A 72,089-nucleotide genomic window follows, 5' to 3' on the forward strand; every position below is an offset into this window, starting at 1 on the left:
TGTTTGGAAACACACTACAAAAATATTTTTTTAATGTTTTCAAAATGTTATTGACAAATATTTTCTGTAAACATTTTTTGCCAAATATTTTGTCACCATTTAAATAATGATATGTTTGAGAATATTTGCAATAAGTTATCAATTTTTTAAATAAATATTATGAAAAAGTTTTATTCCCTTTATACACCCTTAACACATATAATCCGACATTTAAACATTTTCTGGCAACTTTACTAACCTTTTGCGAATGTCGAAAACTTGGAAAACATTTTGTTTGCTGGGATAATTGAACATAATTCAAAATTGAATAACATAATAAAATAACAAAAATAATATTGCAAAACTATAATACTAATAAATACGTATTAGGCCTAACCAAAGTTTTCAAGTTTTTTAGTTTTAACCAAATTAAAAATCGCAAAGCGCATTTTAATATAACAATTTTCTGCTAAATTGAATTGGTATTGTTTATTTTATTAATTATTACACGTATTCGTCTTAGGTTTTCAACTTTCAAGTTAGGCCTTAAGCTATAGTCATGCTGTTTGTGCGGATGTTATGTAAAAACGTTACCATTACGAATTCATATTTAGGCCTGTAATAAAAAATGTTTAATTTCTTTAATAAAGAAATCTTATATACCTTATATTCTTATAATATTATCATTATTTTGTTTATATTTTTATTATTGTTTTTTTTTTATCGTGACCATAATGACATCCTGTTGTTGAGTGCTGAACTTACCTGGCTGAATCACCTCGTAAAGTATTAAAGCGCGCCGCCATAGCTTAATTCCATGATCTTGAACCTATTTTTATCGATATATATACATCAATAACTTATCGGATTTAGTATTGGACACAATAGATGAAGTATTTGATTGACAAGGTTACCCCTGCGTCCCCTAGCCGCGTGTACCAAATACCTTCAAAATGCTTCAGCCACACATTACATAGCACAATAACGTCACTTGCACATAATGCATCGGCTATACCCTGTCCCATAGCTTGTACAACGAATTGGGGTCAAATGTCATAAGGGGGTAAAATCTTACAATTGCATTTTCTGGACATCTGTAAGGGGGTATGGAGCTCAAACTCAGTGACATCAAATCTCATAACCAGGGGAACATTTTGCAGGGGTCAGGTCAAAGGTCATGCAGAGGTCAAATTTTAGAAATGCATTTTCTGGACATCTATGGGTTACGGGGTTCAAATTCGTTGACAACAAACAGAAAAGATGCGAGTTCTGATGTAATTTTTCAGCTTGGTGCTACTGCAAAACATTTTTGGCAACACTCAATCTTACGGTTTCTTATTTGTGCAAATTATCCGAATGTGGTCTTTAATGTGACCGCTTTGAGCAAAGCATGTCTGGCAGTACTATAGCACTGATATGGTTTCTCTTTGGTGTGAGTTCTGATGTGTGTTCTGAGATCAAAAAATCTTGCAAACCCTTCGTGGCAATATTCACACTAAGGTGTACGTCTCTTTCGTGTGTTTACCTCCAATGTGTGTTGTGAGGTTAGCACTGTCTGCAAACCATTTTTAGCCATACTGGCACTAATGCTTATTTTTGTTGTGTGTTATGCTATGTCATTTAACAGACCAACTGTCTACAAAGCATAATTTCTGAATAATACTGACACTGAAAAGGACTTTCAGTGGTGTGGATACTGATATGAGTTTTGAGACGTCTGCTTGTGGAAAAACATTTTTGGCAGTACTCACACTGATAAGGGTTCTCTTTTGTGTGCGTTCTGATATGCTTATTGATGTGGCTGCATGCATTGAGCAAAGCATTTCTGGCAGGAGTCACACTGATAGGGTTTCTCTTTTGTGTGCGTTCTGACATGCTCATTGAGGTGGATGCATTGAGCAAAGCATTTCTGGCAGTACTAGCACTGATACGATTTCTCTTTGGTGTGAGTTTTGATGTGTTTTCTGAGATAACTAGATCTTGCAAACCCCTTTTGGCAGTACTTGCATTGATAGGGTTTCTCTTTGATGTGAGTTCCGATGTGTTGGGTTAGGTCACTTCTACGTGCAAACCATTTTTGGCAATGCTCACACTGATAGGGTTTCTGATTTGTGTGAATTCGGACATGCTCATTAAGGTGACTACTTTGAGCAAAGCATTTCTTGCAGTAGTCACACTGATAGGGTTTCTCTTTGGTGTGAGTTCTGATGTGCGTTTTGAGATCACTAGATCTTGCGAACCCTTTTTGGCAGTACTCACATTGATAGGGTTTCTCTTTGGTGTGGGTTCTGATGTGGTTTTTGAGGACACCTCTACGTACAATCCATTTTTGACAATACTCACACTGAAAGGGTTTCTCTTTGGTGTGTGTTCTGATATGATTTTTCAGATTGCTACTACATGTAAAGCATTTCTTACAATACTCACACTGATATGGTTTCTCTTTTGTGTGAGTTCTGATGTGGATTTTCAGATCGCTTCTTTGAGTACAGCGTTTCGGGCAGTACTCACACTGATAAGGTTTCTCTTTGGTGTGTGTTCTTATGTGTTTTATTAGGTTTGTACTATATGCAAATCTTTTTTGACAATGATCACACTGATATGATTTCTCTTTCTTGTGATTTTTTGTCGATTTTTCCAACATCCAATGTTTCTTTTTACAAAATAGTTTTCTATACTTCATCCTGTGTCTGCGTTTGTGACATGACAGTTTGTCCGTAGAGTCGAAACTGGTTTCACAGAACGTACACCTCAAAGGTTGAAACATTTGTGGTATCCTTTGTTGGTAACCCTTAAACATCATCACTCGCCAACTCCTGGAACATTTATGTACATGAACACAGCATATCTGCATGTAGATAGATACAAAAATGTAAATAAATAAATAATTAATTGAAATTTTTGAGGTCTGTAACTTAGGGGGGGCATAAAATTGTCCATGATTTTTTTTGCATCAGCCCCCCCCATTAAGTGTTTGTGAATGACTTATCTCAGTAAAGCCATTCTGTGAGTTGATCTGCGAGACGTCGATCCCCTTGGTAATTCCGGGGGGGCACTCAACTTTAGAAGTGACGGGTATGTGCCTACCGGCGTCAAGAAGTAGGGTACAAACAGAATAAAAAGGGGGTCATTGGGTATAATATTTTGAAAAAAAGAGGGTCATTGAGTATAAGATTTCAAAAAAAGGGTCATCGGGTATAGTAGAAAATGTTGAAAAAATAGGGCAAAATTTTGAAAATTTCGGCATAATTTTAAAAAAATTGAGCAAAATTTGAAAGTTTCGGTATTATTTTTTGGCATTTTGATGATGCTATATTAGAAAATCTAGAAAAAAAATAGGGTCATTGGGTAGTCAGTAACCAGGGTTCGGTTTTGCCGGCAAAAACCTGTTTTTGCCGCAAAGTGGCAAAAACCTGGCAAAAACTGTTTTTTGCCAGTTTTTGCCTGGTTTAAACCGGCAAAAATGGCAAAAACTCGCATATAGTCACTCAAATATTAAAAAGTGACACAGAAAGCTCATAAACAGTAACACACATATTTTAACGAATCATTTGACATATTTTCTGTCTCATCAAGTCTTTAAAATGAAAAAGTTTTGAATTTGATACATGCCACATTTCGATTAAATGCACTTGAGCAATGAAAACACATGCCTTTAATTTCTTAATATATTGCTATAATTACAAAATCTGGCCTTGTTACACTCGGGAACTTATTTTTGTAACTTAATAATTTGTTTTGAGATGAAAAAATTGAATTATAAATCACTTTCTTAGTTTTTGCATTTTTGCGGCAAAAACTGTTTTCGCAAGTGGTTAAAACCACGGTTAAAACCGCGGTTTTTTCCACCTGCGGCAAAAACCTGCGAACCCTGGCCGTAACCAAAAAAGGGGGTCATTGGGTAGCCGCAACTAAAAAAAGGGGGTCATCGGGCATGGCTTTTAAAAAAGGGGGTCATCGGGTATAGTCAACTTCAAGAGGGGGCCTATTGACAGGCACATACCGTCACTTCCAAAGTTGAGTGCCCCCCCGCCGGGGGGAAATTCCTTTTTTTTTTCATCTCAAACGTGAACACGAATCTCAAAAATGAGAGTTATAATTCCATTCTTTCTATAAATGTAAATCATTACGAGTGCTAGGGCAGCTCCTTTTATTCCTGTAAAAAGCATAAAACTTGTGTATTGGATCTAAATACCGGGACTAAATTAACCAAAAGACCTATGCATCTGCCTTTGGCACGATTATTGCCCTCGATTTTGTTCATTACATCAGATTGTGTCTTTTTTCTTACAGGTTCTTACACAGCCGAGAGCTGTGTTTTGTTTCTTACGAGATCGTCTACCTTTCTTCTGTCAACCTTTACATTTGCTCTAGCACTGACATGCTTGTACCGATTTTGACCTAACTTGGTCACAACCATCATTGACCATGCCCCTACACACACCGTCATCATCCCTATATCTTCGTGTTAAAAATTGCCGTGATAGTACGATGAATCCTCACGTTTTTCAACAACTACGCATGGTGATTTTATTCGAGATAGGCCGTGCAACTCAGGCTAAGCATACAATTTGAGATTTTGAGCGCCTGCCACACTGTTTCTATTCTATGTTTTACGATTTTCGCATGATCAATATATGGCTGGCCGTAACCGCCACAACGTGGAGAATACTTTAAATATTGGCCGGTTATTTTTTACACAGTAGTGACGTCAACTAGGCAATGACCTATACTTCTAACATACACTATTTGTAGAGGTCACGCGTCAATGGTGAGCGCACTGAGTATTGTGTATAGGAAAACGGACAGTAACTACAGTATGTATGGCCTACTACTAGTATATAAAGTAAATCCGAACTGGTTTGCAGTTTGCTGAAGGTCGAATTCGCAGGGACACCGCGCAAGTTATACAAATTAGCTCCCGGCGATACACTGCAGATCGCAGAACTGTGTGCATAGTTTACCACCACTCTGCCTGGCTATATAGTTATGTACAATACTGTATGAGTTTCTTATGAGTGCATGTCCATCTTAATAATAAGTCAGTTCGTACTTTTCATAAACTACTTTTTGAATCATAACTTTCGTGACCGAGGATATCTTGCAACTACGTGACGCTCGTCTGGCAAATTCTTAATGAATAAATTCGCTTCACGTAATGAGTAAGTCGTACTTAATTAGTCAGTTTTACCTCCGAGTAATGAAAAACTCTAACATGAATTTGGCTCCACGGAGCAAAAAGTCAGCTACGCGTAGCAGCTCCACGTTGTGGCGGTTGCGGCCTACTATATCAGTATCCCATATGATATTTCTATTGCAAGAAAATGTTATTTGTTGTCAGGTTTTATCTTAAATACACTAACTGGAAATTAAATACACTAATTAGTGAGGACCGGTATTTTGCTGTGGATATGTTTAACTGCAATTTGCGGGTAAAAATTTGAAATCCTGAGTAAAAATTTTGATCATATTCAACTCTTTGAGAAAAAATTTATATAAAAGAATGCATGTAAAATCCAGCTGCAATACAATGTACATTATTGACACACTATCACTCTCTTTATCTACGGCAATAATAGAATATCGATTTCAATCGAATTGAATACGATGCTTAGTTTTGAGTTTGTAGTTGACTACTAAGCGACCTAAGCGATCGATTGCTAGCCAATCAGATAGAACTCCTTTTCTTGCGTTCGTGAAATACCAGTCGCCCGTCGCTCACCAACGGAGTATTAAATTTATATTTATCGAATAGGAAGTCGACACTGTGCTACATGTCACATGAAAATTGTGGGGTCAAAGGTCACGCAGGGGTCATAGGGGTCAAAAAAGTGATTTCAGCTAAAAATGCATCTTCTCCCACAAATTACGTAGGACAGTGACGCCACTTGCACACATGCATTGTTATTACCCAGTGTCTATGGGGTGTACAGATTTGGGGTCAAAGGTCATTAAGGGGTCACTTCCGGTATAAATCGAAATATCTTCAAAAAATTTTATTAGCTAAGAAAAACATAGGAGAGTGATGGTATGTGCAGACATGAATTGTGTTTACCCAATGTATATGTGGTATTTTTTTATTTGGGGTCAAAGGTTATTAAGGGGTCACTTCCTGTATAAAACAAAATATCTTCAAAACTTTTTATCGGCCAAGAAAAACATAGCACACTGACGGTATATTCACACATGAATTGATGTCACCTAGTGTACACGTGGTATTTTTTTCGGCGGGGTCAAAGGTCATTAAGGGGTCACTTTCGATGTCTGACCGAATACTTTCTAAATGCTTCTTCAAAGGTTCTTTGAATTTCTTCAATTTTCTATAATAGATAATTGTCCTTTCCTTTTGGTGCTAAAACGCTCGTTTATGTTGCATCAAGTAAATAATTAACCCAGATCCGTATAAATTGTAACAATTTAGCTCAGTGTCTTCTTTTAAAAGAACTATGTTACGGGTTACACATTTTGGACTCGGAAGGTTACGGTGATTAACTACTTTCCGGGACTCCTTTATCGCCGCCTCTTCACTGGGCTCTTCATCGTAAAGGGTACATACCACAAAATAGCTTTCCATAGACTTTACGTGCAAAATAGGGGTCACGTTTTAGGCTTTAAATCGAGTTACGTCTTACTTTGAAATATATAATTGATATCATCTTAATCAGAACAGAATTCTGCATAACATATCTGAAAATGACACCAAATTTTAGGTCTACTTTTAGAGAAAAATAGCGCTATATAAAAAGGCCCGATTTTCCCGTGTTTACGTCCGACTGCTAACCGCGTTTTGACCTCGTGTGTTCATGCGCTCATCATCGTAAACATCACTCAAATTCTCGCGTTTTCTGTTCAAATTAGTAGAGATCACATTCACAAGTTCTAGCAAAACACGATTTGCAACACTAAAAGCGTTAATATTGTACCGATTTTGCACAATTTTTATGCAAAGTTGGGACTATAGGCGTGATAAACTTTTGCCGGAAACCGCTTCACAGGCGGATTTAGTAGTATGAACCCTAAAATATTTTCATACCATTAATTAAAGAGGGCCATCCTCAAGCGTTTACCACTGAAGCAAAATGTAAAAGGTCATTTTGAGGCGATGTCTAATTTACACCGTGCATTACAATTATTTGAAGATTCTAATTACTTTTGTTGTGATGAGTATTGCATAATAATAATATTAAACACGTACTAAATGCAGAGCGATACGAATTCTTTTTTCGGTATGGGGAGCTTGCCCAAGTACAAAGAATACAAAGCATACGATCAGATACATGGTCAAAATAAGCCAAAATACGACTATTAGTAGGCTTATATTCTGGATTCACCAAGATATTCCCTGTTTTTTGATATCGAGCACACCATCGTCAAAAACAACCCTATTTTTTAAACATCACGAACATAAAATGTTTGCAAACATAGTTTACAAATAACCCCTTCTTAGCGAAATTGGGAAAAATCATGCGTTGTGTTTACCCAATGTATATGTGGTATTTTTATTTGGGTCAAAGGTCATTAAGGGGTCACTACCGGTATAAAACGAAATACCAACAAATTTTATCAGCCAAGAAAACAGCACATTGATATTATGTTTACAAATGAATTATATATAAGTGGTATTTTTTATTTGGGGTCAAAGGTCATTAAGGGGTCACTGCCGGTCCGAGACGAGAAACCTTCAAAATACCTCTTCTGCCACAAATAAAATAGCAGAGTTGATGCTACATGCATACACGCATTGACATTAGCCAATGTCTATGGAGGGTTAATAAAATGTGGGGTCAAAGGTCAGTAAGGGGTCACCCCTCTGCTGTGTTTGTGGTCTCAGACCACAGCTATGTCTAGTTTCTTCTTCTGTCAACCATTACATTTGCTCTAGCACTAACATGCTTACATCGATTTTACCTAACTTGGTCACAATGATTATTGACCATGCCCCTACATGTCACATGAAACTTGCGGGGTCAAAGGTCACGCAGGGGTCACAGGGGTCAAAAACGTGATTTCAACTAAAAATGCATCTTCTCCTACAACTTACGTAGGACAGCGACCCCACTTGCACACATGCATTATTATTACCCAGTGTCTATGTGGTGTACACAGATTTGTGGTCAAAGGTCATTAAGGGGTCACTTCCGGTATAAAACGAAAAACCTTTAAAATGCATTTTCCACAAATTATGTGGGACAGAGACGCCACTTGCACACATGCATTGTTATTACCCAGTGTCTATTGGGTGTACACAGATTTGGGGTCAAAGGACATGAATACATTGATTTTCAAATAACATCACAAAAAAAATAATGTTAACCCTAACCCAACTAGGACTCACTAAAGCTCACTATTAAAACCGCTCTGCGTGCACGGATTCCACGGGACTTGATGACGCAATCAGACGAAGTCATATATACCCAGGGAATCGTTGGCCGGGCCAACGTCACCTGTGTAGCTACATGCTGGGGATCTTCTGCGTGGCATGCGAGGGGTCCGAGGCTCGAATCCAGGGGTGCCAAGTGACTTTCTTCTTCATCTTCTCTCCTTTTCGTTCCTTCTTTCCCTTCCGATAGCACAAAAACCATGGGTAGGGTTAGGGTTAAGCTATATGCATGTTTTTCCTATATGCCTTCTTAATGAAAAGGCATTTCATAGCTGAAAACATCAAAATAAACAGGAGCTACATCCTCTCTGCTGTCATCACAATTCAAAATGACAGTTGGAAATATATTCCCATATAATGACCATTTGAACCCGAGGTCATATTGCTACAAATTTTATATTGCTAATTTTATATTGCTTGAAATGTTTATATTGTTTATTTAGTTTTATATTGCTAATGGACATTGATGCAGTTAACAATATATTGCCTAAAATATATATATTGCTAGCAATATGCTTCAACACTGCTTGTGGTATTGCTAAAATAAAGCATATTTTGTTTATTGCTTGTGATATTGCTTAAATATTGCTTAATAAGGCTTCAACATTGGAAATGGTAATCAAACAAACCAGAAATTTATCACCCATTGTAAAGGACGTGGCACATGTATTGACTATGCAATACATATATGCACACCTTAGGGGCTGTGCAATAATTATGAGCCCTGTGGGGAGGGTAAAATTGGGGAATTTTTTGGCAAGCCGAAGGGGGGGGGGGAACTATTTTTGGTCATGCAGCAAAGAGGGTGGCGGGGGCAAGCGATTTTTGGCACACATTCATGGGGCGCCTTTTAAATAAAATGCTCTAAAAAGGATAGGGGCGGGCGGTGCAATAATTATGTGTAGGCCTACCCTGGGTGGTGATTTATAGGGGCAAAGATTTTTGGCAGGTTGAAAGGGGGTCAAGCGATTTTTGGCAGGTCAAGAGGGGGGAAGCAATTTTTGGCAGATATTTTGGACACTGTTTCTATATCTTTATTACCCCCTAAAAAGATGTAGGAAAATGTTAGGAACATGTTCAAATATGCAAAATTTCCTGCTCGCTGCGCTTGCGTTATATTATGGTAAGACAATAAAGGTTTAAAATTCAGGTTCCAAAAAATCTTGTATGTGTAAAAGCAGGGGCAAAGATTTTTTTTGGGACGTTTCATCCCATATCTCAAGAGTTAGTTGTGGTCTCATTCTGTTGCTAATTTATCTAGCTGGCTCAAATTGTGAGAACTAAAAACTTCACATTATATTTTCATTGTAAGATACTGCAATACAAAATCAGAGGCATCCGACATGTAAAAAAGTATAGGGAGTCAGTATTGATTTTAATTGCCTCTATTTCCACTATCTAGCTACAACAAGGTCAATAACACAGGATCAAATTTTTTTAATGCTCCTATTTATTTAATAATAAGTCTGCAATTGTTCATCTTAGTAAAATCGAGGTTAAAATTCTATTGTGTCATCAAAGTGAACAGATAAAGTTCCTTCGCATGTTGAATTCTAATGTATGTTGCAAGGTTAAAATTAATATTTATACTTAACATTTTGGGCAATGCTCACACTATTCATGGTACTTTTTTTTAATCACATGTGTGAATTATAATGTGTCTTTTGAAAATACTTGTATCGGCAAAACATTTCTGACAATATGGACACTCAAAAGGTTTCTCTTTGGAGTGAGTTATGATGTGATTTTTGAGCTTGGTGCTGTTATAAAAACATTCTTGGCAACACTCGCACTGATAAGGTTTCTCTTTTGTGTGAATCATTCTGATGTGCTCTTTCATATCATGTGACCGCTTTGAGCAAAGTCTTTCTGGCAGTACTCGCACTGATATGGTTTCGTGTGCTGACCTCTCTAATGTGGGTTGTGAGATTACCACTGTCTGCAAACCATTTTTGGCAATACTGGCATTAATGCTTTAAGCCGTATCGTTTAACAGAGCAACTGTCTGAAATACTGACACTGAAAAGGTTCCATTGGTGTAAATTCTGACGTGTTTTGAGATGTATGCTTAAGTGTAAACATATTTTGGGCAGTACTCACACTGATATGGTTTCTCTTTTGTGTGAGTTATGAAATGCTCATTGAGGTGACTGCTTTGAGCATAATAGCATTTATGGCTGCAGTCAAACTGATAGTGTTTCTCTTCGGTGCGAGTTCTGATGTGTGTTCTGAGATCACCCAAACTCTTTTTTGACAGTACTCACATTGATAGGCTTTCCCTTTGGTGTGACCTCTGATGTGTCTGTTGAGAACACTTCTACGTGCAAACAATTTTTGACAATACTCACATTGACTGGGTTTCTTTGGTGTGAGTTCTGATGTGCCTTTTAAGTTGACTACTGTGGCTAAACCATTCCTTGCAATACTGACACTGAAAGGGCTTTTCCTTTGTGTGTATTTTAATATGTGATCTAAGACCAGACTTTTGAGCAAAACATTTCTGACAATACTCGCACAGATACGGTTTCTCTTTCGTGTGTGTTCTGATGTGTATTGTTAAGCTGCCACTACATGTAAACCGCTTCTGGCAATACTCACACTGATATGGTTTCTCTTTGGTGTGAGTTCTGATGTGTCTTGTTAAGGTGCTGATATGTGTAAACCATTTCTGACAATACTCACACTGATAGGGTTTCTCTTTTTTGTGAGCTATGTTAAGGACACTTGTATGTGGAATTATTTTTTGACAGTACTCAAATTGATTTGGTTTCTCTTTAGTATGATTTATAATGTGTCTTTTAAGATTACCCCTGCGACTAAACCATTTCTTGCAATACTCACACTGATATGGCTTTTCCTTTGTGTGTATTTTAATATGTTCTGTAAGAACAGAGTGTTGAGCAAAACATTTCTGACAATACTCGCACAGATAGGGTTTCTCTTTCGTGTGTGTTCTGATGTGCCTTGTCAGGTTCCAATTATGTGCAAAACATTTCTGACAAAACGCACACTGATATGGTTTCTCTTGTGTGTGTGTTCTGATGTGGATTTTTAGGCTGCTTTTTTCTGCAAACCGTTTCTGGCAGTACTCACACTGATATGGTTTCTCTTTGGTGTGAGTTCTCATGTGTCTTGTTAAGGAGCCACTTTTTTTAAACCATTTTTGACATTGCTCGCACTGATGGGTTTTCTCTTTCTTGTGAGTTACGGTTGAGTTTTCCAGCATCCAATGTTTCTGTTTGCAAAGTAGTTTTCTATACTTGATCTTGTGTCTGCGTTTGTGACATGAAAGTTTGTCCATAGAGTCGAAACTGGCTTCACAGAATGTACATCTTAACGGTTGGACCATTATTACCCTTTGGTTGTAACACTGTAACATCTTCATCACTCTACGACTCGGGGTACATTTAGAAACACAGCATAACCTGCAGTAATAAATAAATAATTTATTACGTACTACGTACTTGAAGGAATTATTAGTGTATCCTTCATGTAAGAAAGCACAAAACAAATCCTAACTCTAATCCTAACCTTAACCTTTACCCTTACCCTAAATCCTAACCCTGTTATTTTGTGCTCTCTTTAATACACGAAGGATAAACCAAGGAAAACTGTTTTATAATATAAACTGCCCTCCAAAAGAAACTTATATTTTTTCACAAGGTCATATCTTAAAATCCTCTCCATAAAAATGAAAAAAAAATGCACACAGGATTCCTTCAATACTCTACTCTACTGTACACACATGATGTCAGTAACCAAGCAGTTGTCCAACTGACACAACAGCAAAATGCACTGACATGGAACACCTTTCTGGACCAAAATTCACATCCCAACATATGTCTTTTGTTGGGTTCCAATTATTCACCTGTGAATGTGGTCCCGGAAGCTGTTCCGTGTCAGTGCATTTTACTGTTGTGTCAATTGGACAACTGATTGGTTACTGACATGTGTTTAGAGTAAAGTATTGAAGTTATATCCTGTGTGTAATTTTTGTTCATGTACAAAAAGTTTCTTTTTGAGGCCAGTTTATCTTTGATTTTATCCTAATAAAACATGAATAGGAGTTAATACAGGAGTGCATGTGATGATGTGTAACAACTTTTATGCCAAAGATCGTGTAGGACTACAGACTACTGCATGTAGAAAGAATCAATATATAGATGTACATGGGGCCATTTTATCATAAACAGGGTCATAATGTAAAAAAAAAAATCAATTTTTATTGTCTTAATTATTAATTTGGAAGCCTGCTCTGGTTATATTTTGGTGGACAATTTGTTTTCAGACATTCCTTCCATTTCAACTTATTGGGCCTACATTACACATTAAACTGTCAGTGTCATCAAAAATGGTACAATGCTGCTCTTTGTAAGTTTTCAAAAAATTTGAAATTACTCCCTGGCTCCATCATTTCTATACATGTAGTGTAGTATATTGTATCTAAAAGTTTGAAATTTGAAATCTTGATGGTTATTTTACACGGTTGCTTGATGGCATGTAGATTAATTTTTAAGCAAAGTTGAACACTGATGGCGATATTTGTCTTAAATCTTGTTTGCATCCAAGGGATGGACACTTAGCATTAAAATATCATACAAATAAGTAACACTAGCGGGAGACCCGCGCTTCGCGCGGGTCCCCGCTAGTTGAGTAAACGGGAGCGGTTAGTAAGCGGGATTGGTTAGTAAATTCGGGACTGGTTAGTAAACATGGTAAACGGTGATGATAATTATGCTCTCTTGGTGTAGATTATTCATCCAGTAATAATCAGATGTTGATAATCATGTTAGCCCACATGTTAGCTCCTGTCATGTAGCCTATAGAAGCTAAACGTTTATTTAAATGAATATCCAGATCTGTGCATGATAATGTTGTTACTCACTCAATCCCGTCACATTTATTTTGCAAATTCTGTCACCCAATGACCCCTTTTTTCACCAGCTTACACCTAATTACCCCCTTTTTTAATAGAAATTGACACCATATCTGCAAAAAGGCAAATTTTCACAAAACGTTGCTCAGAAAGTTATATTTTACGGTTAATGACACTTTTAGCGTTCTCACACATTTTCTTGGAGCCCCACTGAATGACCCCATTTTTGACCATAATCGCCTTCGATAGACCCCTAGGTCCGTATGCACAAAAGAGTTAGACCAGGTCTAAAGGTAGACCTGGTCTAAGTGGAATTTAGTACCATGAGAAAGGACATTTTCCTTTACATTTGCTTAAGTTATTTTGTATTATTTTTGAACGTTGCATTAAAATCTTTAGAATGTGCTAGCTACTCTAGGAAGGAATAAGAGTAAAGGACCATTCCTGGTGGAACTTAATTCGGTTAGACCTGGTCTAACTTTAGACCCTGTCTCGCTCTTTTGTGCATACGGACCCTAGTGTCATACTCCGGTAGTTACAGGTACGATACTTTCATATTCGAGTGCCCTCCCCCCGGGTGCACCCTCCATCAGACACCCTCCTCGCACAGATAGATAAGAAGTGCCACTTTGGGACATCCGATAACAATAATCAAACTCGCGAAATGGCTTCAATTGGGTCTTTATTTTGAATTCTTTAGAGTGCCTACTAAGGGGGCCACATCCCCCTCCCCCTCAGATACACTTACGTTTTAAACGATGATAACAACATTAGTGTCAAAATGGTACTTCAATTGAGCCTTTATTTTGATTTTCTTTTCAAATACTCAGCCCCCCGACAACCACTGCAGTATGGATAAAGAGGTGTCCGTTTTGGCTTCTGTTTTGGACACCTGTACGCTTTAAAGCAATGATAACAACAAAAACGGTCCCCGAAATGGCTTCAATTAGGCCTAGGCCTTTATTTTGATCAAGTGTCCAATTCTGAGTGGACACAACCCCCCCCCTCAGACAACCATCTGCAGCGCGCGACCTATCTACGGCGAGCGACCTATAAACCTAGACGCAGTACGTGTCAGGGTGTGTGACACGCCACTAATCACGCGCTGCATTTGACGCGCTTTTTGGTCATGACCTGAGCCGTAAGGTTATTGACCTCAACGGCCTAGCAACCTACCATTTTTTTTGTTATTTCCATAGTGATTGAATAGTTTTGCAAAAATGAATGTCAGATGGTTTAATGGCAATATGTACCCGATCAATGTACGAAAAATTTTGCAAATTCTGTCACCCAATGACCCCTTTTTTCACCAGCTTACACCTAATTACCCCCTTTTTTAATAGAAATTGACACCATATCTGCAAAAAGGCAAATTTTCACAAAACGTTGCTCAGAAAGTTATATTTTACGGTTAATGACACTTTTAGCGTTCTCACACATTTTCTTGGAGCCCCACTGAATGACCCCATTTTTGACCATAATCGCCTTCGATAGACCCCTAGGTCCGTATGCACAAAAGAGTTAGACCAGGTCTAAAGGTAGACCTGGTCTAAGTGGAATTTAGTACCATGAGAAAGGACATTTTCCTTTACATTTGCGTAAGTTATTTTGTATTATTTTTGAACGTTGCATTAAAATCTTTAGAATGTGCTAGCTACTCTAGGAAGGAATAAGAGTAAAGGACCATTCCTGGTGGAACTTAATTCGGTTAGACCTGGTCTAACTTTAGACCCTGTCTCGCTCTTTTGTGCATACGGACCCTAGTGTCATACTCCGGTAGTTACAGGTACGATACTTTCATATTCGAAAGTGCCCTCCCGGGTGCACCCTCCATCAGACACCCTCCCTCCGCGGCGTATAGATAAGAAGTGCCACTTTGGGACATCCGATAACAATAATCAAACTCATGAAATGGCTTCAATTGGGTCTTTATTTTGAATTCTTTAGAGTGCCTACTAAGGGGGCCACATCCCCCTCCCCCCCCCCTCAGATACACTTACGTTTTAAACGATGATAACAACATTAGTGTCAAAATGGTACTTCAATTGAGCCTTTATTTTGATTTTCTTTTCAAATACTCAGCCCCCCCGACAACCACTGCAGATGGATAAAGAGGTGTCCGTTTTGGCTTCTGTTTTGGACACCTGTACGCTTTAAAGCAATGATAACAACAAAACGGTCCCCGAAATGGCTTCAATTAGGCCTAGGCCTTTATTTTGATCAAGTGTCCAATTCTGAGTGGACACAACCCCCCCCCTCAGACAACCATCTGCAGCGAAGCGACCTATCACGAACGGCGGCGACCTATAAACCTAGACGAGTACGTGTCAGGGTGTGTGACACGCCACTAATCACGCGCGTGCATTTGACGCGTTTTTGGTCATGACCTGAGCCGTAAGGTTATTGACCTCAACGGCCTAGCAACCTACCATTTTTTTTGTTATTTCCATAGTGATTGAATAGTTTTTCAAAAATTAACGTCAGATGGTTTAATGGCAATATGTACCCGATCAATGTACGAAAAAATCAGAGCTGAAAGTGAAAGCATCTCGGAGCCTGCTTCTGGACAAGATTTAGCGACTTCCTTTTATTTATATAGATAGCAAAGTATCAGAAAAAATGAAAAATGTTCGATTAAGTAAATGAAAATCCTTTCTTTAGAAGGCTAACCCTTCCCCCACCCAACCATAGCTGTCTATGGTCTAACGTATAGTGTTAAATATCGAAAATACCAACTTGTATTCGTAGGATACAGAGCCGTCGCTATGATGGGTGGGGTTGTGGAGGGGGTGCTGGATTTTCAAATAAAAATATCAAAATGCGGTACAGCTGCTCTAAAAGATGAACTTAGAATAGAAGTTGCAGGTTGCGAGTACTGCACTCTATATTGATTTGAAATCATTTTGAAGCAACCACTGTTAAAGATGTCAATATCGTACTTTATAAAATACTAAAATTTTAAAATTATTATAATAATATTCAATCCTAAAAAAAGATCAACTTTGACCGATGTTTTAACTACTTTTTTTACTCACATAATCAGGTGAGTACTAGGCAAAAGAATTCCCATTCAGATGGGTGGGAAACAGCGTTCGAAATAAGGTGCGTCCTTGCATCAAATATCTGAGTAATTTATATGCGTGGACTCGTAAATTTCCTACGATAGGAAATTTACAGGTCCGCATGACCCGTAAAAATTTAACTTAAAATATCCTAATTTTGTTGTTCCACTGGAAAATCTGGTTCACATAATACCCATCAAGTTTTCAACCTGGGTTTTCAGTACATTTGTATACATACCACATAATGTCCGCATAAATGTATCCTCAATCCCCGCCATGATAGCCTCCACTACAGGCAGATTTAATTTCACTCCTGTAGTCATCGTTTATTTTTGCAAATTATGTTTTCGCCTGATAGTCTGGGTCTGAACTGTTTCCATATGAAATCTTGATGGCAAATTGGACAACAGAAGCACACGGTTCTACAAGTTTGACAGCTTTTTAATCCCTATTCATGAATCATGTTACATGTACACTATGAAAGTTTGACGCTGAAAATCACACTGAAAACCATTTTCAGCGTTACTCTAATTCCATTGTGACAGTGTGGCTATTGTCTAGGGCAGGGCCGTAGCAAGCGGGGCGGCTGGGGATGCCATGGCCGCCCCACTTTTTGAGAAATTTGTTATGTTCTTCTTTGTATCTTGATTTCAATATGGGCATAGATTTGTAATTTGGCCGCCCCATATTTGTGATGGCCGCCCCACATTTTTCGACTGTGCTACGGCCCTGGTCTAGGGATTATTTTTCATATAAACAATAGCATGCATGGCCCAATGCATTTCAGTGTGATTGGGACCATTTCAGTGGGATTTAAGGAATGGCTTCTCCCGGGGGCACTCAACCAAAATTTTGGTAGGGGTGTATGGAGCGCCAAACTTTGAGAACTAAGAACTGATTTTCGGCAAAATAGGGGCTTGATGAACTGAAATTTCAACATTTTTGATGGGTCTTGTGAACTAAAATTGGGCCAAATTATAGGTTTTGGAGCTTATAAATTCCTAAATTTTCCAGATTTGAGCTCAAGAGCTGCAATTGACAGAATTTGAGGCTCGAAGAACTGGAGTATGATCCAAATGTGGGTCTTAAGGAACTGCCGGAGGGCCTGAAAAAGGGACCCTTGACCGCCGCACATACCCATACCACCATTACATGTGAGTGCCCCCTCCGGGGGCTTCTCATTTTGAGAATGTTGCGGTCTATTTTCAGTGTGATTAGGCCAAGTAAAAAATAAAACATGTTTCACGTCCGGGTTTTCGAAAATAAGGAGGAGGAGGGGGCTTTTTATTTTCTACTTTTTATCGCAAAATTGGTGTAAATACCCATACTTAGAGCTGTTTTAGCGTATACAATAAATGCCTGGAAAAAGAAGGAGGCCCTTTTTTATTTGTTGTTCTGAGAGTTACACCCCTCTAATGATCACAAAACCTTCCTAAAATGTTTCTCATATCTTAAAGGAGTATTTCGTGATCCTAGCATCCTCTTTTTATGACATTTTTCAGTACATATCCACGAAAAAGCATATTCCCAAAATTTCAGTTGATTCCGATTTTTTGCGTTTATGAGTTATGCATGATTATGTGTATTACACTGCTCCATAGACAATATGTTGTAATTTCGTTCTGGTGCACCAGAACGAAATTCAAATTTCGCGATATCTTTGCTAAACGAATTAATCTGCAAGAAATATTTTGTACACATTATGTAGCCAGAGTATTCCAGTGATATAAAAATCTCAACTTTTTTTTAGAAAAGTGGGGGGATGAGGCTGTGGATCACGAAATGCCCCTTTAACAAGGCCATAGAAAGCATTCCACCTTCCTAGACATATTTTTTGAAAAGTTATAGGCCTAACTGAATATCAAAAAATAAAAATATATTTGAGGAAACCTCAAAAAAAGGAAGCGGGAGGGGACGTGAAACATGTTTATTTTTTTATTTTGCCTAATAGATACATTAATCTGATAACAAAAGAACTCTTTTCAGTGTTATTACCTATTGAATAATTTTTCAGCGGTAATTATTAGGGATACTCTGCACTTTTCAGTGTGATTTTTAAAATTTCAGTCTCACTACTATCTCACCATGGCTTGCTCAGTGACAGTCAGTGTTAGTTACTTGAATCACCCTATTGTAGACCATCCTTCTGGGACCTTCTGATACTTGAGTGTTTGGACAAGCGGAACGGTCTTTTGTCTACCTCTCCGTTTGAAAAAAAGAGGAGCCTCACCGAATAGGAAAGTCACCGTAATACATGTAGTACGGCATTAGGTTGACTCTTGTTGCCCTACAAAGGTACCGTATAGGATTTTATCCCGATTTTATAGGAAGAGTTGTTGAATGTCGGTTTCATGTTTAAGCTTACCTATTATTAATGATCATAAACGCCAAAACGTCGTCGACTAAGATGGAGCAGGTATGTTGGGAAACTCCTAGTGTTATACACCTATTTGAAAATATGGATGTAGTCTTCAGCTTTCATGTGTAATTTTTTTTTTTAAACCAAAGTCCGGCAGGTACTTGCCCAGATTGATCTCAACGCTGCTGTGCTGATAAATCTGACATGATAATTTATGCGCTATAATTTTCAGGGCGCTTACCACCAAAAGAATGATCCTCGTATCGGGTTTCGTTCGTGACCGCGAAGATGAAGCGTTACTTTGATGGACGTACTGCTTTGAGGCTTAGGCCTAATGTGCGATTTCCTTCCAATTTTAATTTTGTCATTATATACTCCAGGGACCGTTCATTATTAACGCGGGAGGGGGGGTCGGAGGAATGTTGAGCTTTATGGGTGAAAATACCTAACCCCCCTATTGCGATGAATCAATTTCACGTAACCCCCTATTGAATCAAACAAAATCACATAACCCCCCTCCCTCCCCTTTCAAGCAAACTTTATTAATTCAGTCACAGAGATTGGGATTTTGACATTGGGGGATGGGGTTTGAAAAAATTCTTAAAATCATAGTAATCCAGGTCTTTTGGCGACAAGTCTATTGTACAAATGCGCAGAAAGCGTGGAAATTGTGGCAATTTTGAAGCTAAACTGATGAAATATGGTGCAAAAGTGGAATAAATTCATGCAAAGCGCAAAAAAATTTGCAATTTTTAGACTAAAATGGCCATATGTAAGGTTAATTTGGTCAGAAACCTACATAGGCATACAGGCCTCAACATTGGGGGCAGTGGCGTAACTAGGGGTTGGTAGCGCCGGGCAAGAAACTGCAAGAAATTGGTGCCCCTACCCCCGAGAATATCTTAGACGCGGGCAGTGGCGTAGCTAGGGGTTGTGGCGCCCTAACCCAAGGATAATCCCCAAATCTTGAAACAATTGCTTGCTGGGTGCCCAAATTTTGGACAAAGGCCTACCACTAATTAATTATGGTTACTAGAAGTTGAATATCGGTCTTGAAATGTTCTTTCAATTGATTTTGTGCTAAAATGCGTGAAGCGCAATTTTGACTTTCATCGCTTGGAGGGCACAGAATCGATGCTGAATTGGTCAATTTGGCACCCCCTGATTGGAGGGAATAATTGTATGGACCATCCCCTGGCAAAATATTGGGGATTTACTGCCCCCACCCATCCCTGGGATCTACGCCTATAGATCTAGGGCTAGGCCTACTTTTGGTGAGAAAATTTATAGGTGTGTGCTTGCAGGTGGGGTGGTCATGTGGTGAGGAGTGAGTTGTTTGTGTGTGTAGCATCTGGCAGTGGCGTAGATTTCTTTTTTGACATTGGGGGATGGGGTAGGAAAAAGAAAAAATTCTTGAAGTATAGTGAATCCAGCACATTTTGACCGTTGACTATGTATATGGAACAAATGCGCCAAGCGCTAATTTTTTTGCCCTATTGAAGCTAAAATGGTGAATATGGTGCAAAATTGGAACAATTTTGTGTGAATAACTGAACAAGTCATTAGACAATTATGTATGGTATGATTGACTATTAAATTTCACATGACCCCCCTATCAGGAAAAATAAAATTACATAACCCCCCTGTTTGTCAAAGTGAAAATCACATAACCCCCCTACATTTCCTCCGCCCCCTCCCACATTAATAATGAGCGGTCCCAAATGCTGAAATAATACTAGTAATAATTATCGGGAATGTTTCTGTCCATTTTGAGCTGAAATAACGAGGTAAACAGTCACTGCTTGTTATTTTGGCCGCCGCTTAACACGCAGTTCTATAGGAGGACATAAAGTCCCCGGGGGTCACCCCGGCCCATTGTGGCCTGTACACCATCTGCATCAACTTTTGAAAAGCACCCTAAACAAAGATTTAACCCTTGGCTAAAACGATACCCTAAATTAGGGGTTCATTCATATATTTTCATGACTATCGGCCCGAGGGCATAAACAATATTTTTTGGATGGGGATGTGAGGCTTAAAACTTTAAACCCTTAAGGACCGTTCACAAACACTTGTTAGGGGGCCTGATGCAAAAAAATGTCATTACAAAATTTAGCCCATAGATCATAGGAGAAGCGGGGGGGATGTGGGATAAATCCCCCAATATTTAGGGGCCATGGCCCGTACAATCATCCAATGTTGATGCCTGTATGTGGGTTTCTGACCAAAACCTCATATTTGGCTATTTTAGACCCACAAAGTGCCAATTTTTCCACACTTCGTGCAAATTTATCTTACATTTGCACCATATTTCATCAGTTTATAGCTTCAATATAGCAAAAAAATTTGCACGCTTCACACATATTTTTACAATTAACTTTATATTTTGACGCAAAACTATGTGCTGCATTCATTATAATTCAAGAAATTTCTGTTGGATTTGGTTAAAGCTTTAGAATATCAACCAAGACCATTGCGTTTTGTAATCAAACAAACCAGAAATTTATCACCCATTGTAAAGGATGTGGCAGATGTATTGACTATGCAATGCATCTTAATTATACACACCTTAGTGGCTGTGCAATAATTATGAGCCCGGGGGAGGGTAAAATTGGGGGTATTTTTTTTGGCGAGCCGAAGGGGGGGGGGTAACTATTTTTGGTCATGCCGCTTCATTATATTTTCATTGTAAGATACTGCAATACAAAATCAGAGGCATCCGGCATGTAAAAAAGTATAGGGAGTATTGAGTATTTTAATTGCCTCTCGAATTCATATTTTACTCAAATCATAGTTTCCACTATCTAGCTACGACAAAGGTCAATAACACAGGATCAAAATTTTAAAATGCTCCAATTTATTTAATAATAAGTCTGCAATTGTTCATCTTAGTAAAATCGAGGTTTAAAATTCTATTGTGTCATCAAAGTGAACAGATTTATAAGGTTCCTTCGCATGTTGAATTCTAATGTGTGTTGCGAGGTTAAATATTTATACATGTACTAAACATTTTTGGCAATGCTCACACTATTCATGGTACTTTTTTAAATCACATGTGTGAGTTATTATGTGTCTTTTGAAAAAACTTGTGTCGGCAAAACATTTCTGACAATATGGACACTCAAAAGGTCTCTCTTTGGAGTGAGTTCTGGCAGTACTCGCACTGATATGGTTTCGTGTGTTGACCTCTCTAATGTGTGTTGTGAGCTTAGCACTGTCTGCAAACCATTTTTGGCAATACTGGCATTAATGCTTTAAGGGTAGACGAGGTATTTTTGGTCAAAGCAACCTAAAAATCGATTTTCATTATCTAGATCAATATATTATTGAAAATTAAAACCTTGATGTCTTGCAAAAGTTCATTCTACAAATCGTATACACTCTGCAAACTTGCTTAATTTATTGTTGTTAATTAGTTATGTACGTTTTACAAAAGTGTTGTTGTTTCAGCCCTCTTCACAACGTAACTCAAGAACCGCAACACCTATAAAAGTATATCTGTGATATTTTAATTCTTCTACACGCTCGCTATGAATTGAGCAATGCAATTTTTGCCAAAGCTCACTACCATTCGTAAGATGCTGTGAACTACCAAATCACAAGTTTAAAATAATTAATAACCTTAAGCCGTATCGTTTAACAGAGCAACTGTCTGAAAATACTGACACTGAAAAGGTTTCATTGGTGTGAATTCTGACGTGTTTTGAGATGTATGCTTAAGTGTAAAAATATTTTGGGCAGTACTCACACTGATAAGGTTTCTCTTTGGTGTGAGTTATGAAATGCTCATTGAGGTGACTGCTTTGAGCATAGCATTTATGGCTGCAGTCAAACTGATAGTGTTTCTCTTTGGTGCGAGTTCTGATGTGTGTTCTGAGATCACTAGATGTTCCAAACTCTTTTTGGACAGTACTCACATTGATAGGGGTTCCCTTTGGTGTGACCTCTGATGTGTCTGTTGAGGACACTACTACGTGCAAACAATTTTTGACAATAATCACATTGATTGGGTTTCATTGGTGTGAGTTCTGATGTGGCGTTTAAGTGTACTACTGTGACTAAACCATTTCTTGCAATACTGACACTGAAAGGGCTTTTCCTTTGTGTGTATTCTAATATGTGATATAAGACCAGACTGTTGAGCAAAACATTTCTGACAATACTCGCACGGATACGGTTTCTCTTTCGTGTGTGTTCTGATGTGTACTGTTAAGCTGCTACTACGTGCAAACCGTTTCTGGCAATACTCACACTGATATGCTTTCTCTTTAGTATGAGTTCTGATGTGGTTTTTAAGTGTACTACAGTGACTAAACCATTTTTTGCAATACTCACACTGATAGGTCTTTTCCTTTGTGTGTGTGAAACATTGATTGGGTGTGTGAAACATTGATTGGGTTTCATTGGTGTGCGTTCTGATGTGGCTTTTAAGTGTACTACTGTGACTAAACCATTTCTTGCAATACTGACACTGAAAGGGCTTTTCCTTTGTGTGTATTCTAATATGTGATAGAAGACCAGACAGTTGAGCAAAACAATTCTGACAAAACTCGCACGGATAGGGTTTCTCTTTCGTGTGTGTTCTGATGTGTACTGTTAAGCTGCTACTACGTGCAAACCGTTTCTGGCAGTACTCGCACTGATATGCTTTCTCTTTAGTATGAGTTCTAATGTGTCTTTTAAGTTGACTACAGTGACTAAACCATTTCTTGCAATACTGACACTGATAGGGCTTTTCCTTTGTGTGTATTTTAATATGTGATGAAAGACCAGAGTGTTGAGCAAAACATTTCTGACAATACTCGCACTGATAGAGTTTCTCTTTCGTGTGTGTTCTGATGTGCATTGTTAGGTTCCAATTCCATGCAAAACATTTCTGACAATACTCACACTGATATGGTTTCTCATTCGTGTGTGTTCTGATGTGCATTGTTAGGTTGCCTTTTTCTGCAAACCGTTTCTGGCAGTACTCGCACTGATAAGGTTTCTCATTCGTGTGTGTTCTGATGTGAATTGTTAGATGGCTATTTTGTGCAAACTGTTTCTGGCAGTACTCACACTGATAAAGTTTCACTTTGGTGTGTGCTCCGATGTGCCTTCTTAGCTTGCACCTTTGTGTAAACCATTTTTGACATTGCTCACACTGATAGGTTTTCTCTTTCTTGCGATTTTCAGTTGAATTTTCCAGCATCCAATGTTTCTGTTTGCAAAGTAGTTTTCTATACTTGATCTTGTGTCTGCGTTTGTGACATGAAAGTTTGTCCATAGAGTCGAAACTGACTTCACAGAATGTACATCTTAACGGTTGGACCATTATTAATATCCTTTGGTTGTAACACTGTAACATCTTCATCACTCTATGACTCTGGTAAATTTAGGAACACAGCATAACCTGCATGTAATAAAAAAAAAAAAGGAATTATTAGTGTATCCTTATATTCCTTCATGTAAGAAAGCACAAAACAAATCCTAACTCTAATCCTAACCCTAACCTTTACCCTTACCCTAAATCCTAACCCTATTATTATTTTGTGCTCTCTTCACGAAGGATAAACCAAGGAATTCTGTTATAACTAGCACTGGGTTATACATTGTGTCAGATTCCTTAGGGCTCAGGCTTATTTGATGCAGGATGATCTCCTGAGCATTTTGACACCTTTTTTACTGAAATCGGCCAAAAAATGAGAAGGTGCCGGCCAAAAACTTATTTGGACAGGGGGGACTGCGGGGGGTCTGAAAATTGTCATTTTGCATCAAAAATGTTATTATATGCCTTTTCTATTGATATTGGTGTTGTTTTATGTTATTGGTGCCAAGGAATCCATTTGTGAAAGTTGTATAAGATTCGGGGCATCCGTATTCTTGTAAACTACCGTTTTATGTCAAAATTAGGGTATGACTATGAGGGCGCTTTGCTCTTAGCACGCGCACACTCTTTCAACTGAAAAATTTAGTGTCGTAAGTATGAAAATAATCATAAGTGGCACCTGTTCAAGAAATTTGAACTTTTTACATGATATGGTTTGACTTTAACACCCATTTGAACATTTCATGGAAAACTGTCATTGAAATGTATAGGGGTCAATGGAGGGCTTCATGAAATTACAAAAAATGGTGCCACGGTCAAACAAAAAAAAGCTTAACGCCCAAATTTCAAATTGGGCAGATAACCAAAAGCTGGATGAAACATGTCCAGAGTTGCCCAGTAGGCCTACACATATGTGTATCCACTTGCTGCTGCTTTTGCTATCCAGTTGGGGTATTTTTTCCCCCTAGATGTCATTTGACCTCGAGGGGGCCCTTCGAAAACCACCCGGTCAGCATGCTTTTCCCGTTACCTATCCATATCCGAAATTTTGGCTCGATGCATCGAAGCACGGCGGAACGCATAGCCGGACAGACAGACAGATAGATAGATAGACAGATTCACTCGGTCGGACATCCGGGAACATTGTCCCCTTCGCACAAGCGCGTGCACAGCAACCAGCTCGAGAAAGGGGAACTGCACATGCGGTGCACATGCGTACACTAGTTTTACTAGGCCATTTCCCCTTTGTGACGTCAGCCCGACCAAGAGAATAGAGACCGCTTATTATTTTATTAGTACTAGAGTACCTGCAGCTGTGAGGGCACTGTAGCTGCATGCACGTGAGAGCACCACCAGCATCAGATAGTGATGCTGTTTCTGTCATATTGAGAATTCGTTATACCATGTATAAGCCCTCGTATCAACTATCAAGGATTCCACCCACCAAGTCTGTGCCCGATCAGTGGACATGAAAGAATTCAAAAGATAACCTCTGCACCAATAACTGCACCACCACGGAAGATGTATAAGAACTCAGTCCTCAAATGATAGTCATACATGTACATGCACCGACAAAAAGATAAGTGACTGACTATCATTGAGGACTGAGTTCCGCAGTCTATACAATGGTATAGTAGGATTTAGGAAGAGTTGTTGAATGTCGGTTTCATGTTTTAAGCTTAGACTGCGGAACTCAGTCCTCAATGATAGTCATCAGTCACTTATCTTTTGGTCGTTATATGACTATCATTTGAGGACTGAGTTTTTACCATACATTTTCCAAGTTGCAGTTTCAGACAATAGCTTGGGATTATTGGGCAGAGGTTATCTTTTGAATTCTTTCATGACCACTGAAGCATAGCCACGCCTGTCAAGGACACTCGGCGTGAATTGAAAGACCATGTCACTCGCCACAAAAGAATCCCGGAAAAGAATGTCAAAGCTAGCTCATACGACACCAATTTGTAGTCCGAATAATCAGACCCAGAACAAAATATTAATTTCTGACATGATCCTGTTCTGGGTCTGAACTGTTTCCTATTCGAAATCTTGATGGCAAACTGGACAAAAGAAGCACATGGTCCTACTTCACATTTTTTTAATCCCCTATTCATGTTGCGTGAATCACTCTATTGTGGACCATCCTTTTGATACTTGAGTATTTGGACAAGCGGAACAGTTTTGACAGACCCTTTGTCTACCCCTCTGTTTGTAAACAAACAAGGAGGTCGAAATCGTCCTCCTCGCCGAATAGGAAAGTCAGTGTAATAGTACGGCACTGACCAATTTGGTGTCTTTCCGCGCCTCGAAATATGATGCTAAAAAGTCTATGACCATGATGACTGGTTTAAGCTTACCTATTAATGATCATAAACGCAACGTCGTCGACTACGATGGAGCAGGTATGTTGGGAAACTCCTAGTGTATACACCTATTTGAGAATATGGATGTAGTCTTCAGCTTTCATGTGTAATTTTTTTTAAACCAAAGTCCGGCAGGTACTTGCCCACTGCCCAGATTCAAACAATCTCCAACGCTGCTGCTGCTGATAATCCGATGTGATAATGCGCTATAATCAAGGCTGATCTCCTGGATGGGGCAGCTTTAATTAGCATGAGGCCGCATTGATATGTAAATAGCGTATTGTTATTTAAATTTGTGCCCAGACGTATTGAGGGCGACAGTCATGTTATCCAGACGGAGAATGGCTGCATATGCCTGGCATGTCAATTTGCCTGAGTGAAGGCTGATAATCACCTTTCTGTATAGGTAATAAGCTAGTATATTTCGTGTACCAGTTGGTTAAATTAGTATATCATATTAAATATATTAAATGTATAAACTTTGAAATTTACATGAATTTGAAGAGCATAGCTTCGAAATGTAGCTGAGTCAGGTGATGTGAAATTCTGCTGCGTGACCCCCTCTGCGTGGTAGAATTATATTCATAAAACATTGAATTTAACAGATATTTTTGGTAGCCAACCACGGTTTATCAGCATTTAAAATATATGTTAATTAACAAAGATAAATAATAAAGAGTACAAATGGCAATTAACTAGTAAACAAGCCTGAAATCGTGACCACTATTCATATTTACCGTAAATATTTGGAGTATGCTTGCACATCATGCACATACACTGTGCATTTCTTTACTTCCGTATAAAATCAATAATTCATGCTGGGAGCCAAGTAACATTGCCTGCTCAGTGCAAATTGGTATTTTATTTTACTTGAGAGCAGGCCCGTCGGAACCGCTACGGCCAGTACAGCCATGGCCGTACCACTTTTCAGCCTAAACAAAATTTAAAAAGAAAAGGAGAGAGAGAGAGAAAAGAAAGAAAGAGAAAGAAAGAAAGAAGTATGCACCAAATCGCGCGAATTGAGTTCAGAAATGCAAAATTTCCCTAGGCAAGGGGACGCTGCCCATTCCAACACACTGGACGCGGTTTAGGGGGGGCCGGCCCTCCTCCAACAAAAAAGAGGAAATGAAGAAAACCTAAGAAAAAAGCTTTAAAAAAGGAGAAAAGAGAGAGAAAAGGAAGAGAGAAAAAGTTAAATTGCACGCGTAATTGAGTAGGTCCTTTGCCCCAAAACCGGAAAATCGGGTCGATCAGCAGTAGGCCCTATCATGATAATTATAGGCATGCAATTATTTTAGGCATTGCTTGAAGGCGGGTCATCGTACAAAAAGCAAGTGAAAATTACTGCGGGCCCGCCGATATGCAGGGCCACATTTTGTCACGAAGTCACTAGACGACAATAATACTAGGGAAAACTTGTCCGCGAAAGGCTATATATACGGGCCGCGCCGTCAATCACAAATTTTCGGCTTTTTCAAACTAAAATTTTACATACTAATATGCCTATAGTGCCAAAATGGTCCACCAAATCGCTTCCATTAGGTCTTCATTTTGTAAAATTTCCAACTTCTGAGGGGGGAGCACCCACGTATAAAACAATAATTTATAGGCCTACAACAAGCTACATTAATAGGGAAACCAAAAGCTTCATGGCCAGTCATTTCACAAATTTTCGTTTTTTTCAAACTAAAATTGTACATACTAAAATGGTCCACCAAATCGCTTCAAGTAGGTCTTCATTTTGCAAAATTTCCAAACAAAAATCTGAGGAGGGAGCATCCCCCCTCAGACACCCCTGGTGTAGTGCATAAACAAGTGGCCATTTTCGCTCCTGCCTAAAACAATAGGGAAACGAAAGGCTTCATGGCCCCTCATTTCACAAATTTTCAGCTTTTTCAAACTAAAATTTTACACACTAATAGTGACAAAATGGTCCACCAAATCGCTTCAATTAGGTCTTCATTTTGCAAAAGTTTCTTACTTCTGAGGGGGGCACATCCCCCCTCAGACACCCCCCTGCGTCGCGCAAGCGCGACGCGATCCCCGCTTTGCGCTCATTTTGTACATTTACGATATTTTGTAAGCACCCGGGGGTGGGGGGGGGGAGAAGCAGTCATGGGTCCGCCGTTGAACAAATCGGATCAATTGTATAAATATGATAACTATTAACTTTTTTTTATTTTTGAATGGCTGATTTTACATTTTATGGTTAATCATTTTATTTTGAATGTCCTAGTTTTGAAGTTTAGTCCAATTAACTTACCGTTGAAATTGTACTTTTCATTTTCAAAAGTGCTTGGGCTTCCAGGGGGCTTCGCCCCCTTGAACCCCCATGAGGGGCTCTGCCCCTTCAAACCCCGCTGGGGGTTTCACCCCCAGACCCCCAAAGTGGGCCGTACCACTTTTAATTTGCTTCCGACGGGCCTGCTTGAGAGCATAATAGAAATACATAAAGACGAATAAGAGCTAATAAGGCGCCATGATGGAAGGTCAGGTCGGGTATCAAAGGTTATTATAACTTAAATACTACTTGTATTTCCCACCTTGCCTCTGTCACATATTTCCTTCATATTATTGACAGCAAGTCCTAATTTTGACTTTGCTATTGCTAAATGTCATTTCATATCAAATTAGTAGACTTTCTTTGAAAAACATATCACTGGTGCCTGATGGGAATATCCGTCCGCCATTTCATTAAACTGGATCGTTTTCGCCTGTTTTGTGCCCAGATGTATTGGGGGCGCGCTATGCTCTCATTGAACAGGCAAAGTTCGCAAAACTAACAACGCTGTTATTTGCCAAACTCAATTAACATGATCCAATGGGGTCGAACATGAATTATTCATAACGAGCTATAACAGATCGATAACTGGCCTCACTTTCTAGCTAGTAAACCAGCTGAATTTTTCATAGATTTTGCGTTGCTAATAGAACAACCGTGAATTTAGTGTCACCCCCTCGCTATAATTTTCAGGGCGCTTACCACCAAAAGAATGATCCTCGTATCGGGTTTTCGCAAGGATTCTCGAGTCAGTGGTGTCGAGTACTAATATACTATAGGATAAGCCACTCGTTTGCGCAAATGAAGTCAGTCATTCAGCCTATGCGCGATAATGCATATGATGGCATAGTACCCCTGTACGTGTAGGAGTGTATCACCTGTGGAAGAGATGATGTCACTCGGTCGGACATCCGGGAACATTGTCCCCTTCGTCCCCTTTGCACAAGCACATGCATATAGCAACCAGTTCGAGAAAGGGGAACTGCACATGCGTACACTAGTTTTACAAGGCTATTTCCCCTTTGTGACGTCAGCCCGACCAAGAGACACGTCATCGTTTCAAAAAAAAATTAAATGGCGAAAAAACGGCGAACATTTGGTCAATCTTTCCATTACTATTAATCGTGAAAAACCAAATAGCTGAGGAGTTAGCTCAATATGCTAGGAAAATATTCTCTTCGATGACCCCATGACGAGACTGGCTAAATAAGCTGTATTTTTGCTGGAAAGGGTCCGAATAATTGGCAGTCGATGGGCGCCAAACTACCCAAAAACTGTCAATCAACATAATTTAGGGTACCAAACTACCCAAAACTGTCAATCAACATTCCGATGGTACCAAACTCCTTAGCAACGGTCACTCAAACTGCCGATGATCATGTGTCAGTCAAACTGCCGTGAAGTGACTTCAATTTTTATACAGGGATCGAATATACACCACATTTCGCCAAAATTCATTCTAGAAACGCTTGCTGTTAGAATAAGAAAAATTTTAATGCTAAATTATTGCACATTCTAGGGAAGCGTGGTTACTGTTTTGAAATAACCGAGTGAGAGGGTTTTCAAGAAAATATTTTTCCTGTCAAAACTGAAGCATCCTCTGTGTAAAAGAAAATATGAATATTAACTCCACATCATATATAACTATTCGTGATACCCAATTGTGGCATATTTGAGGTCGTTTATGAGGCAGAGAATTTTATTTCAATTTTATATACGCCAAAATATTTTTTAATTGAGCAAGAATAAGGATAGAAAAAACGTTAAAAATTCTATGTATAAATAACATTAGACCCGGCAAAAGATTACTGTTTCGTTTTTATGGTATTCTAATCTTTTATTTCCCGAAGAAACATTTGGGGTCTAAAATGGATTTTTATGTAATTGATAAAAACATCGAACGTGTATACAAGAAAAATGGTAGGTTCCTCTATAGTATTTAACTGACCATGCTAATGTACTGACACCGCGAGCACATGTCAAAATCGATATAATGTATTGTCCATATAGACTCGCATTTATCATTTATTATTGTCGGATTAACAACAATTGAGCGCTATTAATACACATTAATGTTTTTAGACAAATAAAATTCCAAAATATGGTACGTTTTCTGCTTTTGCTTGTCACGTGGTAGGCCTATATTGAAGTTGCGATTATATCTTCAAATAAGTTTCAAATGGATTCCATCAAGACAAGTGGCCGACTGGTCTAAGGCGCTAGGCTCATAGAGCATATCCAAAGCGGCGTGGTCCGCCGTGAGTTCGAACCCCGCATCTGCCAAACTTTAATAGAAGTAATATTAAAATTTAACTTTTTTTAAATTTCATATTGGGGAAATGTGACTGGGAGAATTTATGTATGGCGTGGAGTGGTGTAGCAGAGATGCATGTTTTATTGGCAAACATCCCAGCAAACACAAAAACGTTTTAAAGAAGTTATATTTTGGCTTTTGGTTTAGGTAAAAACGTTTTAATAACATTAAAATGTCGGGTTATATAAAGGTCATGATAACGTTTTAAAACGTTTTGTATGAAAACACACTGCAACAATATTTTTAAATGTTTTCAAAAAATGTTATTGTAAACTATTTTTGCAAACAATTTTGCCAAATATTGTGTCAATACTTAAATAACATTATGTTAAAATATTTGAACCCAGCAAACACAGAAATGTTCTTAAAATGTTTTTTTCAAAACCTTTTAATAACATTTAAATGTCGGGTTGTATAAAGGTCATGAAAACGTTTTTAAAACGTTATTGAAAATATTTTGGGCAAACATTTTTCGCAAAATATTTTTTCAACCCCAAAATAACATTCTGTTTAGAATGTTTTGTATCAAGTTTTTAAGAATGTTTTTAGAATGTTATTCAAACGTTTTTATACCCTTTATATAACCCAACATTTAAACGTTTTCTGTAAAACATTTACGTTTGCTGAGCAGTAGATTATCAAAAAATGTTTTTTTAAGGTTATGAAAACGTTTTATGCTCTTAATATACCCTTTATATAACCCGACATTTAAACGTTTTCTGACAACTTTTATAACCTTTTGCGAATGATGTCGAAAACGTTTTGTGTTTGCTGGGATGGTCTCGATGCTATGAAAATTACAAATGTATGTAAATTATACCAGCAATACTAATTATAATTTTGTTCTGGTGTAGAGCAATAAAGTGATTACCGGTTCGAACTCTACTTCAGCCAAACTTCCTTAGCTCTCTTCATCATAATGACATAAAATGAGATCGTTTACGAACAGATCGCATACCGTTATACCTAATCGGAACTGACTGCGAAATATTTGTCATTCACTACATCCGTCCTACAATTCGATGCAACAGGAGTAAAGCGAGGATAATGGTTACAGGGTCTATAACTTTTGCTTCAGATTCCAACAAACAACAACAAGTGTTTTTAAACATGGAAATACTCATGCATGGTTAATTTATAGTGACTTTGTGCATGCCTTACAGTAAACCATGATGTACCCCATGTAGCCTATTGTCTTACGTATACAGCACTGATCCTTTTGTTTTTTTTCAGATATATGGGAGCATGCGTGAAAGATGGTCACATACATCCATTGTTAGAGGTAGGCCTAATGTTTCATTACATTTTTTATCTCATATTCTACCATACCAGTAATCTCTATATAATAAAACGGGTCGAATGGTTCAAAATGTTGTACCAGATCGTCTCTGGTTGTACATACCTGCTTGTGTGGGGAATTCAATTCTATTTTAAATGTCTGCCTATGAGCAGTCAGGGTAAACAGTACAAACACATTACGTACCAGTGTACGAGATCATATTAATGATGCTATTAACCCGCCAGCCTATACTATGCCATAGCCGATTCACGGTTGTTCATTTTTAAGAAAAGGTGAACACTGATGGCGCTATTTATCTTATATCGTGTTTTCATCTTTACAAGGGGTAAACTCTGGTATAATGGCATTAAAATATCACAAAAAGAGTAACAAATAGCAAGGGAATTTTCAAAACCTTTTATCATGAAATGTAAGGAATAACTTATACTATTTGGCTAAATTAAATTAAAAATATATATAAATAGCGCCCTCAATTTGCACACAAATATACAGTTTATAGAATAAAAATTACCACATATAGCAGAAAAGGATGAATAAAGTGATAAAGAAACGACAATCTATGTTAACAACGGCTAAATATATAGCCTATATGTATATTATTACTGTGTGATACATGTTGGTATTGTCCAGGTCTAGAATTGAACATTATATAATGTATTTTTTTAGAAAATTTAATAAATAATCACATCAAACAACCGTTTGATAATAAAGATATGTTATTAATCATGATGAACGCATTCAGTTGAACTCGAAATTATACTACATCAAAATACTAGTAAATGGTTATAAAAAAATGTGTATATTGGTAACAGTAAAAGTGAAGTTTACGTAGGCTTATATTATTGCTTAATCGTTATTCTTATATCAATATACACTCAGAACGCTGGTCAACCGATGGCTATTGTTGTACAAGGCTCACAGTCATATGAGGCAATACAAACGATCGAATTTGGTGTTGAAATTAGCATAATTTTGAGTTACACCTTTTCAATGTAAAATTAATTTTCTCGGCCAAATGAAAAACAATAATTTTCTCTTTTTCAGTAAATGTCAGGAAAATACTATAATGATTGATATTGGGTTTTTTTTCAAATCCTGGTGTTAAACTTAGGCATGAAATTCAATCATTTAGTGTAAGATTTTCGATGTTGGTAGGTTCCACGTGGCTCGCGAGCTTGTTTTTTTTTTATCAACCTTTTAGCTTTCAAAGTAATATAGTTGACTAATGAAAGGTATCTTCCCAACTTTCTAAAGCACATCATATAGGACTATATGTCATAGTTTTGTCAGCATTTCGGCTTTGATTGCACCATTTTTCAATTCCGACTACCAATTTTGTCAATATCAACTCGCGAATGTACCCATGGATGGATGATTTTGCAAGCCACAATAGAAATATTGATTATTTCTGCTGGTTATATTAGGAATGAAGTACTGGTTGGACATTTTGGCAGTCGCAAGTGAAAAAAGGTGAAATCAAAACGGATATTCTGACAAAACTATTACAGAGGTGGGAAATATCTTTCTTTAGCAAACGCAAAAAAATGAATTCCGAAGAAGGCTCACAGGCGAAGTTAAGGCTTATAAAAATCTAAATCTTACACTAAAAGACACAATTTCGTGCCTAATTTTAATACCAGGATTTTTTTTAATGTATATCCAAGGACTATGTTTTTAACTGACATTACAATACTGATTTCAACATGCATCGACTTACACAACTATGCATAACAATAGAAGCTGGTGACTAGCGCTCTAAGTGTATACAGGGGAATGAAGAATTACGCGCGCATAAAATTATTACATGTAGTTTGAATGCAGCAGAAAGAATGCAAAATAAAAAAATATAATATCCGAAATGTTGTAAGACGTTCTTGATTTTTGAACAAAACAGACGCACTGTGGTTTCAGCTAAAAAACGTACTGTGTGCGTTAATGCAATTCATCAATAACAGCAGTTTCAATTAACAATAACATGTATGCACGTTTAACAGTATATTTCAGGAGGATCACTTGAAGATGTTCTCAAAGATCAAGAAGTGTCGTTGTCATGGCAACAGAAAGCTAGCCTAGCGACGGATATCGCCCGAGGCATGGAATATCTGCATTCTAAGAATGTCTGTCACAGAGATTTGAAATCTGAGGTAAGATTTGTCAATAGATGAACCAAAAGTCTGCGGTTGAACTCATTCATCTACATGTACTAGTAATTTATACAATCCATTTGCCTTGCAGGTTATTTTGATCGTATAGATGTAAAAGCATAATTATTTTTAAATTGTAATAAAAGACAGGGGAGTAATATGATTTATAAATATTGAAAACAAACAGGTCATTTTTAAACAGGTCACACCATTGAGAAGCCAATACCAATTTTGTTCCACGCTGAAACCGACGTGTATGTTGTGATGTGCCCTGAGTAATTTAATTTAATTATTTAGCTTTGTTTACAAGCTGAAAGTATTTCATGAGATGGGAAACCCCTTGCACTTGCAAGAGTTGGTGTGTAAAGTCATTTTGGGATCCCCCCAATTATTGAAAATAAAGTCAGATCTATGTTTGGAACTTGGAAATCCCCAGTTCAGTGTATTGCACCATTAGGAAAACCCCCAGGAAGTGATGTGAAAGGTTAATGTGTATAATTAATCTTGGGAAATCCCAAGATTGCATCATCTGTTGTGAAGATATGAAAGAAATTAGGGTTTATTAATAGATGATGGGTTTTTGGCATGAGTACTGGTAAAATGTGAGAGCTTGAATTGGCACCTTATAGAACGTCATGAGGGATTGTAATCTCTCAATGTATTGGTCGTCATTGTGCTTCAAAAGGAAGTACATTTTAACCAGTTTACATAGCCAATAATTGAGCTATTCTTAATACAGCAACGAAGGAGATTTCGAGTACACAATTGTGCTCCTTCTCATTAAAGGATTAAAGTTCTTCTGTCGAATTGCTGGAGTCTGGCTTATAAAACAACACATTTGTCAAATCATGGAATGGTCAAATACAGTGGAGCAGTGTTAAAGAAGCCTGTTTCCTGGAGGAGTTAAGTGTTTGGAGATCTGCGCAAGGAGTTAAGTGTTAGCATAACGGCGCAAGGAGTTAAGTGTTTGGAGAACGGCGCGAGCAGATAAGTGTTTGGAGAAAGCAACACCATTTTGTTGTACAATTTTACTCTTAGCCCTTACTTCGTGAGAAAGGAAACTGAATTCAATCTCAAGCCCCGATGCAAAGGCTTACTAATGTGTCTGTCCTAAATATCTGTGACAGATCTGCACTGAAGTGAGAATTTTGCAGATAGCGTAGACCCTATACCATGAAAGCAAATTTGAAACACGGAAACACTCAAAGTCAATAATTGCAGGGATAATTGTTAAATATTATTTTTCACTTTTCCATCCATTTGCACAGAACTGTCTGATGCGACAATTACCGGGAAACAAACTTGAGGCTGTAGTTGCTGATTTTGGACTGGCCCGTGTGCTCAAAATTGACGAAAATGACCCAACTCCTCAACAAGAATCACCCAGGAGAATGTCTCTGGTAAGTGCAACGAATCATTAATTTATTGCATAGGAAAAAACCCAATTTGTGTTAGAACTAAACACGTGACAACGCTACAAACAAAGTGACAAGATTCCAAATTGCATGTTTTCTAATCTTTTGAGATAGATTTCCCGGTAGTTTTATCTTGCACTAATCTGAATACCGCGCTGATACAGTAAACTGTTACTCAAATGTTTAATATCAGTTTTTACTGACAATGTACAATTTGCACAGTGGCGTAGCCGGGGGCCAAATCCCCCCTATTTTTTCAGGGGTAAAAATGGGGACGGCAAAGAGTGAGGGGTCATTAAAATGGGACGAAAATTTGGCTCTGCCCCTCACATTAAAAGATTGGTTATAGCTGCTGGATTTGCATTTAGAGTACGGAAGCGTTTCTACGACGGAATCCATCAGTTGAAGCTTGTTTTGGTGTCCATAGTTTTGTTTTTTGGTAGATGTTGTTTCTCAAGACCACAAATTTCAAAAGTAAGTTTAATGATCTCTGTCAGCATTGAGCATTTGGAGAAAGGGTTAAAGTTTATACGGAGGGGTGATCTAGACTATAATGCAATATGTGATATGACAGGTTAATGCGTGTTTACTTTTACTCAGGTTGGTTCTCCATATTGGATGGCACCAGAGATCTTACGTGGTGAGGAATACACTAAGACAGTAGATGTCTTCTCGTTCGGCATCATTCTGTGTGAGATAATGGCCAGGGTTCCTGCAGATCCAGATGACTTACCTCGGACAAATGTAAGTTTGGTAAAATAACCGACGAAAGAACAGAAGTTACGTAATGTAGCTTAATGATACTATATCAACGGACTTGAGTAATGAACCACGATCGAAACAATCATTACAAAAAGTATATGGCACCGAAGGCACACCAAAATAGCGTGATCCGGTAACCAAGAAAATTACGAGAACCACTTGGATGATCATAGTGCTGAATACACCACATTCGGCATTTTCTCTACAGGTCAATGCATTTGGAACTCCATTATATTCAATGGCGTCGCGTGGGTCATCATATTGGGGGGTGAACATTTCATGTGAAATCTCTCTTGCCTTTTGCAAATTTCGCATCTCGTTGAACAATTCTTCCTCGTTGAACATGCTGCGTGTGTAATAATGTGCAACATCAACTGTTTAAAATTAAATCCATTTCTCGATATCCATTTTCTTTTTCTGATTCCAGTTATTTGGTCTCGATGTTGATGGCTTTCGGAAACTCTGTCCCGGTTGTCCGGAAAATATGCTACAAGTTGCTGCTGATTGTTGCTCGGTAAGTCTAAGTTCACATTGATTTTGAAATTTATATTTGATGCAAAATAAGTTCATCATGTTTTTCGTAAGCTGCGATAACTGATTTCTGTCGACCTAATGATTTGCTGTCCTTAAATAATAATTATCTATTTTGTTTCACATGTTTATTTTCTAGATGGACCCAACTGAACGACCATCATTTACAGAGATCTACCACCGCCTTTGTTGCATAGACCATCAGATGTCAACTGAAAAGGTTACAGTCACTCATATTTCTCATGTTGCTATGGAAACATCAACTCAAAATGGCACTATTGTCAATGGCGATTGCTGTTCCACAAATGGTAACAAAGAACCTGACAGAAATGATCTTGAAATGGAAACCCAAGCAAACAACGTAGACAGTCATGAAATCATTTCAACTAAACCAACACATCACGAGTCAACCCTATGCAATCAAATATTAGCGCCAGGAGGAATGACCAATACCTGTCGTGTTTTGAGGGCGCTCTATATAACATCCGCCATCGGTGTGCTTGCAACTCTCCTCGCTGTTCTAAACTTTTGGCAGTCAATCTATACATTATTATCTGTTCTGGTGCCTTTGACAGTGTTCACCTTATATCCGGTCTCAATTCCACACTGGTAGCAAAATCACGTGACTTCCAAAATGAGCGGCCTTCTTTATGACCTAGGTCGGCGGCTCAGTTGGAACAATGATTCGCCGAAGAAACGAAGAAGAGGGAGGTCAGGTATCAATATGCTAGAGTTAAAGTCAAAGAAATCGGAAGAAATCCTAGAGACTGACCAACACTCTTGTAATGGGGAAACTCTTATAAACAGAGTCAGGACGATACACTCTAAGCACGACACTATGAACACTAACGATGCTGCTGCACTAAACGGTGTGGTCAATGAAGTGACTCACGGTACAAATGGCGACATCATACAGACAATACCGACAGTGCTGCGAACTAGAAGAAGACTGTCAAAAACATTGATTAGAAATGGCAGTTTTACTTGTCATGACAGCATTGAAGAACATGATGATGAAAGTTAGGGGCTTTGGCTAACAAATTATTTGCACAGATTTAGTGTTTAAAATGTTTTTTAAAATATTCCTGTTATTTATTTATATTTTATGACAAATCAACCAGCATTATGTTCGTTTTATCGACATGTTTTAACATTTGAATCGAAACAACAAAATATTTGTGTACGTGTACATGCATTCAGAATAAATACACAGAAAACATGTCAGTATCATTTGAAAGGAATTCCAATAAGAACGGTTTACATTTCGTCAGTTATTCGGAAATGTCTTTAGCCAATTTACTCATTTTGTCTGTGATATAGAGTGCTCTTATGTCGGCCATGATACATCTTGAATCACCATCCTTCGTTAATTGGAGCACAGTGCAAATTGTAATACACAATCTTGTTGTGAAGAGTGAGTAAATTGCAAGATATCCTATGATACAGTTGCAGGTAACGAGCTGGCAACAAGCGCTTAGAACAGGCATCGTTTCTTAAAAGGGCATTTCGTGATCCACAGCCTCATCCCCCCACTTTTCTCAAAAAAAGTTGAGATTTTTATATCACTGGGAACCTCTGGCTACATAATGTTTATGTACAAAATATTTCTTGCATATTAATTCGTTTAGCAAAGATATCGTGAAATTTGAATTTCGTTCTGGTGCACCAGAACGAAATTACAACGCATTGTCTATATGGAGCAGTGTAATACACATAATCATGCATAACTCGCGAACGCAAAATCGGAATCAACTGAAATTTTGGGAATAGGTTTTTTCGTGGATATCTAATGAAAATGACATAAATAGAGGATGCTAGGATCACGAAATACTCCTTTAATTGACCTTTTCGGTAAATCCCATAAGCCTTTGCGAGTACACCTAAGAACTCGTCATTTGACGTCACGCCGATCTGCGCCAATGCGCACATCGTTTATCGAACATCGTCACTGCGAATTTCAAGTCGGCGTGACGTCAAATGACGAGTTCTCAGATGTACTCGCAAAGGCTTATGGGGTTTACCGAAAAGGTCAATTTCATAATTTGCATAGGCTACTGGTTGAACAAATTCATCAGGATCGGTAGAGTAAACTCATTAACCAAAGTTCTTGATATCTGATCCAGAAATTGCACTTACTTTGTGTACGTTTCAGCAACACTGTTGCCTTTGTCAACACTTGACATGAAGAGTGATTGGAAAATCAACTGGCAACACCAAGACCTACGCTGGAGATACATCTAGAGTCGGTTGCCAGTAGGAATCACTCATCATCAAGTGTTGACAAAGGCAACAGTGTTGCTGAAACGTACACAAAGTAAGTGCAATTTCTGGATCAGATATCAAGAACTTTGGTTAATGAGTTTACTCTACCGATCCTGATGAATTTGTTCAACCATGTTCGACAATCTTATGGACAGAGCACAGTGAAACATCTTCGTGATTTAGAAAATTGTGAGAAAAAGATACAGCGCCATAGAAATCATCTTGTCTATAGCCTCCGTTGCCGTGATCAAAAGCTAACCCCACCCAGTTTAAAACTTCGGTGCCCAGTGAATACCAACAAAGCAAAGGACATCATCAAGCGTGCGGAAAAAGGCCTTATCAGAGAGCGGATCAGAGTGGTAAATAACAAAATCAAGAACCTAAAAGCGAAAAAAGATCAGCTAAAAGACGACGTAAACAATGAGATTCCCGCGGAATCTGATTTAGGACAAAAGATCGAGCGTCACCTAGCGACTGTTAGCGAGACTACGTATCAAGACACTAAACGCCGTCACCTACAGAAGCTTGAAATATTGACAAAAAAAGCCGCCGCTAACAACAAAAAGTTCCATGATTCTGCGATTGATCTATCGGGTTCTCAGCTCAAAAAATGGGTTGTGAACCTATCAAAATACAAACTAAATGCTGCACAAACCAGCGTGTTAACAAAGGGCCTTAACTATGCTATTTCACCGCCTAAGATACCCGCGGAGGAATTTGTGTTGGCGACTGAACTGGCGTGCAAACACCTACCGCTGGCCGATGGAATTCAACTTCGTGCAAAAGTAGCGAGTACTTTAAAATCATCAAAAGTACCGGAACAGAATGTCACTAAGGAAGGAAGAAAAGCCATCAAAGATCTCAAGAAAGCGGAGGATATTATCATCTTGCCAGCTGACAAAGGGAAATCTACCGTAGTGTTGGACAGAGTTGATTACGATGAGAAAGTTAATACCATGCTGGGAGATAAGAAGACATACGAGGAACTACCAAATGATCCGACGGCGAAGTACAAACGTAAACTGGTTTCTGCGTTGTCAAAATTAAAGAAGGAAGGTAAGATCACCGAAACTAAGTATAAACAACTTTACCCCACTGCTGAAAATGTTCCTAGGCTATATTGCACGCCAAAATACACAAGCCTAATACCCCTCTGCGTCCAATTGTGGATTACACAGCGACGATTGGTTACAGCACATCAAGATGGCTTGCGGATATACTTGGTGGTTTAGTCGGCAATACCCAACATCATGTGAAGAACTCCCAGCAGCTAGCTGAAGATCTGGCCAAAGTTGTCATTGAGGAGGAAGATATACTTAATTCGCATGATGTGGTTAGTTTATTTACCAACACGCCAATTGACCAAGTGTTAGAGATTGTGAGAAATAGACTGGAGAATGAAAATTTGCTTAGAGTGTACAACAAAGATACAGGGTTCAAAATAACTGGAGTTCATACTGACCACCACGTATTTCACGTTCAAAGGCAAAATATATCGTCAGCTCTTTGGTACGGCGATGGGCAGTCCCGTAAGCCCGATAGCGGCCAACATTTTCATGGAAGCCTTAGAACAACAGGCTATCGCTACTGCGCCGCTTGATTGTAGACCGAAGCTATGGCTCCGATATGTCGACGACATCCTTGAGGTTGTCCAAAGAGATAGTGTCCAGCAGCTCACAGACCATATCAACCAAGTAGACAAATCAGGCTCCATCAAATTCACCTTTGAACAAGAATCGCAAGGTCAGATTCCATTTCTGGACACCTTAATTGTGAAGAAAGACGATGGAACAGTGAAGTTGTTGGTCTATCGCAAGCCTACACATACCGACCAATATCTCAACTACTAGTCGCATCATCCTTTACATCAGAAACTCGGAGGAGTACGCACATTATACAACAGGAAAGACACCATCGTAACTGAAGAGCAGGATAAGGAAGAAGAAGAAAAGAAAATCCAAGAAGCGCTCCAAACATGTGGGTACCCCAAGTGGTCTTTTGAAAAAGTCAAAGACCAGATGCAAAGTGTTAAGCGAAAGAAATCGGCTAAAAAGACTGATGACAGTACCAGAAGCCGAGGTATGGTTGTGCTACCGTATGTGAAAGGTGTAACAGAAAGGGTGTCTAGAGTGATGAAGAAATATAATGTCTCAACCGCAATGAAGCCACACAACACGCTCCGCAGAGAACTGGTTCACCCAAAAGACAAGCGTGATCCCAACAACTTGACCCAGGCTGTTTACAAGATCCCCTGTTTGAACTGTGATCTGTCGTACATAGGGGAGACTGGGAGAAAATTTGGAACGCGGCTCGAAGAACACAGAAAGGAAGTGGAGAAGGTCAACAGCACAGTAGTCACCAGGGCAGGTAGAAAAGAATCTCTTACAACAGTTAACAAGTCGGCAATAACAGATCACGTAGTGGACAAAAATCATGTTATTGGATGGGGGGACGCTGAGATCATTGGCACGGAACAAGAACGATTTACACGCTGGATAAAGGAGGCTATAGAAATTAGAAAGAGGAGGGGCACCACCATGAATAGAGACGAGGGGCAGTATCAACTCTCACACATTTTTGATGAGTTTCTAGAACTGGGTTCAAGAAAATCCCCAGATGGAAAATCAACTGGCAACACCAAGACCTACGCTGGAGATACATCTAGCGTCGGTTGCCAGTAGGAATCACTCATCATCAAGTGTTGACAAAGGCAACAGTGTTGCTGAAACGTACACAAAGTAAGTGCAATTTCTGGATCAGATATCAAGAACTTTGGTTAATGTGCATAGGCTACTGTTTCTTTACCGTTAAGGGGTGGATTTTCTTTGAAAAGGACTCAAATATTTTTATAACCCGGGCCCATCCACCTCCCAATCTGAAACTGGCAATTTGATAAATGAACTTCCTTTCACTCGACTCATCAACAATGTGGGGTTAGGAGCGATGGGGGGGCGCTGAGCCCCTGGAAGCTCACGAGTATGTTACGGATCGCAACTTCGCCCAAAGCCAACACCATTTACCCAAAATCAATTTCAATCGACATCATATAACTGACTGATATGGTCTTCTGATCTTCTTTCCCGGAAACTGGTTTCCGGTATTCTTCTTAGTCACTTTTTCAGTCTAGAATTAGTTCCAGTTCCTCGAGGGGGAGGCGCTTTAGCGTATGTTAGGAGAGGTGGATTTTGTGAGGGCTTGCCAAGTTGCCATGGTCCCCTTCTACGCACTGAACAAGTGCTATTCCAGTCTTTAAAAGCAGAATAAATAAAAGAAGTACCAGAAATGACCATATCAGCCATTATAGGCCTACCTGATGAAGTCCTCCGATGTGAAGGATGAAATGTTGCAAGAAATAAAAATTATCTTGATATAATAAAGCAAAGTAAAAAAAATTTATATTTTATCAAAAAACCTTAATTTATTCAACGAAGTTTCATTTATAGTTTGTTTCATCTGGACAATAGATTAATGGATGGATGAGAGTATTTTTTTGAAATGTATTTTGTATGGGAAATAAAGAAGTGTTTATTGCTAATTTTACTTTGTTTACTTTATTTACCATGCATGCGTTGTTGTTGATGTATTTGTCTATCTGATTTGTGCATAACAGTGGGGTGGTGCATATGCTGTTGGTTTACTAGTCTCAGATACAGCCTGTCTAAAAAAATCGTGCAAGTGGAAAGCGCCATCTTTGGCAATTAGAAAATATTGTTGTGGCACGGTGCTTACATCAGCGTAACGGGAGCAGTCCTAGCATTAATTTTGGTGTCGGCAATCCAGAGATCTGCTTCACTAAGCACACATGTATGAAAACCCTTTTGTGCCACTTTTTAGAACATTGAATATAATGTTATATCCAAATACCTATACAGTAAAGTTGTACATTGTAATAATAGAGCATTCATTTGTAGGATTAGAAATGAATATGTAACAATTGTAAAATTTCAAACTATTCAAATTTCAAGCCCTCCTCACTAGTAAAAGTGACACGATTGTGATTTTACCCTTGTTGTTTCAAACTAAACAAATCTCGAGATTAAAACAAGCAAATTGAACACAAACGGCATTTGAAAGCTAAAACTGCGCCCTTGATGTTGATGTAAGCATCATGTCACAACAGTATTTTCTATAAATTGCCAAAGAGGGCGATTTTCACTTGGACATTTTATTTTGGATATAATGGCCGTACGATTCCCTGGTATGGAGGGACCGGTGCGATATTTTGTTTTTTTTCGTTCGTCATTTTTGTAAAATTATAGTTGATTTTGAGAAAACTCATTTTTCCCGAACTATATGGTGTTTAACCTTTATTATTGTCTATAGCTCCAATGTATGAAGAATTACAAATAATGCATAGGTCATAGCATCAAAGGTAACCTATGGTGTTTAACCTTTATTATTGTCTATCTTGGTAACTACATGTATACATTGTCAGACCTGATTGTGGTCCTAAAAAAATCTGTTTTGGTTTAAGTTGGCGACCGTAGTATATGGATTTCTGAGGCATATAATTGTGTTGGTTTTTTTCTAAAATTGTTTTTCATTTTTAATGCATGCAACCCCTAAAACGTTTATAATTAACACTTTCTTAATTTCCCCACTAACAAAAATTTTCTTGCTCTTTTTATGATGAAATATCATCATCCACTTCCGGAAATGTAAAAAAAAACAATTTTTTTTTTTTTTTTTTTTTAGTAGAAAAATCGTAAAACCGATTTAAATCGGGGAATAATCAGGCCTGCATTGTAGATAGTGCAAACTATTATGTTCTGCATTCATTTTGAGAGATCAACCTTAACTGACACCTTTAATACAGCTCTCACTTAGACTGCCTCCGAGCTTTTGAGCAAACACCACCATGTAAAGAAGCTATGGATCACAAAGGAAGTGCTCGAGCTCTGCGATAGGAGAAGAGAGTTGAAGTATAAACGATACAATCCAGATGGTGCAAGAGAATATAGGGAGGCCAACAAGCTGTCATCGCTCCGATATCTTCATGGCAGAAATCGCCATGGTAGGTTGAATCCACCGCCACGCATGGCCATTTTGTATCGACCTGTTTAATAGTTTTGAGTCGCATAATGGGCCGAAGGACATCTGACTAAGGCTACTGACAATAGCCCCGATTAGCTCGGTGACTGACCTCGTTGTGTGTCAGTCAAGCATTTTACGCCATAGGTCATATGCTTTTAGATTACCTCCACGATTGGCCTATACACTGCGCTATATAATTCGGCACATATAAATCAGAATTATTGTCAGTTTTCGACTCAAGACGCAAGCTACTCTCTCAAGACGCAAGCTAACGACTACCATATCTGTTCAAAATATATATTCAAGTGCAAGTAACCACATCTGGTTTCTTTATACGAAATCATTTACGGGAGATATTCATCATTTTCCACCCCGGTATCCAAAGATTTTCTTCTCATATCAAACTCGTGCATAGCAAATTCAAATGTATCGATCCCGGGTATTTATTTTAGTATCTCTGCTGACAAAGTAATTATTAGCCAGGCGATGTCGGTGTGTGTTGTATACCAGAACGAAATTCAAATTTGACGATATTTTTGCCAAACGAACTAATCTGCAAGAAATATTTGGTACATAAACATTATGTAGCCAGAGGTTTCCAGTGGTATAAAAATCTCAATTTTTTTTTGGAGAAAAGTGGGGGGATGAGGCTGTGGACCACGAAATGCCCTTTTAAATTACAGCAAAATTTACAACAAAAATGTACAAAAAAATATCGCGGCCGGGGGAGGCACGGATTCAGGTTTTGAAATCAAAGAGGCCCGCTGCTAAAAATATTAATTGTTGGGGTATACAGGGTCAACACCCTTGGAAAACATAAGGCTTCTAGAAGATGGACATGGCACAGCCCTGATGGAAACCATCATAACCAGATCGACTACATCCTGGTCAAAAACCGCTTTCGCTCTGGTATTAATGTTGCAAGAACCCGCAGCTTTGCAGGTGCTGACGTAGGAAGCGACCATGATCTTCTGATGATGACCTTCAGAGTGAGACTGAACAAATAACTAAGAAACCCAAGCAAATCAGGGTTAAGTTTGACCTCGAGAAACTAAAGGACCCAGACGTGGCAAGAGAATTCGCAGCTAACGTCGGAGGAAAATTTGCTCCGCTGATCTGCCTGAATGATACAGAACTGGATTTGGACTCCTTAACTGACACCTTTAATACAGCTCTCACTTAGACTGCCTCCGAGCTTTTGAGCAAACACCACCATGTAAAGAAGCTATGCATCACAAAGGAAGTGCTCGAGCTCTGCGATAGGAGAAGAGAGTTGAAGGGTAAACGATACAATCCAGATGGTGCAAGAGAATATAGGGAGGCCAACAAGCTGGTTAAGAACGGCATTAAGAAAGCAAAGGAAAACTGGATTGGTCAGCAATGTGAAGAGGTGGAGTCAAGCCTGAACAAGAGCAACAGTAGAAAGGCATACCAACTGGTAAAAAACCTAACCACTGTAAAGAACAGCAGATCTGTCACTATCCAGGACAAGGACGGGAAGTGTCTAGTCTCTAGTGGAAGAAAAGAGATCCTTAGGTGGACACAGTATTGCTCTGACTTGTACAACTATGAACTGCAAGGCGATCCATCTATCCTAGACTGCCCACAGTATTACCCAGATAATGAGGAAAATCAGCCTATCTTACGAGAAGAGGTGGAAGCCGCTGTGAAAGCACTGAAAAAGGGCAAGTCACCAGGCATAGACAACATTCCAGGTGAGCTTGTTCAAGCAGCAGGTAACGCAGCTATTGATTTGCTTACTACGATATGTAACAACATTTGGAAGGCAGGCAACTGGCCTACACCTTAGACACAGTCACTAGTGCGGATCACACTCCCCCAAAAAAGGAAACCTCCAGTTTTGTCAAAACTACCGGACAATAAGCCTCATCAGCCACCCCAGCAAAATAATGTTAAGACTTATCTTGAACAGACTGAAACCTCTGGCAGAGAACATCATCGCTGAAGAACAGGCAGGCTTCAGAGCAGGTAGGAGTACAACTGAACAGACATATAATCTTAGAATACTATGTGTGGCACGCTGAGCTTTGGGCCACTATCAGAACTTATAACATAAACCCAACACTAGTGCGTACCATCGAACAGCTGTACAGCAATGCCATGAATGCAGTGTTGGCAAATGGAAGCATAGGCAATTGGTCTCGAACAAGGGGGTTAGACAAGGATGCCTACTATCACCAACGCTTTTCAACTTATTCCTCGAAAAAAAATCATGGCTGATGCGCTTGAGAATCATGAGGGAACGGTCAGCATTGGAGGCAGAGCAGTATATCCAATCTTCGCTTCGCTGATGATATACGGCTTAGCTGGCAGTGAGCAAGAACTGATTAATAATCTCCATCAAACCTCACAGAGGTATGGAATGGAAATAAGCGCAGAAAAGTCTAAGCTGATGACCAACAATACATCAGGAATCAGTGAAGCAGTGGAAATAAGTGAGCAAAGGTTAGCCACAGTAACCAGCTTCAAATATCTTGGTGCAATGATATCAGATGAGGGGTCAAAAGCTGAAGTGCTCTCCAGGATCGCACAAACAATCGGTGCCATGGCAAAATTAAAGCCATTATGGAATGACAAGAACATCTCTCTGGGATCAAATATCAAACTAATGCGCACCCTCGCCATATTCATCTTCCTGTATGCTTGCGAATCGTGGACACTGACAGCAGACCTAGAAAGAAGAGTACAAGCACTGCATGGAGTTGAGGTGTTTACGTAAGATCCTCAACATCTCATAATTATACATGTGACCAACGAGGAGGTACGGACCAGGGTGAAACAAGCTATTGGTCCCTATGATGACCTACTAGCAACAGTCATGCAACGTAAACTACGTTGGTACGGCCACATCTCTCGCTGCTCTGGGCAAAGACAATCCTACAGGGTACAGTGAATGGTTCAAGAAAAAGAGGAAGACAAAAAAAGAGATGGGAAGACAACATAAAAGAATGGACTGGTCTGAACTTTGCCACCTCACAGAGGGCAGTGGAAGACCAGAGGATGATTTAAGCACTTCCCAACATTCCACTATGTTACTTGCGGTTAGCATAACTGTGTGAGCGAACATGACACCACTACTCGCCCACTGCATATAGACGTACTGCACGTGCATGGTTTAATTTGAATTTGTACAGTTATATTTACATAAAAAACGTTGTGAAGATGCTAGTCGATTTCACATTTTATGTTATCTACAGAAGGTGTGAATTATCCTTTAAAGGAACTGTCCGGCAATCACAACATTAGGTCTTATATGTTAGAAAAATAATTATCAAGCACGAATCATATGGTTTTATTTCAATCAAACTCATATTAACCATAAAAACGAATAAAAACAGCCGTCTCTCAACACGCGATATTCAAAATTCCCGCGCCGAAATGTTCTAGAGCAGTGATGTCATGGTTATTTGTGCTCATTTGTGGACAGGCTTCATTGAACTATTGGGACGTCACTGCTCTAGACAATTTCGGCGCGGGAATTTTGAATATCGCGTGTTGAGAGATGGCTGTTTTTATTCGTTTTTATGGTTAATATGAGTTTGTTTGAAATAAAACCATGTGATTCATGCTTGATAATTATTTTTCTAACATATAAGGCTTAATGTTGTGATTACCGGACACTTCCTTTAAACACACATCACTTTTGTTCTGAAATCGACCAAGTAATAATGCCACACGCACAATTCTAAAACAACATCTTTTGCACAGAGTTCAATGGGATTTGAAAAGTAAAGTGGCAGTTGAAACTCTAGTGATAACACTTTTGCAGTGCATGATGGGGCTTCCTTAAATCATCCTCTGGTGGAAGACAGGACCAGATGGAGAGAGATTGTTAAGAAGTCATCAATGGTTCTCCGACGACCAAACTGGTTAAGGGAGCAGTAAGCAGTAAGTAAGCGAAGTAAACTCTATTAATCGAATGATACTTAACGTGCCCGCAAATAGATTCATCAGGATTGTCCATTAAAATTATATTAAAATATTCTCAAACAAATCCAAATAAAGGTGATGTTAACATACCTCAATCCTCCAAAAAAAATTGACCTAAATTTGTTTGGTGTTTATTTGAACGTTTCTGTAGTGTTTTTCTAAAGCCTTTTTAGAGCGTATTACCGCATTTAAACAGTCCCGTAAATGTGGTCAATTGACATTGTTTTGAATAATTCTTTTTGTCAAAATGACCAACTTATTTTTAGAGTGAGGGGCGGATCCAAAACATGCCTTGGAATAGGGTCTGCACGGGCATAATGGATATTTAGTAGTAAGCGGGTAGACAGGGCGAAGTCCAGGGGCTCTATAGTCCGACGGTTCTTTAGTCCGACGGTTCTTTAGTCCGAAGGTTCTTCAATCCGACGGTTCTTTATTACGAAGGTTCTTTATTCCGATGGTTCTTTATTTCGAAGGTTCTATAGTCCGAATTTTGAAAACGGTTCTTTAGTCCGAATATGAAAATAGGCTCTATAGTCCGAATTTAAAAAGGGTTCTATAGTCCGAATATGGAACTAGGCTCTATAGTCCGAATTTTAAAAAAAGGTTCTATAGTCCGAAATTGCAAAAGGGTTCTATAGTCCGAAACGGATACCGTGTTCTTTAGTCCGAATTGGTAAACAGGTTCTATAGTCCGAATTTTATTTTCATCATTTGTTTTAGTGTCAAATCATCATTCATTGATTCATTCTTGATTTCGTTCGATATTTTTTTCATTAGCTCTTTCTTAAAATCCCTTTCTCATTTTTGTTTGTTCTATATTCATATTTCTTTCGTTCTATATTTATTATATTCTTTCTTTCTTCTCCTTATTCTCTCTTAATGTTCATTATTTTGTTCATTATCTTTGTATTCATTGTTCTTTCATTTGGACTTCCTTTTAGTCTTTATTCAGTTGTTTCATTTGTTCTTTCATTTATTTTCTTTCATTGTGGCTTTTGTTCTGTTTGTGTGTGTGGGGGTGTGGGGGCGTGTGTGTGTGTGTGTGCTTTTGTACTTCTTCAGGTTTCTTTATATTTTCGTTCCATTTATTTTTTTCTTTTCGTTTCTGATGGTGTAAAGATATGTCAACATTTTTGGAGCAAATATCGTATTTTTAAGTTGTTTACACTAAGTTGGGGATATCAGGCGCGAACGCAGGATTTGTTTTTGATGACGGGGTGGGGGGGGGAGGGGGGCAAAAGTAGCGTCATCCCGCGGTTACCATAAACTCTGCTATTATCTAGCTAGAGGGCGCAGTAAATGTTAATGTTATAAAAATATTCGGACTATAGAGCCTTTTTACTGATTCGGACTAAAGAACACGGTATCCGTTTCGGACTACAGAACCCTTTTGCAATTTCGGACTATAGAACCCTTTTTAAAATTCGGAATATAGAGCCTATTTTCATATTCGGACTAGAGAACCGTTTTTAACATTCGGATTAAAGAACCTCTTTTAATATTCGGATTAGGGAACCTTTTTTAAAATTCGGACTATAGAACCTTCGAGATAAAGAACCGTCGGAATAGAGAACCTCTTTTTAAAAAAAATTCGGACTAGAGAACCTCTTTTAAAATTCGGACTAGCGAATGCTATGAACACATGTTCGGACTAGCAAACCTTCGGACTAAAGAACCTTCGGATTATAGAAGCGTCGGATTATAGAGCAGTCCCCCCCCCCCCCCACTGAGGGGTCAGGGCCCGAGCAAAAGCGAAAATGAAATAAGGGCTGATATTGGAGATGTTAAACTGCACTGCTCCTGTCCTGTCCTGTCCACTGCTCCTGTCCATGGGCCCGAGGCCCTTGCTACCCGCCCATCAGCAAAGTTACCGGTCTGCAGAAGAGAGTTAAACTACAGATTTCCACAAGAAAGCTATATATATAATCATGATAATGTACGATCATTCTTGCAATATGAAATTGGTTAATTTTTTTTCCAAATCTCAGTGATATTTTCGCATATTCGTAACGTTTAGACATGTCCCATCTTACACCTATATGGAGTCCTGTTTAACTCCATGTTAAACATCTGAAATTATGCAGTGTTTAGAAATCGAGGACAGATTGGTGTTTAGAAAGCTAAAATAATGTCTAGCATTTAAACACTTAAATGTTTAAACCTATATATCCCAAACACATTTCATATTACTATTATTAGATGTGTCAGATGATCAGATCCAAACATTATTTGTCTCGAGCATTGGTGCAGTAACTTACAATCTTGCTCGGTTTGTCGCAAACATCCTCTCCCCGCATCGGTAATACGGAACATCACATCACCAATACTAAGGGATTTGTTGAAAGAATCAAAGATCTTAAATTAGAGCCTGATGAGTCTATTGTGTCTTTCGATGTATCAGCTCTATTTACCTCTATACCGGTGAACGAGGCCCTTACGGTGGTTCGCGAGACGCGAGTTATTGGAAAGTGACGACACCTGGAAGAAAGAGACAGCAGAAAATCTTGATGTGGACAGTGTTATCCAACTACTTGAATTTTGCCCGATCACCACCTAGTTTGTATTCCGAGGGAAGTTTTATCAGCAGAAAGATGGATGCGCAATGGGAAGCCCCTCGTACATGGAATTCTTCGAAAGGAAAGCTTTGTCATCAGCTCCTCACCCGTCCCGGTTGTTTCTTCGATATGTCGACGATACATTCTGTGTGTTAAAGACCGCACGCGTGGAAGAATTCACCAGTCACATCAACAGGCAGGATAAGAACATTCAATTCACCAGGGAGGAAGAGAAGACGGGCAACTTCCTTTCCTCGATACTTTGATCGTGCGGGTTAGCGACGGCAGTGTGAAGATCAAAATCTTCAGAAAACCTACACACACTGACCAATACTTGAGTTTTGAATCGCACCACCCTCTGGAACACACATTAAGCGTGGTCAAAACCTTGATTCACAGAAGTGAAATAGTGACGGATCCATCGGATAAGGAAGAGGAGGTATCGCATATTAAAAGGGCATTTCGTGAGCCACAGCCTCTTCCCCCACTTTTCTCAAAACAAGTTGAGATTTTATATCACTGGAAACCTCTGGCTACATAATGTTTATGTACAAAATATTTCTTGCAGATTAATTCGTTTAGCAAAGATATCGTGAAATTTGAATTTCGTTCTGGTGCACCAGAACGAAATTACAACGCATTGTCTATGGAGCAGTGTAATACACATAATCATGCATAACTCAGAAAGTGACGACACCTGGAAGAAAGAGACAGCAGAAAATCTTGATGTGGACAGTGATATCCAACTACTTGAATTTTGCCCGTACACCACCTATTTTGTATTCAGAGGAAGTTTTACCAGCAGAAAGATGGATGCGCAATGGGAAGCCCCTCGTACATGGAATTCTTCGAAAGGAAAGCTTTGTCATCAGCTCCTCACCCGCCCCGGTTGTTTCTTCGATATGTCGACGATACATTATGTGTGTTAAAGACCGCACGCGTGGAAGAATTCACCAGTCACATCAACAAGTTCAAGTTCAAGTTCAAGTTTATTTGTTTTCATCTCAATTCACAATAAAATTATACAAATGGAAATTAAAGATAAGGAAAACATAATGAGATAACTTATAGAAACACAATAAGAACATGAAAAGTGAAGAGATGTGGATGCCGCAAAACGCAGAGCGTGAAACTTGTGGCACCCAATCTGAACAAGATGGAAATTTAACTTACGCTACAAAATTAATATGTACAACGAATGTATCATGTGGCCGAAATAAGAATAAATGAAAATTAATTGAACGGAATCAATAAATCAGATAATAATACTTGAAAGTACAACAATAAAAAAAAAATATAATAAATAACATATTTTGACACAAGGCTGAATGAAACGAGAAGCGTATGATTCCCTCACTTGAAAGATAATTAGGATAAGATCGGAATCAAACATATTGTGCCAAATAAATTAATGGGGTATGGACAGGCTGAACAGTACAAGACAAGACAGAACAGGACAGAACAGACCCAAGTAAGACGGGCAGTTTGAAAATACCCTTAAAACGGAAGTTTAATCAGTTGTGGTATAAGAATCGATTAAATAATCTTTAAGTCTATGTTTGAAAATAGCCAATGTTGGAGACTGTTTCAATGATTGATCAAGGGAGTTCCAGAGCAGGGCACCCTGGATCCGAAGGATGTTTTCAGCCAGCTTGGTATTGGTAAGGGTTACGTGAAGGTCATTCGAGAAACGGGTGTCATGGGTGTGGATGTCTTTGTTGGTTATAAAATAGTCTGGGTCAGTAGTATGAGATGGTAGTAGGTCATGAAGGTAGTTGAACATAAACAGTTTGGAAAATGTAAAGGTCATGGATTTTTAGCGTCCGGATAGACTTGAATAAGGGGTCGGTGTGGGCGAGCCAAACGGAATAGGTACATGTTCTGATAATTTTCTTCTGCATTAAGAAAAGTGTATGGAGATGGGAATTGTTTTTGTCAGCCCAGATCATGGCACAGTAATTAAGAAAGAGGAAAACAAGGGTATTATAAAGAGTGATAAAAGAGTAAGAGGGGAGAAATGGTCTAACCTTCCTAATGATACCATTGTATTTCGAGACAATTTTTGTAACATGGGATGTGTGTGATTTCCACGACAGGTCGTCGTCTATTAGAATGCCAAGAAATTTAGTTACATTAACTTGTTCAATTAGCTTATCGTCAATGCAAATTTTAATAGTTGACGGGGGAAAGGGGGGTATGTTTATTTTTAAATAACATGAAATTGTTTTTTTTGATATTTAGAGAAAGTTTGTTTAGTTTAAACCAGTCAGATATAACATTAAGTTCTTTGTTCAACTTAGACTCCAGTGATTTTTGGTCTTTATCCGAATAAATTATATTAGTATCATCTGCAAACATGATAAAAAGGAGATTAGGGCGCATTTAGGGAGGTCATTTATATACAATAAAAAGAGTAGGGGGCCTAAGATCGAACCTTGGGGAACCCCGCACTCAATTGGTAAGGTGGAAGAGCGATGTTGATTAAAAACGACAAACTGCTTCCTATCATTGAGGTAATTTTGAATCCAAAGATTGGCAATGCCCCTAATACCATAATTATCAAGCTTGTTAATGAGAATTTGGTGATTTAACGTGTCGAATGCTTTACTAAGAAAATTCCTACCGTGCAAAGCTTTTTGTCGAGGGATGTGACAATTTTATCATATAATTTATTAATGGCCATATAAGTTGAAAGTTTTGGTCTAAAACCAAATTGGTCACTGGTAAGAATGTCATGTTTCTCGACAAAGTTAATGATCCTTTTGTAAATCAATTTCTCAAGAATTTTTGACAACGCAGGTAGAATGGAGATTGGCCTATAGTTATTAAATAAATATTTGTCGCCGGATTTAAAAATAGGGATTACTTTTTGCAGTTTTAAAAATTGATGGAACAATGCCAGTGGACATGGAGTTATTGAAAATATGAACAATAGGACCGACAATTTTAGGCATGATTTGTTTGAGGAGGCTTGAACTTATACCGTCGACGCCACAACTGTTGCTTGATTTGAGAGATGAAGAAATATCTAGCACTTCCTCTTCTGTGGTGGGAGATAGGAAGATACTATGATTAAGTGAATTTGGATTGCTGAATTTGGTGTTGTTGGGCGGAGGTATTTTCGCAGCAAGTGACGGACCAATGTTGGTGAAGAAGTCATTGAGTTTATTCGCAATTTGGACAGGGTCTTTGATTTCTGAACCATCACTATCAATGAAATGAGAAGGTGGCTTAGAGGATTTATTCCTGCCAAGAATGTGATTAAGGGTTTGCCACGTCTTCTTCATGTTGTTTTTGTGGGCGTCGAGCTCAGCAGTGATATGGTTTTTCTTTGCAACTCTAAGGAGATGATTGAGTGTGTTGAGTGTGTTACGGTATTTAGTATATTTAAGTTTATTGTCGTGGCTGGGATTTGATCGGTATTTCCTGAAAAGTTTATCTTTGGTGATTATTGAATTAATTAGTCCTATGGTTATCCAGGGTTTCTTAGGTGTTTTACGTTTAGATTGCTTTATTGATTTGATAGGGCAGTGGATGTTATATAATTGAGACAACCTGTCGTGGAATTCATTAAATGCGGTTTCCGGATTGTCATCCTTGTAGACACAATCCCATTTTGTAAGCGACAGACCGTGGAGGAATCCCTTGATGTTATTGGGTTTTAATTGACGCGTTTGCCTCGTTTGGAAATCTGAGCTGGGCCGTGTTGCGTTACTAGAATTAATATTGCGATTTTTTAATGAAAAGATTGGAAAATGGTCTGAGATGTCGGTAACTAGCACGCCAGAATCAATGCGACCCGAAGGATCATTATACAGGCAGGATAAGAACATTCAATTCACCAGGGAGGAAGAGGAAGACGGGCAACTTCCTTTCCTCGATACTTTGATCGTGCGGGTTAGCGACGGCAGTGTGAAGATCAAAATCTTCAGAAAACCTACACACACTGACCAATACTTGAGTTTTGAATCGCACCACCCTCTGGAACACAAATTAAGCGTGGTCAAAACCTTGATTCACAGAATTGAAATACCGTAAAACCCCGTCTACAAGGATATACCTAAGAAACGCCCTCAATAAAATTGGTTGCTTTTTGTATTTGGAGTTTGAGCAAATATATACTGGCACTGGGTGGCTATGCATTCCATCTAAGTATGTTGTAACACCAATCAATTGTATTGACATAATAACGACTGTTTCGTATATCAGGATCGTATAGCTCAATTGATAGAGCGTCAGACTTTGGAACTGAAGACATGCTGAAGAGAGCATGGTCCGGGCACCGGTTCCGTTTTTTCATTCTCGTTTAATTTTAACTTTTTGCCCTGTTTTTTTTTTTTTTTTTTTTTTTTTTTTTTCTTCTTTTAATTTTAGGTTTTTTTTTTTTTTTTTTTTTTTTAGTGTTTTTTTATAGTTTTTTTTAGTAATTTTGTGGTTTTATAGAAACTAGTAAAAGCATTTATTCTAAATAATAGCGAAACCCACGGTTAGACAGATGTGTTGTAACTACTTGTCTGTCCTCGTCTTTGCAATAAAAACCTATGTTGCACCTTTGTGCCATCCCAATTCTTGAGGAATGGTAGGTAGGGTGCGTTTTTGGCTTAAGCACGATTTTGTTTCTACTTGAAATGATATCAAAATAAATATTGTTCTGTTGCCACAATTGCAGTTTTTAAATAAAAAAAATAGATGAGGAATAATAATTATTCCATATTTGAATCTATTGTCCCATCAAGAATAGAGTGTCTTCAAAACTTCAATCAATTCATCTGACAAAGGAAACTATTCTGGTCATTCAATTTTGTTTCGCTTGCACCTGTTATATCACAGGCGTTGGTAGAGAAGGCACACTTCTCTTGTCTTCACCGAAGTAGTGATGTAAACACTAACATGATTAATTACCATAGCTAGCAATGGACATACACTGTCGATGTGACGTAATTAATCGGATTAACTACCATAGCAATTGATGAATACAATTTCGAATATATAGCCCTGCACTTCATCGTTCACGTGGCACCTATGCATTAAACCATAGTTGTCAAAGAAATGCTAATCACTCGCCATGTAAGATTAGTATTTATGAAAAGAGTGGTATTCAATCTATGTTTGGTGACATACGCACGGGTGATTAGTGCAATCTGCTTGATGGTAGTTATTGCGATTATTACGTCACTTCGACAGCGAATTGTAGTATAGACGAATCCAAATCCACGCACTCCTACACCTGACTAGCAGCCTTTAGTTGGGTAGCCGTCGGCTACAATGCACCCAAAATGTGAAATGATTCGCCCTTGGCGGAAATTTTAAACTGCATTCCATCACCCGTTTTATACCTTCCGCGAAAACACAGGTAGACAAAAGAATGATTAGTTTACAACACAATAGGCCCTACAGTTCCCTTCGGCAAAACACACAGCTTTTACATGAGCTTACATGGTCTATTCGCTGTTGAAGTGACATAATAATCGGATTAACTACACGCGGTATCTATGCATTGAACCATATCATTCTGATCACTCACACCTGTACGATAAGTAGGCACTATCTTTGAAAAAAGCGGTATTGTATTCAATCTATGATTGCAGACATACACAGGTGATAAGTGCTTTTATTTGCACAATGGGGCGCTCAAAACACCAGGTTGGTGCAAACGGCTACCCAAAGATGTCCGACCAAATCCTGACCATGACTTAGCTACTTGGATTCGTCTATAGACGAGTCACGAATCCAACAAGCCAAGTGATGGTCAGAATTTATTCGGCCATTATACGCTGGTGAAGTTGCGTAATTAATCGGATTAATTACCATAGCAATAGGTGAAAACAATTTTGAACATATCGCGCTGCGCTACAAGCAGGTTACACTCATCACCTGTACTGTGTATGTCTGCAATCATAGATTGAATACAATACTGGTCTTTTCAAAGATACTAATCTTACAGGTGCAGCATGATATGGTTCAATGAAGAGGTACCGCCTGAACGTATCAGTGTATAACGCGGTATATTCAAAATTGTTTTCACCTATTGCTATGGTAGTTAATCCGATTATTACGTAACTTCGCCAGCGTATTGAATAAAACAGGAGGATGTGAGTTCATAAGGGCAATGTCGGGGATTATAGGTCACAATCGATGTGGAGAGATGAGAGGTCCGACCAACAGCTACACCACATTTCGCCATAATTCATTCTAGAAACGCTTGCTGTTAGAATAAGAAAAATTTTAATGCTAAATTATTGCACATTCTAGGGAAGCGTGGTTACTGTTTTGAAATAACCGAGTGAGAGGGTTTTCAAGAAAATATTTTTCCTGTCAAAACTGAAGCATTCTCTGTATAAAAGAAAATATGAATATTAACTGCACATCATATATAACTATTCGTGATACCCAATTGTGGCATATTTGAGGTCGTTTATGAGGCAGAGAATTTTATTTCAATTTTATATTCGCCAAAATATTTTTTTAAATTGAGCAAGAATAAGGATAGAAAAAACGTTAAAAATTCTATGTATAAATAACATTAGACCCGGCAAAAGATTACTGTTTCGTTTTTATGGTATTCTAATCTTTTATTTCCCGAAGAAATATTTGGGGTCTAAAATGGATTTTTATGTAATTGATAAAAAATCGAACGTGTATACAAGAAAAATGGTAGGTTCCTCTATAGTATTTTACTGACCATGCTAATGTACTGACACCGTGCGAGCACATGTCAAAATCGATATAATGTATTGTCCATATAGACGCGCATTTATCATTTATTATTGTCGGATTAACAACAATTGAGCGCTATTAATACACATTAATGTTTTTAGGCAAATAAAATTCCAAAATATGGTACGTTTTCTGCTTTTGCTTGTCACGTGGTAGGCCTATATTGAAGTTGCGATTATATCTTCAAATAAGTTTCAAATGGATTCCATCAAGACAAGTAGCCGAGTGGTCTAAGGCGCTAGGCTCATAGAGCATATCCGAAGCGGCGTGGTCCGCCGTGAGTTCGAACCCCGCCTCTGCCAAACATTAATAGAAGTAATATTAAAATTTAACTTTTTTAAAATTTCATATTGGGGAAATGTGACTGGGAGAATTTATGTATGGCGTGGAGTGGTGTGGATCGAATACGAGTGTCACGGCCTTGGTTTTCGTGACCATTCGTGACCGCGTAGAGCATGGAAGAAAGAGATGAGAAGGAACCACAACGACTTCGATCGGCCAAGTTTTAATCCGCTTATCTATTGACGCATGAAAAGAAAAGCTATCAATGGTACTTACTTTCATGTATGATCCATTTACCGCGATCGATGCTTGGCGAAATCATTACTGGAAAAAACTATAACAAACCCATCCAAGAACAAACAAACGCTACCCAGAAGTAAGATTATGGAATTTCACTGATGCTCTGAACATGTATAGTAGCTTTGTTTTGGGATCTACAGTCAAACTGTTTTCTTGATCGTGTTGTGTAGAAAATGTCCTTTAACACATCGAAAAGGTCATCAAAATCGGCCGTTTTTTTTTTTATTTTCATCTTTAGCAAATAAGGTAAGATTTTGGTGACTTTTTCGATGAAAAATAGATGCAAAATGTTCTTAAATAATGCACAATGTTCCGGTTGAGTCCGGTACATGAAACCTGTTTAATTTAATAGTTTATATGTGTATAATCGTAACTAGCTAACTCGTTTCAGTGCCAAAGACTGCCAACTCTGAGAAAAAAGTCATCAAAGTTCGGGAAAATTGGGCGAAATAGAAGAAAAAGATGTAGGCCATCAATGACCGATGATCACGTCACCAGAGAAAATCCTATAGAGTGCTTGCACGGAAGGTCATTCGTTCAAATCATCCTTCAGACACGCTCCAGAAGACATGCAAATACATGGAGTACAATACCAATCACCTATTTAACGCGGGGTATTGATCAAAGTAAATCCTCATGAATAACAATGTCAATTAAATGTCGGTAAAGGGAGTGGACAAAGTGAATGCGTTCGTTGTGGTTCCTTCTTATCTCTTTCTTCCATGCGTAGAGGAAGCGAAGTTTGAGGCATATAGGGGGAGGGACCACAGATCGTTTTAGGTGGAATTTTGAATGGCCTTGTTTATAGACTATTAATGATAGAAGTATGGCTTGTTATATATCAATGTAACACACAAAGATTAATGTTTCAGAAAATTATATTTTTTTGTGTGTGTCGATATGTATATGCAAATGAGGCGAGGTCAAAGGTCAAATATGTTCAAATGAGGCATTGGAAAAATGTGAATTTTGCCCCCAAAAAATAATGTTTAAGGAGAACATTTAACTTACTATTTACTATCCAGATATGTTATAGGAATAGCTTTGCCATGGCAACCGTTTGATGACAAAAACTGATTTATTCGTCTGGATTTGACTTTGAAGATCTAAAAGTAAAGCAGATATCAACAAAAGCTCCCATTAAGTTGTATAGAGCATTACAAATAGTACATGTGTGCCCAATTTCATGGTCATAAACCTATGGGAAGTGGAAAAGTTTTTGGGGGCAAAATTCTGACACCGCCGAATTACCATTTTGAGATATTAGCATTTTTAGTCTAGAAACACTAAATGATTTCTTTAATTCACATTTTAGAAACACTTACATTTAAATATTGATATTTGTATTGATTTATATTTTTCCTAAATTACTAAAACAGTTTACACCATAAATTGGTGTTTACTTTGCTGTAAATAATATTGTTATGAAATTCCTTAACTATCGCAGCTTGAAAAACAATAAAATACAAAAGAAATGATTTATAATATTATGTGATCGTCCACGGCGAATGAGCCGTAAATTCCTCCCCGGTCAATTTTGTTTTATTTCGTGTTTAAAAATAAACATCATAAACTTAAAAATGGTATATCATTTGACTTCAAACGATATCCAGAAGCGGGGTTATGGTTTGTTAAACTTTGCTCCTTCAACAAAATTATAGCTTTTTACGTTTTACATGTGTCTCTTTTTCCACATTGCTGGCAATATATATCAAACAGTCATAATTGGCGGTCATTTCAAATCATCCCCAAGTCAACGAGGTTTAAGAAAGTTCTCTCATTGTTAATTGTTGGTTATGCATACCTGTACAAAATACAATGCCTGGTAACCCACCACTTGAACAGGATTTAACAAAAGCAAACAAAGACCAGAGCTATTAAAAGTTCTATAGCCGGCCATCTAAGGTAGAAGCTTATTATCCACTTCAACAATAGGATTATTGATTAGTTTTTGACTATCAAAATAAGACGGATGTCGGGCCAGCTTAAGTTATCGATGAATACGACCTTCGTACACATTTTACACCGTAACACAGAATACAATTTAGGGAATTTACGGCTCGTTTGTGATGCCGGGTCACATATAGTAATAACATAAGAACGAGCTGCTATTTCTAGTATTTTTCCGTGACTTATCATCTTGTATTGGCAATAACTTTAGATAGGAATGTCCGATTGTAACCAAACAAAGACCAAATTAAAGCTCAGAAATAGTACAATTTAACTGTAAAAATCTCCATTTTTACAAGGGTTTGGGAAGTTGACCTGTGGTCCCCCCTTAAAGGAGTATTTCGCGATCCTAGCATCCTCTTTTTATGACATTTTCAGTACATATCCACGAAAAAAGCATATTCCCAAAATTTCAGTTGATTCCGCGTCCGATTTTGCGTTTGCGAGTTATGCATGATTATGTGTATTACACTGCTCCATAGACAATACGTTGTAATTTCGTTCTGGTATAGCTATAGACGAATCCAAATACACGCATTCCTACACCTGACTAGCAGCCTTTAGTTGGGTCCCCGTCGGCTGCAATGCATCCAAAATGTGAAATGATTCGGCCTTGGCGAAAATTTTAAACTGCATTCCATCACCCGTTTTACACCTTCCGCGAAAACACAGGTAGACAAAGCAATGATTTAAGTTTACAACACAATACAGTTCCAACAGTTGTGCAAATAAAAGCCGCCTTAAGCCCGATCCTGACTCCACTTCGCAGCACGATGCGATGCTGCTATGCTTTTCAAACATCGCAGCATCGCGCGATGAAATTAAAATGTACATTTTAATTTCATCGCACGATGTTGCGATGTTTTAAAAGCATGTGGGGTTTGCATCTCCTTTTAAGGTCATTCTACCGACCTTGATTTTCCAGCAGCCAATCAGAAGCGTGCACGGCTGCGATATCGCAGCGCGATGCGAAAAAGTTGAACATTGTTCCACTTTTTCGCGGACCAACATTTCCACCGCGCGATGAGAATTTTCACCGCTGAGCTCGTAAAAACCTGGCTCAGATTACAGTTTTTATAGCATCGCAGCATCGCATCGCGCTGCGATGTGGAGTCAGGATCGGGCTTTACACCTAGATAAGGTCGAGGAGGGTTAATAGAATAATACAATAGAGATAATTCCGCAGGTAATCCCGTCGCATCTATTCATAGATGTACAAATGGATGAACAAAAGGACTATGTATGAATAGATGCGACAGGATTACCTCTATTGTATATATTATTCTATTAACCCTCCTCGTCTTTGTATCTTCTCCAGGTGTTAGGCGGCTTTTATTTGCACAATCGGGCGCTCAAAACCCCAGGTTGGTGCTAGCGGGTGCATTTATTATGGAGTGCAGAATTAACCATCCATTTGTTGCCGAAATGAGTAACATGTAATTGTGGACATAGCTAGTTCTTGCTCTGAGCCCTCGTAATATTGAAAACACATGAAAAAGGTCACTTAATCCAATATCAAGAATTATTCAGTGTTTCAAGCTCTACATCTGTGCCAAATTTGGTGTATCTCCTATGACAACTGTATGATTTCTACACATATTGCAAGGTAGGCCTAGGCCTACGCGATAGTGATAAAGCAGCAATGTCTTGTGCTTATGAAGCCTTTGCGCTGTAAGTTACACACATGCAATTTTTACACATGTATGCAAAACATCCAGTATCAATATCACGCCAAAGCGAATGAAGTTTTTGCAATGAAAGTAAAGTAGGTGACATTTATGCCATTGTATTTCACGTACCGTACTCAAATTAAATACAATGTTGATTAATGTTTTCAAATACGGTATAGATCATTCTGGAACACCCTGTATCTTAGAACCGTCCTTCAACACAGGTGCCACAGTGTAATTGTTGTATTGTTCCGGTCCATTTATGACATATAGCCTTCCTGAATTCGGTTTGAATGGTTGTGGGATCAAACTAGAGACCTGTTCCTTTGTCACATTTATAGACCTGATAAATCAAGCGGAACAATTTCATGACATTTCCTTTCACAGAATTGACCGTGTTTCCAGCGCTGCAGTGTTGGTATTAACTTTGGGCTTCTCATGAATTGACTGTTTCTTGCCTTTATAAATGACCTTCCAGCCAGTACCAGAAGCTCTGTCACCCGCCTCTTTGCAGATGACTGTGTCCTGTACAGACGTATCTCAACCAGTCAAGACACCAAACTTCTTCAGGACGACCTAGATGCATTGCAGGAGTGGGAACGCACTTGGCTAATGCAATTCCATCCATCCAAGTGCCAGGTAATCCATGTCACCAACAAAAGGAAGCATATCACCACTGCCTACAACATCCATGGTGTAACCCTTGAAGAGGTGTCCTCTGCAAAGTACTTGGGTCTGAACATCGACAGCAAACTCAACTTTAACACTCATGTTGACATCATCACCAAGAAAGCCAATGGAACCTGTGCCTTCCTTGGACGTAACTTCCATCGCTGCAGCAGGAAAATCAAGGAGGCTACATACAACACCTATGATATGTAAGACCAATTGTAGAGTACGCTGCAGTGGCCTGGGACCCCCACACCCAGCGCAACATCAAAAAGGTGGAACAAGTCCAAAGAAGTAGTGCGCGATTCGTCACCAGCCAGTATGATCGTAGGACCAGCGTCACCTCACTTCTTAATGAGCTCAAATGGCCGTCACTCCAATCTAGACGTCGTCAAGCCAGACTCGCCATGCTGTACAAAATAAGGTACAATCTGGTCGACATCAACTGGGAGCAACATCTAACCGTAGCAACATCTAACACCAGAGGACATGCTTCCAGATTCTGGACACCATACTGCAGCTCCCAGACTTACTTGGCTTCCTTCTTCCCACACACACCAGCAGAGAATAGAACGCCCTCAGGAAGGACCCAGGAGACTTCACCTCGCTCGATGCCTTCAAGGCAGCATTGAGCGAAGTCTCCATGTAACCAGCCGGCATCCTTCCTTTTTATCGCACATCACCTTGTATATATTTTGCACCTGATTCTACCTGCAGCCATATTCGTCATAGCAGGTACGCACAACTGCAGTGTGAATATATTCAGTTCCTGAAGCACACACTTACCAAGAAGAAGAAGAAGAAGGTATATACATTAAAACTCAAACGGGAGAAAGAATCGCGCATACGCACGTTAGAACATTTTAAACATTGTTTTAAAATTGTATATTACAATATATTTACATTAACATTGTACCCTAAATAACATGGACATTTGGGTGATATATTGATGTAGTTACGGGCTATATTTAGTGCCGATTTGTCCCAATTTGCTTTTGGCTTGCCTGGCAACACTCCATAAAACATGGCTACATGTAGCCGTGTGAAGATGCTTGAAGACAAAGTTGGAGACCCATAAGGAATTATATTTGTTCTCAAACGGAATCATGATAATAATCGTAAGTACCGGTAATAGTAATTAAATAACATAGCGCTATTGGCTCGCATATGAACCTAATCAGGGCGGCGCCACGAGGGGGGGGCAAGGGGGCAATTGCCCCCTATAATTTTCAAAAAGAGGTAAACGAAAGGAAAAAAGAAAGAGAAGAAGAGAGAGAAAAGGAGGGGAGAGAAAGAGAGGAGGGAGAAGAAGAAAAGGAGAAATTCCCCTCCCTGGCCATGGTTAAAAGGAGGAAACTCCCCCCTTCGGATCTTGCCCCTTGTGGAATGCTGACCTACGCGGTTTTAAAGTTGTTGATTTTTATATTTTGGGCCCATTTTCGGCAAATTTTCCCCCATAAAAGTCGCATGGCCTCTCTCTTGCCTTTTCTCCCAACAACTTTGGAAAAATCCTGGCTACGTCATTTTCCTGGCGCGGCAACACATGCAAGTCTGTGTCATGCAGCAATTAATCATTTTAAATAAGTTTACTTTCAGTCCGATATTACACAACTTTTACGGGGTTTCATCACATTGTATCAGAAATAGTGTAAACATTATGCACCAATATACGAGCGTAAATATAAGCAATTGGCTTCATTGCGGCCGGCCAGGGGCGTAGCCAGGATTTATTGCGGGCTGATTTTGAAATGATGGCCCTGTTTTGGACCTTTTCCTAAAATTTTGACCAAGAAAGCATAAAGAACCTAATTTTTCGCTCGCTACACTCGCGAATGAGCACTTTTTGTCCATTTCTGACTGAAAAAGCATTTTTTTCTCGCTACGCTCGCAAAGTGGACCTTTTCGGCTTTTAGTGATCATAGGGGGCACCTTCCAACGCTCCTGGTTTCTGACTAAAGTAACGTCATATTTGGCCATTTTAGACTAAAAAGTGCCAATTTTTTCGCGCTTCGCGCGACTTTATTTTACATTTCCACCATATTTCACTTCTCGCACATTTGTATACCATGAACTTATTCTGTTGCCAAAAGGTGCTGGATTTGCCTAAAACCAGCGGGCTGAAAGTCGGGCCCGTGAATGAAATCCATAAAATATGCGGTTAGAAAATAAATAAATAACCCTAAAAGGGTGAAAATGGTGCATCAAATGGCTTCATTTGTGCTTTCATTTTGAAAATTTTCCCAATTCTCAGGGGGGCACATCCCCCTCAGACACCCTGCGTCGCGCAAGCTGACGGGCAGCGCTATCGCGCTGCATAACAAATTTCCAAAATTGTTTTGCCCCCCCCCTATCAAAATACCCTGGCGCCGCCCCTGAACCTAATTGGTATTCGTTAGTTAACCGGATAAATAACTTCGGCAGAACTGACAAATTTGTACCCGTAACTCGTTACTGTCGAAAATGTACGAAATATGGCTTCCGTGAATCTAAACATATTGATATTTAAAAATTGGTTAATTAATGGTATTACCATAAATCGAACATGGACATGTAGGATGGTATCTATAGAAGTCTTTTTGCCTAAAAAATTTGAATTTTGTTGAATTTAGAGTAACAAAATAACATGCGCCAGACAGTGGTCGACGTGAGTGTAAAATCAGGTAGTACCGTATTTTGTGTATTGACGAGCTTCGAACGTTGCATTCCGAAGTCGCAAATATCTATCATAATTCTTATTTCAAGGTCCTGTAAAATACCTCAGCAAAAAGATAGGGTCATCGTCCAACACGGACTGCTCGAAAAAAGTTCACCTATAAAAAACTGCGTGGGCTGTTATGCGTCGTTATATGTACAGGCATATTTGAAGAATTTCCTATCAGATTAATAATTATTAAGATTGCTAAAATATTAATCTAAAGACTTCATTCTTTCATGTGCACCATAAATTTTGCACCTGAGATAGATATTGCTAGGCAAAATTTCACAGCAAACATGGCAGATTTATCCCATTTTGGAGATATTTGAGACAAGATTGCCGACCCCTTGACAAACACTTGTTAGGGGGCCTGATGCAAAAAAATGTCATCACAAAATTTCGCCCATAGATCACTAGCGGGGGGGGGGATAAATCCCCCCAATATTTAGGGGCCATGGCCCGTACAATCATCCAATGTTGACGCCTGTATGTGGGTTTCTGACCAAAACCTCATATTATTTGGCTATTTTAGACCCACAAAGTGCCAATTTTTCCGCGATCGTGCAAATTTATCTTACTTTTGCACCATATTTCATCAGTTTATAGCTTCAATATAGCAAACAATTTTGCACGCTTTACACATATTTGTACACTTAACTTCATATTTTGACGCAAAAATGTGCTGGATTCACTACAATTCAAGAAATTTCTGTTGGATTTGGATAAAGCTTTAGAATATCGACCGCGACCATTGCGTTTTGTAATCAAAACAAACCAGAAATTTATCACCCATTGTAAAGGATGTGGCACATGTATTAACTATGCAATGCATATATGCACACCTTAGGGGCTGTGCAATAATTATGAGCCCTGGGGGAGGGTAAAATTGGGGGTATGTTTTGGCGAGCCGAAGGGGGGGAACTATTTTTGGTCATGCAGCCAAGAGGGTGGCGGGGGCAAGCGATTTATGACACAAATTCATGGGGCGCCTTATAAATAAAACGCTCTAAAAAGGATAGGGGCAGTCGGTGCAATAATTATGTATAGGCCTACCCTGGGTGGTGATTTACAGGGGGCAAAGATTTTTGGCAGGTTGAAAGGGGGGTCAAGCGATTTTTGGCAGGTCAAGGGGGGCGATTTTTGGCAGATATTTTGGGCACCGTTTCTATATCTTTATTACACCCTAAAAAGATGTTAGGAACATGTTCAAATATGCAAAATTTTGTGCTCGTTGCGCTTGCGTTATATTATGATAAGACAAAAGTTTAAAATTCAGGTTCCAAAAAATCTTGTATGTGTAAAAGCGGGGGAAAAGATTTTTTTGGGACGTTTCATTTTTACTCAAATCATAGTTTCCACTATCTAGCTACGACAAAGGTCAATAACACAGGATCAAAATTTTAAAATGCTCCAATTTATTTAATAATAAGTCTGCAATTGTTCATCTTAGTAAAATCGAGGTTCAAAATTCTATTGTGTCATCAAAGTGAACAGATAAGGTTCCTTCGCATTTTGAATTCTAATGTGTGTTGCGAGGTTAAATATTTATACTAAACATTTTTGGCAATGCTCACACTATTCATGGTACTTTTTTAAATCACATGTGTGAGTTATAATGTGTCTTTTGAAAAAACTTGTGTCGGCAAAACATTTCTGACAATATGGACACTCAAAAGGTTTCTCTTTGGAGTGAGTTCTGATGTGATTTTTGAGCTTGGTGCTGTTATAAAAACATGCTTGGCAACACTCACACTGATAAGGTTTCTCTTTTGTGTGAATCATTCTGATGTGCTCTTTCATGTGACCGCTTTGAGCAAAGTCTTTCTGGCAGTACTCGCACTGAAATGGTTTCTCTTTAGTGTGAGTTCTGATGTGTAATTTAAGATCACCAGATCTTGAAAACCCTTTTTGGCAATACTCACACTGATGCGGTTTCTCTTTGGTATGAGTCATTATGTGTTGTTTAAGTATACTAATGCGTATAAAGCCTTTTTGGCAATATTCACATTTATAAGGTGTATCTTTCGTGTGTTGACTTCTTACGTGTGCATTGAGGCTAGTACCATCTGCAAACCATTTTTGGCAATACTGGCACTGGTGGGTTTTCTCTTTGGTGTGCGATCTAACATGTCTGTCGAAATTCCAACGGTCTGCAAGACATTTCTGACAGTACTGACACTTATAAGGCGTTTCATTGGTGTGAATTAAGCTGATGTGTTTTCTAAGATGTCTGCTTGTGGAAAAACATTTTGGCACTGCTCACATTCATACGGTTTCTCATTTGTGTGAGTTCTAATGTGCTCCTTGACGTGACTGCTTTGGGTGAAGCATTTCTGGCAGTACTCGCACTGATATCGTTTCTCTTTGGTGTGAGTCCTGATGTGTTTTTGAGATCACTAGATGTTGTACATCGCTTTTGACAATATTCACACTGATAGGGTTTCTCTTTGGTGTGGATCATGGTGTGCACTTTAAGTGCACTATTGCATATAAAACCTTTTTGGCAATACTGACACTGATATGGTTTCTCATTGGTGTGATTCAAAATGTGTGCTCTAAGTGTACTATTGCGTGCAAAGCTTTTTTGGCAATACTCGCATTGATAAGGTGTCTCTTTCATGTGCTGACCACTAATGTGTCTTTTGAGGCTAACACTTCCTGCAAACCATTTTTGGCAATGCTCACACTGATGGGTTTTCTCCTTGGTGTGTGATCTATAATGTCTTTTGATAGACCAAGGGTTAGCAAAGCACTTCTGACAATACTCGCACTGAAAAGGCCTGGTGTGAATTCTGATGTGTCTTTTGAGGTCAGCAGATCTTGCAAACCATTTTTGACAATGCTCACACTGATAGGGTTTCTCCGCGGCGTGAATCATGATGATATGTTGTTTAAGTGTTCCATTTCGTGCAAAATATTTTTGACAATACTCACACTGATAGGGTTTCTCTTTGGTGTGAGTACTGATGTGTCTTCTGAGGTCCTTACCACTTGCAAACCCTTTTTGACAATACTCACACTGATGGGGTTTCTCTTTGGTGTGAGTTCTTATCCTGTGTCTTCTGAGGTTCCTACTACTTCCAAATCGTTTTTGACAATGCTCACACTGATAGGGTTTCTCTTTAATATGAGTTGTGGTGTGTATTATCAGGTTGCTACTCTGTGCAAACTCTTGTGAGTTTTTGGTTGAGTTTCCCAACATCCACTGTTTCTTTTTGCAAAGTAGTTTTCCATACTTAATCTTGTGTCTGCGCTTGTGACATGAAAGTTTGTCCATAGAGTCGAAACTGATTTCACAGAATGAACATCTTAACGGTTGGATCATTTGTGGTATCCTTTGGTAGTAACACTCTAACATCGTCATCATCACTCCGAGTCATGGAACACCTGTACGTAGCATATATCCTGCATGTAAATAAGTAAATAAATAAGTACCCGTTAATAAATAATCTTGTCCTGCACATAAACAAACTAGCTGGAAAATATAAAACAAAAACAAAAAAGAACAAAATTATTTTGGGGGAAATGAAACAAAAATATTCTTGAGTAAAAAATATTAATATTTTCTCACAATATTCTTGTCTAGCGCAATATTGCACACCCTTACCTTACCTTACCTGACATTGTGATATCTACTGTGGATACTATACAAAAATGTACACGGTGGGACTTCCACAACAGATATAATGCAGCATGTGCCACAGGATAGACCCCTTTTCAAACCAATGACCATGTTTACCCTTGGCCTGCCAGAAATTGTTTGCCTAATTTTTGAGATCCCAATTTACAATCCTTTTAAAATGGTCTAGACACAAACTGCGATTTGCGAGCACAGCGTGCAGGAAAATTTGCATATTTAAGTGTTTCCGTACAATATACTGTTTTCCGATGCCTTTTTAGAGTGTTTTATTTGGAAGACACCCAAGTAATGTGTGCCCAAAATCCATCCTCCCTCCCCGGATCGTAAAAATTGCTTTCCCCCCCTTTCGGCTCACCAAAATTTCTTGCCCACCCCTCAATTTTACCCTCCCCATGGCTCATAATTATTGCACAGCCCTATAAGCAATGGAAAGATTCATTTATTACATTGTTATTCATAAAGCAGCCATTGATGAGCAGTAGGGTGCATCAAACGCCCCTCATGTCAATGTTATTTTTTGCTTGAGTGATTAAAGTGTGCCACTTATCAAGTTAAATAAGTGCTCCAAATTTAAATTCAAATGGAGGTCGGGAAATGGGTCCTCCATGAGCTCAAAGTTTGAAGCGTTATTTGTATGTATAACGGTAGAACTACAAATGAGGCAGCTATTTTGTTTTACGCACTTTTGGACATGTAAAATAAAGGCTGCCATATTGATTCTGCATTAAACAGTGTGTTTGTAACTAAAATGTGTCACCCTATACTTAACAAATCATAACAATCATGCTAGGATGATGTCAGTCACAGGTTAGACATGCCTTAAAATGAATAGCTGCCCCATGTATTTAAATACATAATAAATCATACATTTCTCTTATTTGCGTTAATTCACCTGTTACTATCAGAAAGTGGGCAATATAATAATCATGTTGTCATAATCTTTCAAGTCATAACTGTCACTTTTTAGAAGTTATTAGTATAGATAAAGTTCAGTTGCAGCTATACAGTTGGCGCTTTCAGTAGATTGGGTTTCTTTTTCCTATCTTGTTCAACCACCTGCAAAACATTCTGATAATGTTTCTCACTGTGGGCTGTAGCCAAGAAATCTGCACTAAGTTTCACACGCGTTCTGCTGCGTCATTAACCACATTGATGGCTTTGACATTGCTTAGGGAAGACAGATATGCTGGGGACTCTGGCCATGTGTTTACAGCATCTGTTAAGAACTCGTCGTTAATCTATAAGATGTTCATAGTAAACCACGAATCTCTGCCTGCAAAATCAGCTAAAGCTGTTGTCTGTGTGATGTTCTCATCAGAGAACTTTGGCTTGCCAAAGCCTGAACCATACCGATTAGTTGGTGTGACCATCACTTCATCAGGTTTAACTGCGAGAAGCCTACTAGCGGGCTATTTCATTATAAATGACACGTTCACAAAAATGGCTTTTATCATATCTGGTTGATATAATTAGGGTGATAATGCAGTGTTATTAACTTAATTCTAAGTATGCCACAAACTACAAGCTACATGAGCATTTTTACAGAATTCTGTCTATTTTTGTATAAAAAATTGCCAAAAGGTACATTTTTAACCCAATTTTGGAGTCCCATTTCATTTTGCCCATGTATTCTGAATTAATTCTTTGAAAAATTAGGTACATTCTATGGCAATGTGCTTGTTGCAATGAAAATATGATATGTGTGGAACATCATGCAAGTTGAATGGTGAAAATTGGTGCAAAAATGTTAAAATTCGTAGATTCTTGCAAAATTGGCATTTTGCGTTAAATAAAAAAATGAGTGTCCTCTCCAATTCATGCCTCCATTTTTGTTAACATTAAAGAGGAAATATAAACCCTTACCCTACCTGTATAATCTGTGTTATATTACCAATTGATGGGACAGGGCACTGATTGAGGAATTCATTTATTTTACATACAGTAGACCACTTGTTCTTGATACCACAGTTCCGCGTTAAAATTTGTCCTCTCCAGAACTGACGTTAATTACTAATTGTTGAAATAAGAAGGATTATATCATAGAATGTGAAATTTGTAGAGGAAGAGTGGTCTTCCTTCTACCAAGGTGGCACATGATTTGGTATTTGTTGCATTTTGCAAGCCTGTATCCACGATTCTGTTTGCAATTTAACAAATGTCCTCTCCAGCACAATTATGTCATTTCCATGAATTGGTAAACAAACTAAAAATAAAAATTTCAAAGAGCCAAACCCACAAGAAATTTTTGCATTTTATTGCAAATTATGCTTACAAACCACTTTAGTGTTCAAATTATTGTCCAGTTGTTGAGAACACATATGATATTATTCTGCATTGAACTTCGGTTAGCTAAAAATTGCAATATTCCTAATTTAACCAGAATATTAACCCTGTTTGTAGTGAATTTTAAATGCTGGGGATCTTTTATGCAATAATATTGATGCAATAATATTGATGCAGCTATTTCTAAAGTTAAAGTATGCTTTATTATGTGTTAAAAAATGTGTCCTATCCAGAACAAATGACACAGGAGGGTCTTTTATTTTAGGTTTTCCATGACTAGTACAACAGATTGATGCAGAATACTCACTTATGCATCAGTGTAGCTATTGGGCAGGACAAAATGACTATTTCATGAATTTTTCATGTGAAGATAAAGTTTATCCTTAAAATATGTAGTAATTTTGCACCATTTATCTGGATTAGTATCAATTTACTAATTGTTTTATATTGAAACTGGCATATTTAAGACACTGAAGTGTAAAGGAACATACAACAATTATTACAGACTAAATATGAATAAGTATGAACCCAATGTTGGTTACATATACTCTTTCAAAGTTGTGTATTAAATTGTTTAAAAAATGTCCCCTCAGCGGCAGCTATGTTTTACACAGCAAAAATTCAATTAAATTTTTTAATGGTTCCTGAGGGTTTGACGCTCTAATATTTTGAGAATTATTGACACACCATCTGAACTTTGAAATGATAATGAATTTGCATGAAATAAATGAGTTTGAATTTTGACCCCTTTTGGGACTCAATGTTGTCATTTATAATGAAATAGCCCTAAGCAAGAGCTTGCTTGTATATACAAGAGTCTGCTTAAGTATTCCGATGTCAATGCTGATGTTGCTGCAAGTGCCCTAAAAGCCATGAAAGCGACATTTGTGGTACATCTCCCAAGAAATGATCCCACTGGCTCTCTTCAGTTAAAGGTGCCACCACAGGAGAAAGAATCTACGAAAGCGTCAACTGTATAGCTGCAACTGAACTTTATCTATACTAAT

At 38.5% G+C, this 72,089-nt stretch overlaps 5 protein-coding genes across 6 annotated transcripts in view; 2 read left to right on the forward strand and 3 right to left on the reverse strand.

The window, feature by feature from the left end:
- Window positions 1-510: 510 nt before the first annotated feature.
- Window positions 511-26,467, reverse strand: LOC140140077 (uncharacterized). 2 transcript variants are annotated; one of them, XM_072161896.1, is made up of 3 exons: window positions 26,322-26,467; window positions 23,547-24,048; window positions 511-2,827 (listed from the first exon to the last, which is right to left on the reverse strand). In XM_072161896.1, the coding sequence occupies exons 2-3, from the start codon at window positions 23,562-23,564 to the stop codon at window positions 1,898-1,900; spliced, it is 948 nt and encodes a 315-aa protein (XP_072017997.1). In that variant the 5' UTR covers window positions 23,565-24,048; window positions 26,322-26,467; the 3' UTR covers window positions 511-1,897. The 2 variants fall into 2 exon arrangements, with proteins under 2 accessions (XP_072017997.1, XP_072017996.1); XM_072161895.1 differs by lacking the exon at window positions 511-2,827 and having other exon boundaries at window positions 21,476-24,048.
- LOC140140079 (uncharacterized) lies at window positions 9,799-18,934 on the reverse strand. Its single transcript, XM_072161897.1, has 2 exons — window positions 18,663-18,934; window positions 9,799-11,784 (listed from the first exon to the last, which is right to left on the reverse strand). Exons 1-2 carry the CDS (start codon window positions 18,677-18,679, stop codon window positions 10,704-10,706), a joined length of 1,098 nt encoding a protein of 365 aa, XP_072017998.1. The 5' UTR covers window positions 18,680-18,934; the 3' UTR covers window positions 9,799-10,703.
- A 5,633-nt stretch (window positions 26,468-32,100) lies between the features above and the next one.
- On the forward strand, window positions 32,101-42,697 carry LOC140140080 (dual specificity testis-specific protein kinase 1-like). Its single transcript, XM_072161898.1, has 7 exons — window positions 32,101-32,204; window positions 34,217-34,366; window positions 35,635-35,766; window positions 36,382-36,525; window positions 36,971-37,057; window positions 37,214-39,124; window positions 42,126-42,697. Exons 1-6 carry the CDS (start codon window positions 32,160-32,162, stop codon window positions 37,685-37,687), a joined length of 1,032 nt encoding a protein of 343 aa, XP_072017999.1. The 5' UTR covers window positions 32,101-32,159; the 3' UTR covers window positions 37,688-39,124; window positions 42,126-42,697.
- A 3,906-nt stretch (window positions 42,698-46,603) lies between these two features.
- LOC140139061 (uncharacterized) lies at window positions 46,604-47,110 on the forward strand. The gene has a single exon (XM_072160843.1). The coding sequence runs from the start codon at window positions 46,604-46,606 to the stop codon at window positions 47,108-47,110; it is 507 nt and encodes a 168-aa protein (XP_072016944.1).
- A 19,462-nt stretch (window positions 47,111-66,572) lies between these two features.
- LOC140140081 (uncharacterized) overlaps window positions 66,573-72,089 on the reverse strand; it is a 7,834-nt gene continuing 2,317 nt past the window's right edge. The window contains exon 2 of the mRNA XM_072161899.1: window positions 66,573-68,564. Coding sequence (XP_072018000.1) covers window positions 67,381-68,526 — 1,146 coding nt within the window. The 5' untranslated portion in view covers window positions 68,527-68,564 and the 3' untranslated portion in view covers window positions 66,573-67,380. The remainder of the gene's footprint in view (window positions 68,565-72,089) is intronic.

This window comes from Amphiura filiformis, chromosome 18 (genome assembly GCF_039555335.1).
Source record: "Amphiura filiformis chromosome 18, Afil_fr2py, whole genome shotgun sequence".
NCBI lineage: Eukaryota > Metazoa > Echinodermata > Ophiuroidea > Amphilepidida > Amphiuridae > Amphiura > Amphiura filiformis.

Excerpts from the sequence above, each read along its gene's own strand:
- LOC140140080 (XM_072161898.1), top strand. The coding sequence starts at position 32,160 with ATGGGAGCATGCGTGAAAGATGGTCACATACATCCATTGTTAGAG. Across the intron at positions 34,367-35,634 it reads ACAGAGATTTGAAATCTGAG|AACTGTCTGATGCGACAATT; the intron begins GTAAGATTTGTC and ends CCATTTGCACAG. Across the intron at positions 35,767-36,381 it reads CACCCAGGAGAATGTCTCTG|GTTGGTTCTCCATATTGGAT; the intron begins GTAAGTGCAACG and ends ACTTTTACTCAG.
- LOC140139061 (XM_072160843.1), top strand. The coding sequence starts at position 46,604 with ATGGCTGATGCGCTTGAGAATCATGAGGGAACGGTCAGCATTGGAGGC.
- LOC140140077 (XM_072161895.1), bottom strand. The coding sequence starts at position 24,009 with ATGAAGATGTTACAGTGTTACAACCAAAGGATATTAATAATGGTCCAA.